This window comes from Apium graveolens, chromosome 7 (genome assembly GCF_009905375.1).
Source record: "Apium graveolens cultivar Ventura chromosome 7, ASM990537v1, whole genome shotgun sequence".
In the NCBI taxonomy this organism is placed as follows: Eukaryota; Viridiplantae; Streptophyta; class Magnoliopsida; order Apiales; family Apiaceae; genus Apium; species Apium graveolens.
The window spans coordinates 144,499,609-144,571,697 of NC_133653.1; positions in this window are offsets into that span (position 1 = coordinate 144,499,609).

The following is a 72,089-nucleotide window of genomic DNA, read 5'->3' on the forward strand; positions in this document are numbered from 1 at the left end:
GAATTCTACAAAGTCCAACAATACAACGACATGAAAAGTAGATAATGGAAAGAACTAAGGCTCCACTCCATCAGAACGGGGTCCGGTAGTATTTTCTTCACGAAGCATCTTCACAATGTACCGGAGCTCGTCCGCAAGCATCTGGATAGTATACTGGCTGGTACGGTCTCGGTGCGATGGCATCTCATCAAGCTTAGTGTTAACGTACTGAACCAACGTCTCAAGTCTCGCAGTCATCTGCTCATTAGGCTTTCCTTCATAGTTTCGGCTGTCCGGATACATGTTCTTCAATCGCTCTAACATTCGATCGTACTTTCCCCGAAGTCTGTCGAACTCACGCCTCAACTCAGCATACACGGAGAAAGCAATTGTGTCAGATGGTTCAGAAGATCATGAGGAATGCGCCCTTTACTGCCAAACAATGCATAGAAATATATATATATATATATATATATATAAGAGAATTAGTAGCGAACGACTCGAATATCCTATACCTACACTCTCGTATAATGTTCTATAAACCTATATACATATATAACCTATTTGGGAACCGTAGCTCTGATACCAAAACCTGTCATGCCCCAAACATTTACAAAAGACAATATACAAGTAATTATTAGTTAACAAAAGGAAGTAAATACATCTGAATCCAAGATCTTACAGTTTAGGGTTTGGAATAGCCCAATACTATTAACTATTACAACCTGATTCCAATATCGAGTCCTCACACACAAAATCACTAACTACCCGAGCTCGAACATACGAATCGGCATCACAAGTCTTACGCGCTATCTGCTTGAATCTAACCATATCTGCTAGCTGTAATATCAGGGTAAGCAAGTAGTGAGCCAAATGCTCAACAAGCGTTATAATACACATAAACAAGAATAATGCATTAACAATGGAATTGAAAGATTCAACAATATTATATCAAGAGATAAACTTTCAGGATGATGGCATCTTTTATTGTAATAAAACCATTCAAAATCATTTCCTTATCAAAAACCATTTTATGACGCTACGGATTACAGCCGGTGATCAGCCGCGAAGTAATCCCGAACCTCGCTGAGTTCTAGAACATTAATGGGATCCCTAGACAACTTTTAAGCCCATAAATTAAGAGCGGAAAGGACTTGCGTCTCAGTCCAGATCCACGATCTAAAAAAAATATTTGTTCCCCTTTGGGACTGGAAATCCAAATTTTAACTTTTTATTTTAAAAACTGATGCCAAGTGACGGTTAATTTCTTAAACAGTGAGCATCTTTATCAAGAATTCTAGATCAACTTTGAAGCACAGGGAATAGGTCCACTAAATTTCAAGGCCATGATCGACTAGTCTATATTTTAACCAGGGAATTGTAAGGCTTCTATTCACAAGGAATTTGACAATGAGATTTAGCAGGGTTGTCGGATAGTATGAAGGAACTAAATCAAACTGGGTTCAAGGTAATGGTTCCGGATAAGACATAGGTATTGAAATATAAAGAAGGTGAGCATCAGTTCAAAGTAGAACAGGGTATCATGTTTTAGGAGTAAGAATATGGTTATCAAGCAATCATGAACGACTTTTAAGGGATAGCTGACTTTTAGGTATCAAGATAAGGTTACTGAGTATAACTTGCACAGGGTGCCACATCAAAAGTACTTGGTATATTAGCATGGTATGACTTTTGAATTACTTGCATAGAAATCTCCAAGCAAAGTTAAACTACTTGCAATAGATGTTTAAGGGTTCATGACATTTGCATATAATACGAAAGATAGATTTGAAACCACTTGGATCATATATATCAAGGTGAATTAGAATACTCGCATCATATATAAGAACTGGGTTATCACACACTTGCAGTGTAAATAAAAAGGTAGGTTGAAACACTTGCCTTGAGAAAGGCTTGACTTGACTGGCAGGTGGGAGCAACTGGAGCTTCACTTGAATTTAATGGCAAGTTTACCCTCGTTTCGAGAGCCTACACAAAATAATAATATCCTCATTATAATATATACCCACTAACTCAACCTAATTATAAACCAAAATTACGCACATTGGCACTTAGGCTTATATACACATACACGCTTATAATTACCTTATAAGCATAATAGTTCACATAGACACACATGTTCACATAACACATTTAAGTACATAATAATATACCCATACACACTATATTACATCACTAGGCTTGGATGATCTCACTCCACTTACTCAAGTCACTTAGTTATGCTAAACTAGCCAAAACTCTAAATATCGTCCTCATAACTCGGAGTGCCTTTTCTAAAACATCAAGTTCTTATGGACCCTGACTTAGGACTTTCACTCTACTGACCTCATACTATCTTACAACTATGGTGGTCAACCTAGGTCTCACTCATAAGTGCCCTAAAACTAATGGTTAAGTGATTTTGCTCATTATAGTGATTTCAGGGTGACACCAATGGGTTTATAAGTACAATTGACACCCTTACACTTCAAGTTTACCTCTTAAACTTTTACAATAGACTCTTCTTACCATAAGGCAACTCCCAAACTTGGTGTGGCTCAAGGGCCTAGCTTGGGCCTACCTGGGCCTAAGCTTAAAGTCCAATGTTCCCTTGTTTTCTGGACAGAAAAGTGTCCTGTTTTGCACTAACTTATGACACATGATTTTAACTCAATTCCTATAAAATATGGCTGTAAAAACTACTATGACACTCCCTATAACTAGGGCTAACCAAGGCCTAGTGAGGGCCTACCCATGACATGGTCAAAACTCCTCATTTCTAAGTTGCAACAAAACTGTCCCCTACTGGACAGATTCTAAATTTTCGTGTGTGCACCTCACTAAATGGTTGGGTTCCCTAATTTGTGACTTCTAGACTCAATTATAACCCAAGAATTAAGTCCCCGTGTCTTGTTCCTAAAAATGCCTAAGAAATGCCCATTCAAAATCAACACAAAACTCACATGCAAATCTTCAAAAAAAATTAGGATTCTATCCTAGCCTTTCCACCTTAACTCCCACTTTAAAACCACGAATTAAATCTCAACCAAGGCAAATTTACTACTATAAGACTATAAACTAAGGTTCAACCAATAATGGAGATCATCCATGCCCTATAGTACCAACATGCAAAATAAAACTTAACATGCAACTCAAGATGATCACTAAATCAAGTTCGACTAAACAAGAGGGTTATTAGCTCATAAATTTGAACATATTTTAGTTCGAACTGAGACTGTTATCAATTTTTATTCACAGATAAGCCAAGTAAAGGATTAGACTGAGAAATCAGAACTTAGACCTATACCAGAACTTAACAGTCATCAGAACATAATTTCTTAACTCGAAAAAGGAATGCCTATCTTAGTAAATACTCATACAAGTTCTGAGTTATGGACGTCAGAACTTAATCATCAGAACGTGTAACTTAGAACTTGTCCTCAGAATTTTTGCAATAATGACACAATGACTGTTTATCTAAAATAACATAGACCACCACAGATATTTTCATCATTCAGATGGAGTGATTAGTGTGTGCATTAAGCTAAAAACAGACAAAGAGTAAAGTCTGATTCACTTCAGTACATCTTAGAAATAAGGCATAACTAAAATTTTGCTAAAGATCTGTCATTGTCCTGAAACCTACTGAAGAATGAGTTTATGCTTGAGTCCACCTCAACTGTTTTGTGCTAATTTTATGCATCTTTTGAAATTCTATTTTACAGTGGCTTCTCAGTGTAAGTGCGTCACGACTGTTTATCAGAATTTATGCTATTTTCAGAGTATTTCTCCAGTAATCATAGAGTGTGAAAAGTCACCAAGAAAATATTTTGCTTTTCTGATGCATATTTACTTAATACCAGCAATGCACTTGGGTCGTCCCTTCCACATTTTTACTCTAGATCTCAAAGGAGTACCTGATTTTAATCTTTGATCTTTTTGCTTTTTCTTTTGATAAGAGAGGTCTATCAGCACTTAGTACATTCAGCAGTTTTACTAGTATCAGAACTTAACAGATGAGTAGTATTATTCTAATTTGTGACTTAGTAATAAGATATACAAAGTGAACTTAACTAAGCTCAGTTATCAGAATTTGCTAGTGTCATAAGATTTCCACTGAAATAATTACTTCTTCCATGGAATCATTTGTTTATTGAAGACTACTAGGTCAGTATCTAGCACAGTTATCCTCATAGGATTGAATAGGTACTAGAACAGACATATCACTTATCAGAGTTTAGAAACATATATCAGACAACAGTCAGTACTTAAAGACATTTATCAATTAAACACAGAATACACAATGAGATTAATTCTGTAAATACTGAACATAAAGTCTGATAACACAGAACAAGTCTAAGCAGATTTAGAGAAAGAACCTGAAACCATTCCAAGTTCATTTACCAATCTTGTAAAAGTAGCTTCACATAATGGTTTTGTGAAGATATCTGCCAAATGTTGATCTGTGGGAACAAAATGCAATTCCACTGTACCTTCATCCACATGTTCCCTGATGAAATGGTACCTGATGCTGATGTGCTTTGTCATTAAGTGTTGAACTGGATTACCTGTCATAGCAATAGCACTTTGATTATCACAGTAAATAGGGATTTTGAAATATGTTAACCCATAATCCAGTAACTGATTCTTCATCCAAAGAATCTGTGCACAACAGCTGCCTGCAGCAATATACTCTGCTTCTGCAGTTGATGTGGAAATTGACTTTTGTTTCTTGTTGTACCAAGAAACCAATCTGCCTCCAAGAAATTGGCAGCTTCCACTTGTGCTTTTCCTGTCAATTTTGCAACCTGCAAAATCTGCATCTGAGTAACCTATTAGTTTAAAATCTGATTCTCTAGGATACCATAATCCCAGAGCAGCTGTTCCTTTAAGATACTTAAAGATTCTTTTTACAGCTGTTAAGTGAGGTTCTCTTGGATCTGCTTGAAATCTTGCACAAAGACAGGTAGTATACATGATATCAGGTCTACTAGCAGTTAGATAGAGTAGAGAGCCAATCATACCTCTGTAGTCAGTAATATCTACTGATTTACCGGTATCCTTATCCAGTTTTGTTGCAGTGGCCATTGGAGTGGATGCACTTGAACAATCTTGCATTCCAAATTTCTTTAGCAAGTTTCTGGTGTACTTGGTTTGAAAAATAAAAGTGCCTTCCTCATTCTGCTTGACTTGAAGGCCCAGAAAATAGCTAAGTTCCCCCATCATACTCATCTGATATCTTGACTGCATAAGTTTGGCAAACTTCTTGCAAAGTTTGTCATTTGTAGATCCAAAAATGATATCATCAACATAAATCTGGACCAGAAGTAAGTCCTTTCCATGGTTGAGGTAGAACAGTGTTTTGTCTATTGTCCCTCTGTGGAATCCACTTTCCAGAAGAAACTGAGCTAAAGTCTCATACCATGCTCTAGGAGCTTGCTTAAGTCCATAAAGTGCTTTGTCAAGTCTGTAGACATAGTCTGGATGTTTGGTATCTACAAAACCTGGAGGTTGTTCAACATATACCTCTTCCTCCAATTCTCCATTGAGAAAAGCACTTTTCACATCCATTTGAAAGACAGTAAACTTTTTGTGAGCAGCATAAGCCAAAAATATCCTTATGGCTTCTAACCTAGCAACTGGTGCAAATGTTTCATCATAATCAATTCCCTCCTGTTGAGAATATTCTTTTGCAACCAGCCTTGCCTTATTCCTTGTAATTATGCCATCACTGTCAGTTTTGTTTCTGAATACCCACTTTGTACCAACAACAGATCTATTCTTTGGTCTTGGTACTAGGGTCCAGACTTTGTTTCTTTCAAATTCATTCAACTCTTCCTGCATTGCTTGCACCCAATCAGCATCTTGAAGAGCTTCTTCCACTTTCTTTGGCTCAGTCTGAGAGAGAAAAGAATTGTAAAGACACTCATTTGAAGTACCTATTCTAGTTCTGACACCTGCATCAGGATTTCCAATTATCAAATTAGGTGTATGTGATTTTGTCCACTTCCTTGCAGATGGAAGGTTTTCTCTAGAACTGGATGCTCCCCCATGATCCATGCTATTTTCATTTTCTGATGCTCCCCCTGAAACTATGCTCTCTGAGTTGGATTCTTCAGTATTTAGATTTTCAGTACTATCAGAACTTGGCTTATCAGAACTTGACGAATCAGAACTTGAAGAGCCAGATGCATGTTCGGATGTTTCTTGAGATGTGGTAGGATTTTGAGTATGCTCCCCCTGCATAGGTGCATCTTCCTTTAACGTAGTCACCACAGTTTCAATAACATCAGAGTTTAATCCATCAGAGTTTGCAGTATCAGGACTTAGACTGTCAGGATTTTCAGTATCAGAATATGAGTCTTCATTTTCAAATCTCAGCTGATCATGGTCAATGAAATCTTTAAGACCAGTGATCTTCTTATCATCAAAAGAGACATTGATAGATTCCATGACCACTTTTGTTCTCAAATTATAGACTCTGAAGGCTTTTATGGAAAGTGGATATCCAACAAAGATTCCTTCATCAGCTTTTAGATCAAACTTTGATAGCTGTTCAGGATGAGTCTTGAGAACAAAACACTTGCATCCAAATACATGAAAATATTTCAGATTTGGCTTCTTTTTCTTCACCATCTCATATGGTGTTTTTCCATGCTTGTTAATGAGTGTTGCATTTTGAGTAAAACAAGCAGTCTGCACAGCTTCAGCCCAGAAATAGGTTGGAAGCTTTGCTTCTTCAAGCATTGTACGTGCAGCTTCAATGAGAGTTCTATTCTTCCTTTCAACAACTCCATTTTGCTGTGGAGTACCAGGAGCAGAAAATTCCTGCTTTATTCCATGGCTTTTGCAGAACTCTTCCATTTTCAAATTCTTGAACTCAGTGCCATTATCACTCCTTAAAATTTTCATAGAATCTTTGACCATTTTATCCAGCTGTTTGACATGATCAATCAAGATAGATGCAGTTTCACTTTTTGTGTGCAAGAAATACACCCATGTGTATCTGGTGAACTCATCCACTATGACCAACCCATACTTCTTCTTTGCAATAGACATGACATTTACTGGACCAAATAGATCAACATGTATAAGATGATAAGGCTCAAGAATTGATGAATCAGTCTTGCTCTTGAATGAAGATTTTCTTTGTTTGGCTTTCTGACATGAATCATAAAGACCATCAGGAGCAAATACTGTGTTTGGCAATCCTCTCACAAGATCTTTCTTGACCAGTTCATTTATATTGTTGAAATTTAAATGAGAGAGTTTCTTATGCCAATTCCAGCTTTCTTCAATTGATGCTCTACTTATCAGACAGATTGTAGAACCATCAGTACTTGTTGAAAGCTTAGCTTCATAAATGTTACCACGTCTGTATCCTTTCAGAACAACTTTGCCTTTAGATTTACTCACAACTTCACAGTGTTCTTCAAAGAAATCAACATGATAACCTCTGTCACAGATTTGACTTATACTCAGTAGGTTGTGTTTAAGTCCTGAGACCAAAGCTACTTGTTTAATTATGACATTTCCAAGATTGATATTGCCATATCCCAATGTTTTTCCAATGTTGCCATCTCCATAAGAAACACTTGGGCCAGCTTTCTCCACAAAGTCTGATAGCAGGGCCTTATTTCCAGTCATATGTCCTGAACATCCACAGTCCAGAACTAGAATATTTTTCCTGTTGCCTTGCAATCACAAAGACCACTAATTATTAGTTTTAAGGACCCAGACTTGCTTGGATCCTTTGGCCTTATTAAGTTTGTTAACATTTGCAGCGGATTTAGCATCAGAGTTTATGTTAACATTTTTCTTAACAGAATTTACACTATCAGACTTTGAATCAGAATTTATACTAGAAGGAACAATGGAAACTTTCTTCAAAGAAGGTTTTATTTGATAATAATCATAGTACAAACTATGATATTCCTTATAAGTATAAATGGAATGCCATAAACTACCACAATGAAAACAAGGATTTTGTGGTTTGTATCTAACAGACTGACTCTTAACTCCTGATTTTGAAGGTAAGGAGTTAATATTCTTATTCTTCCTGCAAAAAGAAGCCAGATGGTTAGAACTTCCAAAGTTATGACATGTTTTCCCAGGAGCATCAGGAACAGGTTTATAATCATTGCTTTTATTCACACCTTCCTTTCCATTCCTATTTTTCCTAGGTGATTTTACCTTGTTTGCATTCTTGATATCTTTCAGCTTATGCTTAAGCTGCTTCTTTATCATTAAGCCTATGTTTACTTCAGCTGTCTTTTCCTGTTTTAGTTTGTCAGAAGTTAATTCCTCTTTAACTTCTGATTTCTCATTATCAGACTTTACAGTTACAAACTTAACAGGTTTTAACTTTGGCTTTTGCTTAACAACAGGCTTAATTTCTTCAGTTCCTTTATCATTCTTATTCTCTCCATAACCTAAGCCCTCTTTCCAATTTTCACTACTTAGCAAATTTTGAGTTGTTCTGCCAGAGTTAGTCCAAGTCCTGATTATCTCTCTTTCCTTTTCTAACTCAGTTTTTAGAGATTCATTCATTTTTAGCACTTCATCCCTAACATAAAAAGCATCATCTCTATCCTTCTGAGTTTGATGGAATATAACTAACTCTTTTTCTAAGAAATCATTTCTTTTCTTAAAAGCAAGATTTTCAGAAGTTAATCTTTCACATGTTAAGGTTTGATCTCTATAACTAACAAACATGGTTTTAAGATATCTTCTCAACTCATTAATATTTTCAGTATGAAAAGCATAAGTAGTCTGAGGTACCTTTGTTTCAGCAGCTTCAGAACTGCTCTCAGCACTTTCTTTATCAGCATTTGCCATCAATGCATAGTTCTCCTCACTTTCAGAGTCTGAAGTATCTGTCCAGCTTTTCTGCTTTGTGACAAGAGCCTTGCCTCTGTCACCCTTTACCTTCTTGCAGTCAGGAGATATGTGGCCTTTCTCACCACAGTTATAGCATTTAACATTGGTGTAATCTCCTCTGTCAGACTTTCCTCCTCTGCCTTCAGATCTTCTGAAATTCTTCTTATCAGAACTTATGCTTTTCCTGGAAAACTTCTTTCCCTTCCTGAACTTCCTGTATGCAATCTTGGTGATTCCTTTCACCATAAGAGCACACAGCTTCATCATCTCCTCATCAGCATCAGTCTCAGGCAAGCTTTCAGAATCTGAGTCATCATCACTCTCAGAACTTGATGACTCAGTATCAGACTTTATGAAAAGAGCTTTACCCTTGTCTTTCTTTGAGGAAGCTACTTTGGGGAATTCTTCTTCAGCCTTAAGAGAAACTGTCCTTGACTTTCCTCCTTTCCTCTTGCTTTTTTGTTCCATCTCGAGCTCATGAGTCTTGAGCATTCCATAGATTTCGTCAAGAGTTGTTTCATCAAGATTGTAGTTGTCTCTTATTGTCGTTGCCTTCAAATCCCAGCATTCAGGAAGAGCTAACAGGAACTTAAGGTTTGAATCTTCAAGATCATACTCTTTATCAACCAATGACAAATCATTCAAAAGTTTGACAAATCTATCATATAAATCATTCAATGACTCATTAGTCTTTGAGTCAAAGTGTTCATACTCTTGAGTGAGTATTGTCTTCCTGTTCTTCTTAATTGTGTCAGTTCCCTGACACCTTGTTTCCAGAGCATCCCATATCTCCTTATCAGTCTTGCAGTTGATTACCCTGTTTGACATTACATTATCAATGGCACTATGCAGTAAGTGTCGTACCTTAGCATCCTTAGCAATTGATGCTATGTCCTCAGCAGTATAATCACTCTTCTCCTTTGGTACGGTCATTGCTGCTTCACCTGCAACTGCAACAGCGAGTTTGGTTGATTTGTGAGGACCTTCCTTGATTCTATCCAGGTATTCTGGATCTGTTGCTTCCAGGAACATGGTCATCCTTACCTTCCATATGGGATATTCAGATGGTCTTAGTATGGGGACTCTGATGGTCTCATACCGACTCTGAATTTGTGTCTTTGGTGGTTCCTCAGTTGTGGTAGGCTTAGTTGGAGTTTCTGTGTCTGACATGATTGTGTTTGGATCTTTAACTGTATGTAAGTTAACAGATAGGCTCTGATACCAATTGTTAGGTCACACACACACTGTAGAGGGGGTGAATACAGTGTATAGTACACTCAAATCGAACTTTAAGATCTTAAGTAACAGAAAACAAACTTTATTGAAACAATAAACTCTGTTACAGTATGGAACTGTTACCTCTCAGTGATGAACAAATATCACGAGAGCTGCTAGGGTTACAATGAATAATCTTTTCTAATAATGATAACACTTATAGTGTAAACCCTATGTCTGTGTTTATATACTACACAGTTACAAGATAATCACTAATTGATATAGAATATAATTCTGCTTCCTAAAATATATCAATCAGATATCTTTTCTTCCAAGTATTTCATTCTTCACGGAATTCCTTCTTCATGCATATCTCTTCTTATGTTTATCTTGATCTTCTTTCCTTTAATCAGCTACTGTCCTTATCTGATTGTCCTTCAACACTTAAGTTCTGATATCTATCTTCTGATGATTATCTCTTGATAATATAAGTACTGATATCCTTAAGTCCTGACTTCCAGTATAAGTACTGATCAACAGTTAAGTACTGATTTATCCTGTTCACGTAAGATCTGAAAGCTAAACATAAAACATATTAGCCATGACATTATCAAATATATCTAACAAATCTTAATTGTCATCCGTTGAAAGAGTAGTTTATGATTAAATAAGTTTTTGTAGCACATTCCTGTATACTATAATATCTTGAAGGATTAGAAGTTGTAGGATATTCTAAGTCATGTTGGCTTCTAGTATGATATGCAAAATAGGTTGGCTAATTATAAATATTAGATGCCTTGTAATTTTACATAAGTGAAATTGAGTCAATTGCTATGGAATACTTTCAACGGATGTTTCTACAAGGCTTTTACGGATGACCAAAGTTCCAATCAACGGATGATCCAATAGAGTCTCGAAGGATGATCTAACAGAGTCTCGACAGATGATCCAACAGAGTCTCGATGGATAACAAATTCAAATAGGAGTTGATAGTGACTTGAAAGTCACATGGGTTGATGGTATACAAAAGGAATGTGGTAGCCTGTAATCAGGATTATGAAGATCAAGAAGCATTTCCATTTCCATGCTAACTTGAAGAAATACAAAGATCCTGGATGGAGAAATGAAGAATCATGTGATTAGACTTAGACATGTTTATTTTATTAGCTTGTCTTTTTCACATGTAATTTGGTAATATATAAACCAAGAGTAACAAGTAGAAATATATTGATTGAAAGAACTGAGAAATAAAAAAGGCATAATATGTTAAGAATTTCTAAGTTCCCTCTCTGTAAATTCACTTGTAAGCAGTTGTGTGCTTTTTCTATCACAAAGATCTTTTATATTTATATATATCTCTCGTGGAAACAACAATCCACCAAAAAGTTTTTAAATATCCTTGTTTATTTACTTTGTGTTTGAATACTTGAATATTTCTTATCCGCACTTAGCATATTCATATACAGTTATATTTATATTTGTAAGAAGTTTTAAATATTGAAAAGAAACCAAGAATTACATTCAACCCCCTTCTGTAATTCTACTTGTTAGATTATTTAGGAATAATTAACCCCTTAGTACTCCTATGTCTCCTTCGGATAAATTAATTACGGTCGAAACTGGTAAATACAGACGAAACTGGTAAACTGATTGAAAGTAAGAAATATCGTGGTATGATTGGTAGTTTACTCTAACTTCTAGTAGAACGGAAATTCAATATAGCGTCTACAAATGTGTATGATTTCAAGTGGCGCCTAAAGAATCTCATTTATCCGCGGTGAAACGGTTTTTTAGCTACTTAAAGAAACCACTGAACTCGGGCTTTGGTATCCAAAAGGATTACCATTTGATCTAGTGTGTTTTTCCGACTCAAATTATGCGGGTCATTTAATTAATATAAAAAGCACTAGTGGTATGTGTCAGTTCCTCAGTGAATGCCCAGTGTCTTGGTTCTCGAAGAAACAAAACTCGGTATTTATATCAACCGCGGAAGCAATATATAGCGGCAGCAAAATATTGTGCCCAAATATTATGGATAAAGCAAACATTAGCCGACTATATGATTAAGTTTGATGCGGTATCTATATTTTGTGATAATATGAGTGTGATAAATTTAAGTAAAAACTTGGTGTACCACTCTCATACTAAGCATATAGATATCCGATATCACTTCTTACCTGATCATGTCAATAAATGAGAAATTATTATGGACCATGTTGACACGAAAAATAATATCGCCGACATTTTCACAAAACTGTTACATTCTAAAAGATTTGCTAAATTACGACTACATTTGGGAATGTTGGAATGTCAACCAGGACTAAATATAGAAATATTCTATATTCAGTTAGACTTTCGTTTTCATTATATTTTACACTTGATCTTGAGTCACGTCAATCAAATGTAATGTGTGAGCGGACTCTTCGCTCCTCGGAAGTTCAGATTTCTCTACAGTACAATTGGTTAAAGTAAATATTATTTTCATAATATTTATGATTTGACTGAAAGACCATCTTGAATATATTTTAAAATGAAGGGATTTAAGTGATTTCTAATTTTGCATGGCCTTGAAATAATAATATTTCAAAACTCGGAGCAAAAATAATAGGAGCTATTTAAATTCAAGCTTGAAATTTCAAAGTTAGTAGTTTTGGAATTTTAAAATGAATTATGTGCAATTTACACTAGGAATATGCTTAAATCACAAATTGATGTGATTAAATGAAATATACGTGTAAAATTTGCATAAATATTCAAGAAACATGTTTTATATCCAAATAAATATTTTTCAAGATTTATACATCATTTTAATCAGTTAAAAGGATATGTTCAAAAATATTTGGAATAAAATCAATTCGGTTTTATATTTAAATAAGATCAAAAAATATTGCAACTATATCCTAAATTAAAGATTTTCTTTAAAAATAAGTTGGATATACTTTACAAAAATATTGATTTGATTTTTAGAATTGTTTTTTATTTTACGGATAAAGCTATTCAATTTTCCGAAAATCGATTAATAAAAGTAAAAATCCAATTATCTGGACCTTGATCTAACTGAGTGGTTGAATCTGAACCGTCCAATTATGTCAGTATATAATTTACAGTTTGTGCGTATTTTTGCTCGTGTGTATGGCCAAAACCCTATCTATGTTTCTCTTCTCTCTCGTCACCTCTCTCTCTCCCAAATTCACTCCGGCGATTGCCTTTTTCCGGCCAACTCAGGCATCCAAAAGGAATTCTAATCTTATTTTCGTGATCCTCTCATCTAAACACATTTATACACATACAAATCCCTAATTTCTATTCTTGATCATCGAGACCCTAGCTTTTCTATTGATTTCAATTCGTTCTAAATTCGACTTGATTTTGTGCCATATGTGTTTCTCTCATTTTTATCTGTTGGTTTTAAATAGTCGATCAGTTTGTTGTGTGTTATAATTTTGGAGTTTCATCCACCTTTTTCTTGTTATTATAGTTCCATCTCTGGTTACTTGTTCTTGAGAATCATTCGATGAATGATTCTCCGGAAAGTCTATGTTACGATTTTCTGTGACAGGTTGCTAATGTTGTTGAAATTCCTTCTATCATTTTATGTTTATTCGGTTAATTCTAAACCCTATCTTATTTTACTTGACTTCATTATCGCATATATGATTTTATTATGATGAATTGCATGATTTGGTAGTATGTATATGCATGTCTATGATCTGATTAATTAGGATTATTGTTTGGGGCCATATGTTTAACATTATTAGTGTTTGAGATGAATAATGCTTGATTAATTGGATTATGTTTCATGCTTTTTATATGTTGGTATAACATGAATTATTGCATCTTTTTTATATGATGATAAAATAGCCTTGTAAGCCCTAATTTGTATCCTGTCAATCTTGTTTGATGATGATTGATTCTGATTTAGTTGATATGAGTATGGTTTGGTTATGCACACTTAAACACTCATACATACATGATAATCACTATTAGTTTATATTGATGTCATGATTATGTGATTACCTGCTTGGCCTCAATGTTCTTACAGTGAGATGATGCAAGTTAGGTAGGAATTGGTTTGATATCCTAGAATTATCTTGTAGTATGTATAATTAGCTCATGCCTAACTTTTAGGCATCCTACTGTCTTGGACATTGAATATGAATGTTTATTATTGTATGATTATATGTTCCAATGTTATCATAGTGTGATTCCTCTGGTAAGACAGAACATTGGTGTAACGTCTCTAAGAAATTAGATGATATAGACAAACAATTCTCTGTCTTACAGGAAGACATCTCATTGTCATAATGTTGATTGTGTTGCTAATATGTGCTTAACCATGACTTGCTTGTTTATGCTGAGGTAATAAGTATCTTGATTATAACATATGTATTACTAACTATTTGTTCTGTATAAGTGTAGTGTTTAACCTGAGAACCCTATTGTACTTTGGACTTGAATAGTAAGTTAAGTTGCTTGTTTTTGGAGTGCCCTAAACGCTTGATTGCTTGATTGATTGTTTATTGTTGTGTGTTGTGTAATATAATTGGAACCCACTATGTGTATTACCACCATAGTCAAGGTACATAGTTCTATATTTAAGCATTACATTCACTTTTACTTGGATTGCCTGTATAGTATAACATACCTTGGTATTTGATGGATATTTTTCCTTGCTTGGTACTTATCTGGACTTATCTTGTTATATGTAAAAATATTGTCGAGTTTTACTTAAATATTGTTTAATTTTTGATAAACACTGTATATTGCCTTGGACGTGTTATTTGGTTAAGACGGATTAACATGGTTCATAGGATGCTTGATCTAGTTTATACACTACTTGAAGAGGTATTCTACAATCTCTAAACTGTGGTTTGTAATTGTTGGAGTTGCCCTGCATCTCTGTCAATTTTATGTGTTCTAGATTAAGTCACGTGTGTCTTGGTCTGTCATAACTTAGGGATCATTTGTTAAATCTAAATAAATATATCTGAATGGTTCAAATTTTTGAATGATTAATATATCTAAGCATAAACAAATAATATTGTTTGGTAAATAATTTTTATGAACCATCTAAAAATAACAAATTTATAATTTATAATCTAGTAAAATACATTTATCACATCAAATTAGTATTTGTATTATTCTCCGAGTGTCTCAATTGATATGAAAAATTCAACAAGATAGAATTAATGTGTAATTTTACTATAACCTATTATTATATTAATGTTATGAGCAATGTTATGAGCAGTGTGTACCAAATTGAGTACCAAAATTTGGTCCCAAATGATGTGTCATTGGTTGGCAATTTTGGATGATTTGTTTTAAAAAAAATAATGTAAATGCAGGGTATAGTTTTATTAATTGATCTGTAGCTAATCACTCCATATCGTGCTATTTGTAATTCATTTTGGGTATAAATTTGGGGCCTCAAGAGTTATTCTAATTTTATTATTTGATAAATATAAGTTTTTGAGAAAAACAGTATATTATTAAATTAATACTTGCAACTATTATTTTCATGGTGTTATATTGATATTTATAAATGATGTATGGCAAAATATTATAGAATTATAGTCTAGTACAGAATAAACGCTCAGCATGAAATGAATCATTTGGCTAAAAAATTTAGCCGGAACCATTCAGGGAAATATGAACCATTCAAGTGAAAAAACATTATCAACAAACAAGCTAGTTACATGAATCGATCAGATAGCATTTCAATCAGCTAGGTTGAGTTGTAAACAAATGGGCTTTTAGAACATGCCATTTTAGATTATAATTCTTGATTTATTCCGATTGTGTTCAACTCTGGATTTACCTTAAGCTTACAGAGTTAGTATTCATCTATGTGTGTCCAAGATAGACTCAAGTAAAGTATTAATTCTTAAATTATCAAATGAAAATTTGACAATGTGTTTTTGAATTCAAAGTTTAAGTCTATTAGTTTTAATGTGTGACTAAATGTTATGGGTTTAATGTCTAATTTAAGTCATGTATGTACACAACTCACGAACTATTGTGCACTTAGAACCTAATTGAGAGTTATGTGCCATTTGATTTATTTTGAAGTAAATATTGCATTTTTTTCTAGTCAGTTGATTACATTTTCTCTTAGAATGCGTAGATTCACTTATTTGCACTTAGAGTATGTATATATTGGCATTATCCTCTTGCACAAATTTTTGAATTTTGTGCACTTAGAACAGTCTAGTTGATTATGTGTGTGATTATGATCTGGTTAGTAGATATATAACTTGTATATCTTGATTTAGTGCATGCTTGTCAGATGTTGGATTTGTTTTGATACTAAGCCATGCCTATTTTACAGTTTGATATGACCTTCTTGCATTAATTTTTATTTGTTTTTAACAAATATCTTATCTTTGCTGCATGCTTTCAACTTTTCATTAAATAATATCACTGTTTGGCTAAATGGTTTAGATTTTCCTACCTTGTTTATATGATGGTATCTGGTTTTTGGCATTATTGTAAATGGTAATGATCAGCTTTTTAATTTTTGGAAGATTGGTATGATAGTTGTACTTCTTGAAATTCCTTTTACTTCTATATTGTTCTTGTCAATCATGTAACGCCCCCAAATCCAGGGTCAGAGGATGTGGTTGTTACTATAAAATTTCAATCCAAATTAACCTGTTAAATTAATAAATAAATGCCAGCGGAAGATATTTATCATTTATGACCCCAAACTATTCCAAGATCTTTTAAGGTTACAGTTCTGTAAATAAGAATCCAAATTCCATAAATAATTTTTCACTTTTTTTTACTCTTTTCAATAATTCCAAACCTTAAAACTTAACCCGCAAGTATAACTTCGAAAAGAAGTATACTAAGCCCAACTATAAAATAACACGACTATAATATAATATAATATAATATAATATAAACAACTTTATATAATAAAACCTACACTAGTTCGCAAACCATGGGCCAACCACCTTCCAAAAGGTTCTTCTTTGCTTCCTCGAATTACGTAGCTAAACAGCGCAAGCTAATCTTCACTGGAGGTTAAATTTAAAAACAGGCAAGTATGTGCGGAAGAAATGCTGAGCAAGATCATTATAGCGAATATAGGGTCGTTTTGATATAAAACTGACATTTGCATCAGCGCAGAACATTTAAAAATCATAATTGCTGAATCATAAAATTTTAGTTAAGGAATCCCATAATTGAGCAATACTTTGAATCATGACGAGAATCAAGATCGTAAAATAGTGTTTAAGGAAATATCGTAAACAATAATAACAAGAAACAATGATTATGGATTGAATCATAAACTTTACTCAAAACCGAACTCTTCAAATTAATACTTATTTTGCTGTCATATCAAATTAGATATTAATACGAACTTTGATGCTCACAACACCCATACTGAAATCACATCAATCATCTATACTAATACCACCTTTGATAGTTAACAACAACGTAAGTATCAGCATAAATCAGAATCTGAATCAAAACTACATTTTACCATTATTCCAAAACAGAAACAGTTGATAAATCATTTATTCTATGATTATCAAAACAATTTAGAAAACAATATTTTAGATTGGAACAAATAATATTTCATGCTGTTGCCGATGATCAGTCGCGAAACAACACCGGTATCCCGCAGCCATACTGTAAATATAGGTACTTCCCGTATCCCGAAGATATACGGTACCTATAGGACGCCAGAAAAGGCATAACAAGCCTGGAAAGATATTACAGCTGGACCGATATCTCGATCACCTACGCTGTAACTAGTAACCAGTAACCATTCTAATCTTAAAAACCTTTTTATTGAAGGAGCCGAATCAATCGACATCCTAAATACTTTTATTCCCCCCCATTCACTTGGGTAGGAATACTGGCAAAAAAAATCATCTTTCTCAAAATCCAAAACATTAATAAATTCAGTAATTTGATAAGTAAAATCACTTAGCTATTCTAAACATAGAATATCAGAAGAATACTTGCATAAACGGAATCATTTAATTCAGCGATATGTAAAACATTTATCTATTATGAACTGAATAAGGAAAGCAATACCTGCATAATAAGCTTCAAAATAAATATCACTTGAACAATAAGTGATGATAGGGATACTTGCATAATATGATTCGAAATAAATGTCACTTGAACGATAAGTGAAGTCAAGGGTACTTGCCTTTGGGTTTTAGCAGTTAGTCACACTCGCAATGACGCATCTATTCTGACATTCTATCTCAAAACATCACCGTCTTTATTCTACTAATTCTTTGGTCTGCTGTTCATGCAGTGCTGCAACCCAATATTCCACACTGTTCAACTCTAGTCTTCATCCATGCCCTCTGGTTCTGATCGTCTTGAAATACTCGCATCTATAATTAAAAGATACAAATTTAATTGTCTCAACGATAATAACTCAATGAACTGCGCGTCAAAAGCCTATCGTCTACCCAGACGCTAGCCCACACATAAATATATCTGACAAATACAGGACTCTTGACTCATGTACACATGTACTTCACATAACATGTAAACACATAATCCATGTATCACATAATTCATATCACATATGTCTCGGTTCGTCAAAAGGTTCGATTGGGTACGTTTAAAATTGAAATCGGGTCAAAAATATGATTTTTCGATCAATAATCGACTCACAATGACTCGTAAAACAAGCAATATTTCGAAATAAAAGGTTTTGGGTCTCGAAAGTATTTTTATTAAAAGCAGAATATTTTTCTGAGTCTAGAGGCGTTCGTTTCGTATTAAACGGACGAACGGTTGATTTATTATGAATTTTTGAACATTTTTCGGAATTAAAATGGGTCTCCGAATCATTTAATAATTAAATAATAGGGCTCGAACACCCGAAAATAATTTTATAATAATTATCGAGCCTGGAAAATAATTTAAAATAACATTCTAAAACTCGAAACTATTTTTCAGAATTTTTAAATCAATAATAAATAATTAAATCTAATTAAATAATCAATTAAAATTAATTAATAACTAATTAAATTAATTAATCAATTAATATTCTAATTAATTGACTAATTAAATAATTAATTATCAATTAAAATCAATTAACTAAATAATTTTGATTTATTTTTGAATTAAAATAAATTTTCAGAATTAAAATAATGATTTTCAAAATAAAAATGAATTTTTAGAAATTAAAAATAGGATTTTTGAATTATTTTAAATCAGAAATTTAGAAACACTTTTTAGCACTTGATTTGGGCAACACAGAATCAAAATCGGGTATTTTATAACCCAAATCGGGTCACCCAACCCGTCCGGGTCGGGATGAACCTCGGTCGGATCCTAGGTTGAACCCAGTTTTCCGGCGGGTTCTTTCCCCGTCCAGAAACACGATACAGGCAACAACCACAACAATCGATCAACCGATCGATTTTTCCGGCGAGCTTTAGTAAGCTCCGATCAAAACTCCGATCTTCCCAGTTTCTAAATCAAATTTAACATATTATACATGGAAACGAAGCTCTGATTACGTCTAATCTATTCATGGAATCATAAACACCTAACGATTGATAACAAATCCAGAAAATCAAAATATAAGAACATCAAAACTCAAGACCTCGGCTAACCATTTCTAGCAGTAGAACGTATCAATTAATAGCATGAATCAATTGCAAATCGCATAACCAAACTATCCCAATCATAAAAATTATTCAAAAATCTCTAAATCGAAAAGCCACAATTTCGAGTAAGAACCCTAAAATCGGATTTTAAATTTTACGAACCTGAGAAATGTTTTGTTGGTAGAATTAGATATAGCTTGTCAAGAGCATCAGATTGATGACAAATATGACACTATTTGGTTCCCGGATCATCTTAAAATCATTGATTAATTCCAAGAGCGCCAAACCGGGCTTTTTATAAAATACTTTATACGAAAATAATATAATAATATCCCGTCTCTCAAGAATACGGGTTTTGTTGTTTTATCAAAATGATTATCGTATCAAAAATTTTGCGTCGGGACTCGTACGGGTCAAACCGTAATCGGGATCGAAAAAGTTAAAATACGGAAAATGTCCGGAATTACCAGATTAGGTTAGGAAGGAGTTTTCGGAAGAGTTTTGGGTTGTAAAAACGCAAAAACAGTTGAAGTTGAACGATTCCCGGCTTTATAAAATAATTTTGGTAATTATTCAAAAAATAATTTTAAATCTATAAATCATTATAAAATCATATAACAGTCCAAAAATTACCAGAAAAATATCACAATTATCTATATTTTATTCTGGACATATAAAAATTAAAATACTCAAAGAATATCACATATAAACACCCAAACATCAATTCAACTTATCATATAATTCACTAAAATTCACATTAAATCACGTAAATAATTCCAATAATTATAATAATAATATTTGAAAATATGGGATATTACAATCTACCCCCGTTATAAGGATTCCGTCCTCGGAATCAGCAGAAGAAAGCACTAGGGATCTTCTAGCCAACTTTCCATTTCCAAATAAACTCGATTTTCAATAAACTCAAATAAATCTTGTATTCCTTGTATAATAAAACTTTTATAGGAGTTCCACTATGCACCACTGTTCCATCCACATCTTTTGACCAATTCCTCAATAGAATCACTTTTACTGATCGCGAGAAAGAAGAATAGAGAAAAAGATAGAGAGAAGAAAAGAAAGAGAGATAAAAATAGAAATATAGAAACAGATTGACTTCTGGTATTTTAATTGCATTGCAATCCACTGTCATCCTTGGTAATTCCATCACACCGCCTTACTTTGACTTGACCAGGGTAACTCAGCTTAACTTGATTGGCATACCTTCGAATATTTGAGATGATGAAACATGGAATTTCAAAAAGAAAAGAATTTGATACCATAACGAGACCAAAATTTGAATTTGAGAAAAAGTATTGTTGAAATAAAAGAATAACTGAGAGATCAATATGATTAAGTGAACTTGGTATTGCGTGTCCAAATTAAGACACTACTAAAGGTTGTTAACATTCATGACTTCACAATACACACAAGTGATGGCGTCCCATCCAACTCCTATCACACAGACAGGTATACCTTGTGTCCCCTATAGTTAGGGTTGTTCATCTCAGTCAGAATAAAAGAATATCAAAGGAATCCAAAATCAAATGAATAAAACTGGAAAGATTTCAAAGCTGATATTTCTGGAGAAAAATGAAATCCAGAAAATGAGATTCTGGAACAAAATGATTAAACGAGTGTTAGGGAATATATCCTCTAACAAATATCTCTTTTGAGAGAGTCTTTTGAGAGAGGTCAAAAGAAATTATAGAAAGAGAAGGTATTGCCAAAGTCTTAATACTTCTCTTCTATTTGAGCTCTTCTGTTGACTCGCGATCTGATTCTAGACACTTCTTCATGTTCCACGGATATCGATAATCTTCATCGTCGTTAAAACGTAGTCTCGGCAGATTCCACAATAAAAGTTTGCAGCTTCCCGGAGTTCCATCCAGCTGAGCACGACCATCTCGAACGAATGCTCCTATCTTAACTTACTCGTTGGTACTATATCCGATAGTCCAAGAGGAACTCGATATGAGCTCAAGCGTCCTCACATAGCTATACACACTCCTACACACTCTCGTTTCTAGTTTACTATAACCTCGGCTCTGATACCAACCTCTAAAGCCCCCAAATCCGAGGTAAGAGGATTTGGTCGTTACTATAAAACTTCAATCCAAATTAACCTGTTATATTAATAAATAAATGCCAGCGGAAGATTTTATCATTTATGACCCCAAACTATTCCAAGATCTTTTAAGGTTACAGTTCTAGAAACAAGAATCCAAATTCCATAAATAATTTTTCACTTTCTTTTAAAACTCTTTTCAATAATTCCAAACCTTAAAACTTAACCCGCTAGTATAACTTTGAAAAGAAGTATACTAATCCCAACTATAAAATAACACCACTATAATATAATATAATATAATATAATATAAATAACTTTATACAATAAAACTTACACTAATTCACAAATCCTGGACCAACCACCTTCCAAAAGCTTTTTTTTGCTTCATCGAATTACGCAGCTAAACATCGCAAGCTAATCCTCACTAGAGGTTAAATTTAAAAACAGGCAAGTATGGGCGGAAGAAATGCTCAGTAAGATCATTATAGCGAATATATGGTCATTATGATATAAAACTGACATCTGCATCAGCGCAGAACATTTAAAACTCATAATTGCTGAATCATAAAATTTTAGTTGAGGAATCCCATAATTGATTCCTTAATTGTATTCAAAACCATTTTGATACTTTTGAGCGAAATGCTTCTGCAATACTTTGAATCTTGACGAGAATCAAACTTGTAAAACAGTGTTTACGGAAATATCGTAAACAATAATAACAAGAAACAATGATTATGGATTGAATCATAAACTTTACTCAAAATCGAACTCTTCAAATTAATACTCTTTTTGTTGTCATATCAAATTAGATATCAATACGAACTTTGATGCTCACAACACCCATACTGAAGTCACATCAATCATCTATATTAATACCACCTTTGATATTTAACAACAACGTAAGTATCAGCATAAATCAGAATCTGAATCAAAACTGCATTTTACCATTATTCCAAAACAAAAACAGTTGATAAATCATTTATTCTATGATTATCAAAACAATTTAGAAAACAATATTTTAGATTGGAACCAATAATATTTCATGCTATTGTCGATGATCAGTCGCGAAACAACACCGGTATCCCGCAGCCATACCGTAAATATAGGTACTACCCGTATCCCCAAGACATACGGTACCTATAGGGCGCCAGAAAAGGAATAACAAGCCTTGTAAGATCTAACAGCTGGACCGATATCTCGATCACATACGCTGTAACCAGTAACCATTCCAATCTTAAAAACCTTTTAATTGAAAAAGGAGCTGAATCAATTGACATCCTAAATACTTTTATTCCCCCCATTCACTTGGGCAGGAATACTCGCAACAAAATCATCTTTCTCAAAATCCAAAACTTTAATAAATCCAGTAATTTGATAAGTAAAATCACTTAGCTATTCTGAACATAGAATAGCAGAAGAATACTTGAATAAACGGAATCATTTAATTCAGCGATATGTAAAACATTTATCTATTACGAACTGAATAAGGAAAGCAATACTTGTATAATAAGCTTCAAATTAAATATCACTTGAACAATAAGTGATGATAGGGATACTTGCATAATATGATTCGAAATAAATGTCACTTGAACAATAAGTGAAGTCAGGGATACTTGCCTTTGGGTTTTAGCAGTTAGTCACACTCGCAATGACGCATCTATTCTGACATTCTGTCTCAAAACATCACCGTCTTTATTCTACTAATTATTTGGTCTGCTGCTCATGCAGTGCTGCAACCCAATATTCCACACTGTTCAACTCTAGTCTTCATCCATGCCGCTGGTTCTGATCATCTTGAAAGACACGCATCTATAATTAAAAGATACAAATTTAATCGTCTCAACAATAATAACTCGATGAACTGCGCGTCAAATGCTAGCCCACACATAAATATATCTGACAAACACAAGACTCTTGACTTATGTACACATGTACTTCACATAGCATGTAAACACATAATCCACGTATCACATAATTCATATCACATATGACTCGGTTCGTCAAAAGGTTCGATTGGGTACGTTTAAAACTGAAATCGGGCCAAAAGTATGATTTTTCGATCAATAATCGACTCAGAATGACTCGTAAAACAAGTGATCTTTCGAAACAAAAGGATTTGGGTCTCGAAAGTATTTTTGTTGAAAGCAGAATATTATTCTAAGTCTAGAGGCGTTCGTGTCGTATTAAACGGACGAACGGTTGATTTATTATGAATTTTTGAACATTTTTCGGAATTAAAACGGGTCTCCGAATCATTTAATAATTAAATAATAGGGCTCGAACACCCGAAAATAATTTTATAATAATTATCGAGCCTGGAAAATAATTTAAAATAATATTCTAAAGGTCGAAACTATTTTTCAGAATTTTTAAATCAATAATAAATAATTAAATCTAATTAAATAATCAATTAAAATTAATTAATAACTAATTAAATTAATTAATCAAATAATATTCAAATTAATTGACTAATTAAATAATTAATTAACAACTAAAATTAATTAACTAAATAATTTGGATTTATTTTTGAATTAAAATAAATTCTCAGAATTAAAATAATGATTTTCAAAATAAAAATGAATTTTTAGAAATTAAAAATAGGATTTTTGATTTATTTTAAATCAGAAATTCAGAAACACATTTTAGCACCTGATTTGGGCAACACAGAATCAAAACCAGGTATTTTATAACCCAAATCGGGTCACCACCGGGTCACCCAACCCGTCCGGGTCGGGATGAACTCCGGCCGGATCCTGGGTTGAACCCAGTTTTCTGGCGGGTTCTTTCCCCGCCCGGTGACCTCGATTCCGGCCTAAAATGGCTTAGTTTGCCCGGGTTTGCATCAATAACATCCTACAATTGTCCAGAAACACGATACAGGCAACAACCACAACAATCGATCAACCGATCGATTTTTCCGGGGAGCTTTAGTAAGCTCCGATCAAAACTCCGATCTTCCCAGTTTCTAAATCAAATTTAACATATTATACATGGAAACGAAGCTCTGATTACGTCTAATCTATTCATGGAATCATAAACACCTAACGATTGATAACAAATCCAGAAAATCAAAATATAAGAACATCAAAACTCAAGACCTCGGCTAACCATTTCTAGCAGTAGAACGTATCAATTAATAGCATGAATCAATTGCAAATCGCATAACCAAACTATCCCAATCATAAAAATTATTCAAAAATCTCTAAATCGAAAAGCTCCAATTTCGAGTAAGAACCCTAAAATCGGATTTTAAATTTTACGAACCTGAGAAATGTTTTGTTGGTAGAATTAGATATAGCTTGTCAAGAGCATCAGATTGATTACAAATATGACACTATTTGGTTCCCGGATCATCTTAAAATCATTGATTAATTCCAAGAGCACCAAACCGGGCTTTTTATAAAATACTTTATATGAAAATAATATAATAATATCCCGTCTCTCAAGAATACGGGTTTTGTTGTTTTATCAAAACGATTATCGTATCAAAAATTTTGCGTCGGGACTCGTACGGGTCAAACCGTAATCGGGATCGAAAAAGTTAAAACACGGAAAATGTCCAGAATTACCAGATTAGGTTAGGAAGGAGTTTTCGGAAGAGTTTTGGGTTGTAAAAACGCAAAAACAGTTGAAGTTGAACGATTCCCGGCTTTATAAAATAATTTTGGTAATTATTCAAAAAATAATTTTAAATCTATAAATCATTATAAAATCATATAACAGTCCAAAAATTACCAGAAAAATATCACAATTATCTATATTTTATTCTGGACATATAAAAATTAAAATACTCAAAGAATATCACATATAAACACCCAAACATCAATTCAACTTATCATACAATTCACTAAAATTCACATTAAATCACGTAAATAATTCCAATAATTATAATAATAATATTTGAAAATATGGGATATTACAATCTACCCCCCTTATAAGGATTCCGTCCTCGGAATCAGCAGAAGAAAGCACTAGGGATCTTCTAGCCAACTTTCCATTTCCAAATAAACTCGATTTTCAATAAACTCAAATAAATCTTGTATTCCTTGTATAATAAAACTTTTATAGGAGTTCCACTACGCACCACTGTTCCATCCACATCTTTTGACCAATTCCTCAATAGAATCACTTTTACTGATCGCGAGAAAGAAGAATAGAGAAAAAGATAGAGAGAAGAAAAGAAAGAGAGATAAAAATAGAAATAAAGAAATAGATTGACTTCATTGTATGCCACTGGTATTTTAATTGCATTGCAATCCACTGTCATCCTTGGTAATTCCATCACACCGCCTTACTTTGACTTGACCAGGGTAACTCAGCTTAACTTGATTGGCATACCTTCAAATATTTGAGATGATGAAACATGGAATTTCAAAAAGAAAAGAATTTGATACCATAACGAGACCAAAATTTGAATTTGAGAAAAAGTATTGTTGAAATAAAAGAATAACTGAGAGATCAATATGATTAAGTGAACTTGGTATTGTGTGTCCAAATTAAGACACTACTAAAGGTTGTTAACATTCATGTCTTCACAATACACACAAGTGATGGCATCCCATCCAACTCCTATCACACAGACATGTATACCTTGTGTCCCCTATAGTTAGGGTTGTTCATCTCAGTCAGAATAAAAGAATATCAAAGGAATCCAAAATCAAATGAATAAAACTGGAAAGATTTCAAAGCTGATATTTCTGGAGAAAAATGAAATCCAGAAAACGAGATTCTGGAACAAAATGATTAAACGAGTGTTAGGGAATATATCCTCTAACAGATATCTCTTTTGAGAGAGTCTTTTGAGAGAGGTCAAAAGAAATTATAGAAAGAGAAGGTATTGCCAAAGCCTTAATACTTCTCTTCTATTTGAGCTCTTCTGTTGACTCGCGATCTGATTCTAGACACTTCTTCATGTTCCACGGATATCGATAATCTTCATCGTCATCAAAACGTAGTCTCAGCAGATTCCACAATAAAAGTTTGCAGCTTCCCGGAGTTCCATCCAGCTGAGCACGACCATCTCGAACGAATGCACCTATCTTAACTTACTCGTTGGTACTATATCCGATAGTCCAAGAGGAACTCGATATGAGCTCAAGCATCCTCACATAGCTATACACACTCCTACACACTCTCGTTTCTAGTTTACTATAACCTCGGCTCTGATACCAACCTCTAAAGCCCCCAAATCCGGGGTCAGAGGATTTTGTCGTTACTATAAAACTTCAATCCAAATTAACCTGTTAAATTAATAAATAAATGCCAGCGGAAGATTTTACAATTTTTGACCCCAAACTATTCCAAGATCTTTTAAGGTTATAGTTCTAGAAACAAGAATCCAAATTCCATAAATAATTTTTCACTTTCTTTTAAAACTCTTTTCAATAATTCCAAACCTTAAAACTTAACCCGCTAGTATAACTTTGAAAAGAAGTATACTAATCCCAACTATAAAATAACACAACTATAATATAATATAATATAATATAATATAAATAACTTTATACAATAAAACTTACACTAATTCACAAATCCTGGACCAACCACCTTCCAAAAGCTTTTTTTTTGCTTCATCGAATTACGCAGCTAAACAGCGCAAGCTAATCCTCACTGGAGGTTAAATTTAAAAACAGGCAAGTATGGGCGGAAGAAATGCTCAGCAAGATCATTATAGCGAATATATGGTCATTTTGATATAAAACTGACATCTGCATCAGCACAGAACATTTAAAACTCATAATTGCTGAATCATAAAATTTTAGTTGAGGAATCCCATAATTGATTCCTTAATTGTATTCAAAACCATTTTGATACTTTTGAGCGAAATGCTTCAGCAATACTTTGAATCTTGACGAGAATCAAACTTGTAAAACAGTGTTTACGGAAATATCGTAAACAATAATAACAAGAAACAATGATTATGGATTGAATCATAAACTTTACACAAAACTGAACTCTTCAAATTAATACTCTTTTTGTTGTCATATCAAATTAGATATCAATACGAACTTTGATGCTCACAACACCCATACTGAAGTCACATCAATCATCTTTACTAATACCACCTTTGATATTTAACAACAACGTAAGTATCAGCATAAATCAGAATCTGAATCAAAACTGCATTTTACCATTATTCCAAAACAAAAACAGTTGATAAATCATTTATTCTATGATTATCAAAACAATTTAGAAAACAATATTTTAGATTGGAACCAATAATATTTCATGCTATTGTCGATGATCAGTCGCGAAACAACACCGGTATCCCGCAGCCATACCGTAAATATAGGTACTACCCGTATCCCCAAGACATACGGTACCTATAGGGCGCCAGAAAAGGCATAACAAGCCTTGTAAGATATTACAGCTGGACCGATATCTCGATCACCTACGCTGTAACCAGTAACCATTCCAATCTTAAAAACCTTTTAATTGATAAAGGAGCTGAATCAATTGACATCCTAAATACTTTTATTCCCCCCATTCACTTGGGCAGGAATACTCGCAACAAAATCATCTTTCTCAAAATCCAAAACATTAATAAATCCAGTAATTTGATAAGTAAAATCACTTAGCTATTCTGAACATAGAATAACAGAAGAATACTTGAATAAATGGAATCATTTAATTCAGCGATATGTAAAACATTTATCTATTACGAATTGAATAGGGAAAGCAATACTTATATAATAAGCTTCAAAATAAATATCACTTGAACAATAAGTGATGATAGGGATACTTGCATAATATGATTCGAAATAAATGTCACTTGAACAATAAGTGAAGTCAGGGATACTTGCCTTTAGGTTTTAGCAGTTAGTCACACTCGCAATGACGCATCTATTCTGACATTCTGTCTCAAAATATCACCGTCTTTATTCTACTAATTATTTGGTCTGCTGCTCATGCAGTGCTGCAACCCAATATTCCACACTGTTCAACTCTAGTCTTCATCCATGCCGCTGGTTCTGATCGTCTTGACAGACACGCATCTATAATTAAAAGATACAAATTTAATCGTCTCAACAATAATAACTCGATGAACTGCGCGTCAAAAGCTAGCCCACCCATAAATATATCTGACAAATACAGGACTCTTGACTAATGTACACATGTACTTCACATAGCATGTAAACACATAATCCACGTATCATATAATTCATATCACATATGACTCGGTTCGTCAAAAGGTTCGATTGGGTACGTTTAAAACTGAAATCGGGCCAAAAGTATGATTTTTCGATCAATAATCGACTCAGAATGACTCGTAAAACAAGCGATCTTTCGAAACAAAAGGATTTGGGTCTCAAAAGTATTTTTGTTGAAAGCAGAATATTATTCTAAGTCTAGAGGCGTTCGTTTCGTATTAAACGGACGAACGGTTGATTTATTATGAATTTTTGAACATTTTTCGGAATTAAAACGGGTCTTCGAATCATTTAATAATTAAATAATAGGGCTCGAACACCCGAAAATAATTTGATAATAATTATCGAGCCTGGAAAATTATTTAAAATAATATTCTAAAGCTCAAAACTATTTTTCAGAATTTTTAAATCAATAATAAATAATTAAATCTAATTAAATAATCAATTAAAATTAATTAATAACTAATTAAATTAATTAATCAAATAATATTCAAATTAATTGACTAATTAAATAATTAATTAACAACTAAAATTAATTAACTAAATAATTTGGATTTATTTTTGAATTAAAATAAATTCTCAGAATTAAAATAATGATTTTCAAAATAAAAATGAATTTTTAGAAATTAAAAATAGGATTTTTGATTTATTTTAAATCAGAAATTCAGAAACACATTTTAGCACCTGATTTGGGCCACACAGAATCAAAACCAGGTATTTTATAACCCAAATCGGGTCACCACCGGGTCACCCAACCCGTCCGGGTCGGGATGAACTCCGGCCGGATCCTGGGTTGAACCCAGTTTTCTGGCGGGTTCTTTCCCCGCCCGGTGACCTCGATTCCGGCCTAAAATGGCTTAGTTTGCCCGGGTTTGCATCAATAACATCCTACAATTGTCCAGAAACACGATACAGGCAACAACCACAACAATCGATCAACCGATCATTTTTTCCAGCGAGCTTTAGAAAGCTCCGATCAAAACTCCGATCTTCCCAGTTTCTAAATCAAATTTAACATATTATACATGGAAATGAAGCTCTAATTACGTCTAATCTATTCATGGAATCATAAACACCTAACGATTGATAACAAATCCAGAAAATCAAAATATAAGAACATCAAAACTCAAGACCTCGGCTAACCATTTCTAGCAGTAGAACGTATCAATTAATAGCATGAATTGTTAGGTCCCAATTTGTTTGTAGAAGGGGGGTTGAATGCAAACAATACCATTTAATCGAATAAAATGCGGAATAAAATTGTGAAACAAAATTCAAGTTAAATAAAACTTTTATTAAACTTGAAAGGTGTTACAACTACGGTATCGGTTACAAGGGATTAATCTCAAATCAATTATTACAAATCTAGAATAAATTCGACATGAACTTTTTCTATTTTTGTAATTAAAAGATCAAATGCTAAATGCGATTTGAGATTATGTTCTAGGGATTTTAATCCGCTAGATTGATACACAAGAACAAGATAAATATTTCTAGTTGATTGGATTTAACTTTACAATCTAGAAATATAATCTTGAAGAAAAGCAGATGAAAAATAAAATGTTATGCTTTTGTTTTCTGCTCCTTTTTCTCTTGTGTGAACTCTTTTCTGTTTGATTGGATTCTGTAAGTGTTGATCAACAAAAGTCTTCTGCTGCTTTTATCAAACACCGAACTGAAAAATGTACTGGCATGACAATCTCTTTGGCCAGCAAGACTTTCGGTATGACAATATTTACAACTAGCAAGACAATCAAAATGAACTAGCAAGACTTTCGGTATGACTATTGATTGTCATACCGATTGTCATATTAGTTCAAATAAATTGTCTTGCTGAATTAATAACAGATTTTAATCTAAACAGAAATTTTAATAAGACAATTAAATGTATTGGCATGACTTTCGGTATGACTATCAATTGTCATACCGATTGTCATACTAGTTCAAATGAATTGTCTTGTTTTGAATTTAAGCAGATTTTAAACCAATTAAAATCCTGTAAATCCTCAATATTAATTCTAAATTAATTAATCAATTTAATTCAATTAATCAATAAATTAATCTTTGCAGATATAATTTATTTTCTTAATTAAATTATATGACTTAATTAAATAATAGAGAATTAATACTAACCCTGAGCAGCATCCATTCTTCTGACAATCTTCTGAAAATCACTGAGACTTATGAATCAATTCCGCCACTTCAATGCTGACACTCGATGTACTGTCTGGTTCATGAGTGACTAACTTCCGTGACGTTTCTTCATGTCTTGACTTTGACGCTTTGATTTTCTCCAGATTAAATCCTTGTAATTAATGATACTCTGACGAGATCTCTGTCACTTGATTAAATCCACAATCTTGATTTATATCACTGAGGCATGATCAACTTCTTGAACTTCTTCCAGTGAATTACCTCCTCAAGTCTGTAGATGAACCTTGTTTCTGAATCCTTTGACAATTATTACTTTGCGAGATCTCTCTGACGGTCGATCCACTATTTACTTATTACATTCTTATTTGAGTTGAGTTGAATCCTCGAATATACAAATAGGCCTATGACATATGACTTACAATCTCCCCCTATTTGTTTGTTAGACAATAACACACAAATACCTAGAGGATAACTCAACTAACAAATAAGAAAAAGATATAAACATACATGCAAAGTAAATAGCAGAAAAGTTCTGGATGAGATTTAACATTTTCCAGATTCCAAGTAGATGTTCCTCTAGACTAAACATATCTTCAAGTAGTTCCATCTTCATTTGTACAACCACATTTCCTGTTGAGAAGCCCATATCTCTTGCTTCTCCCCCTATGAGAATCAACTGATTAAAGAAGATCACCTTCGTTTTACCACCTCTCCCGTACAATAGGATCCGCAGATAAAAACCAATGGTACTCCCCTAACAGCTTCTTCCCTTACTAGGAAATCACCTTGTGTTTACCACCTCTCCCGTACAATAGGATCCGTAGTTAAAAACAACAATGGTGTGGTGTAGTGTACATATAGGATCTTTTTCTTCCTCCCTGCTATTTCTCCCCCTTAGTTGAGGAATCCTCCAAACTATTACTTAAGCTTTTATCTCCCCCTTAAAGAAGGAATGTATGCCGTCGTCTGAAGGAGTTCTCATATTTCACTTGGTTGGAAAAGAAATAACAAGTAGTTTCTCTTTCTTCCTCACTGTGAGTGTGTGATTGTGTTTTAGTGTACCTCACATGTGTTTCACTCTTCTCTCCACTCGTGTTTACACTCATTCTCACAAGTGTATCACTCCTCTCATAGCTCCAAAAATCAGCTATACCTGCAAGGAAAATCACCTTAGCCATCCTTAAGGAGGTCACAGGTGGTGCAATGGGAGTTCACAAATCCCCATCCTTGTTAAACTCGTCAGATAAATCTGAGTCATAATCTACAAGTTGCTAGTTTCCCTTTTAGGGTTCCAGATTTGAATTCTGGGAAGGTAAACAATGATCCAACGAATTTAGCATAAAGATCAAAGTTCCCTTCTAATGTCTGTGAAGACATTTCCTTGTGACTTATCAGGTAATATCTGAATCATTGTCAACAAGTTGCCGATCTGCGCCTATGTCAGATCCACTATCCGCAGATGCATCCAGGGGATTTAAGCCTGGGGAGGTAGACACTGACCACTGACATATGGCTTTTGGATCAGTATCCTCTCCTAACACCTGTAAAGGCAATTGGTCCACTAACGAACCTTGAACAATAGAATCTGACCTTAAAATGGTCGAAACTCTTGTTTCCGTCAACTCATCCTTTGTGTGTGTAACCTCTCCTTGTGCATCAAGAATTGATTATGTTTGAAGTGGTGACACTACATCGGATACCTTGGCCGACAGGCAAAATTCAATAGACTCACCATGTTGAGAGAATGAATCTAGTAACTGTTTTTATGCCTTTTCAGCCATTACATCTTTTTGAGAAGAAGTATGGGGGCTAGCAGTTGTCTCGGTTTAAATACTACTCATCTATGTATGAGACAGAGCTACTGGGTTGACTACAGAACCTTCCTTATGTAGTGCACTAGGCACTATCTCCCTCACGCTCATTCATACTACATTTAGTGGTAAAAGAGTGTTGGTTGGTTCTGTTTTTGTGTTTGTCTTTACAGTCTGGGATAGATGTTGTGGGTTTTCAACCTCATGACTGTCAATGAAAGAAAGTCATTGGAGACTGAACCTGTAACACAAAACATATGGTAATAGAGAGAAAATGATTTACACTAGTGATTTCAAAAGATTTTACATGAAATAAGAAACCACTAATGTAGAAAGAAGTTTAATTTTGTTTTTCAATATGAATGAGTTTTTGGATAAAACATTGATCACTTAGGGTAAAGTCTAAGTAATTCTCATTCATGTCAAAAGCTTACAAATATCTGCAACATAATGTTAACAACATATCATTGACCGATACTTGTCAAGTACTTTAGATACTAATTGTTATGTTGCATTAACAATATATCACTGCACATATAAAACAATATGATTGTGCCTAATGATAAGAGAGTTAAAAATATGACGACTCTACTAGTTCATATTAAATAATAACTTCAGTTAGAGTGCCATACCATGTTCTTGACGATTGCTTGAGTAGTACACTAGTTCATACCAACCTGAAGTGAGATTGTGAAGAAGAGATTGCATAGTCCAATAGATCTGCAGCTGCAAAGTCCATGAACTGTGGTGCATTGACTTCCTCTTTTGACTCACCAACCAGGAGTACACTTATACACATCTTACTAGAGTCCAATTCTAAGTGTAATGTGCAGCAGGTGCCTGATATGTCGTAATATTCTCAAGTCTCGTCACTGGTGCTATATGTTAGATACTGCTTCCTGATAATAACCTAGCACAATATACAAAATTACAATGATAACATTTCCAGCTAGCAAACAGCCATATCCCTCCGTTAAACCTTTGCTGTTATCTCCAAAGGTAACCACTGGGCCAGCTTTCTCAACCACATTTGATAGCAGGGCTCTATCTCCGGTCATATGTCTTGACGATCCGCTGTCAAGAATCCACACTACCGGTTGTACCTGTTTAATGCCCTCTTTTCTTGACGATGAGGTGCTTGCATCACTAGCCATGAGAGAAAGATTCCCAACTTCTTCATCTTCACTGTCAGTATCATCCCAGCTTCTTCCCTTTGCCAGGTAAGCCCTTTCAGATTTACTCTTCTGATTAGAATCGTAAGAGTTCTTCCTAGCTTGTTTTGGCTTCCTGCATTCTGTGGCAAAGTGTCCCAACTCATTACAGTTGAAGCATCGAATGGTGCTTCGATCAACCATCCCTGTTTTATACCCACCACTGCTGGTGTTAGAGGATGAAGATCCACCTTTCTGGAATCTATTGTAGTTGGACTTGTACTTGAACTTGGGATTCCTTTTGAATCTGACATTTGAGAATCTCTTGACAATCAGGGCCATTGACTCATCCTCCAATTGCTCCAGTTCTTCCAAGGAATAATAATCATCTCCTGATTGATTTGTAGTAGGAGAATCAAATTCTGCTACTATCACATTATCTTCAACCTTGGAAGACTGTACCATTCTTTCTGACTGTTTAGATTGTTGTTGATATTGTGGTTGTTGTTGTTGTTCATCAGCTACTAGAGCAGTAGACGTGCTGACCACTCTTCCTTTCCCGTAAACTTCCTTCTGCTGAATCTGCTCCAATTCGTAAGTCTTTAACACACTATAGAGCCTTTCCAAAGAAATCTCACTCAGATCTCTTGCTTCTCTTATGGCAGTGATTCTATGTTCGAGATGAGTTGGAAGTGTTAAAAGGAACTTTTTGTTGACCTCCCTGATGGAATAGTATTTACCATTAATGTTCAGGTTGTTGATCAATGCATTGTACCTCTCAAACACTTCAGTGATTCCTTCCCCTGGATTGGATTTAAAGTATTCATACTCAGAGGTTAGGATTTCTAGTTTGTTCTCCCTAACTTCCTCTGTGCCTTCATTAATAATCTCAATAGTTTCCCAGATATGTTTGGAATCTTTACAATTCATCACATGTCTATTCATCAGGGGATTAAGGGAATCTACTAAGATTAATTGAAGGCTAGCATCCAGGGAGGCTTCTTCTATTTCAGCAGGAGAGAAGTCCTCAGGATCCTTCACATAAGTTCTCGCTTTGGTGATCACCACATCATTTTCTATTATCTCTGGTTCAATAACCATAGGAATTTTTGGACCCTTCTTCAACACTTGCAAATATTTGGGATTAGCAACCTGTAAAAACAGTAGCATCTTCTTCTTCCACATAACATAATTTTCTTTATCGAAAAGTGGAATTTTAACGGTTCCAACTTTTTGTGTAGTCATTATGAATTTTTTTTGAGTGAATAAAAAATTTAAGAAGTGAAAGAAACACAAAAGTCTAGGATCTAGATTTGTACGTTAATCAGAAGGCTCTGATACCAATTGTTAGGTCCCAATTTGTTTGTAGAAGGGGGGTTGAATGCAAACAATACCGTTTAATCGAATAAAATGCGGAATAAAATTGTGAAACAAAATTCAAGTTAAATAAAACTTTTATTAAACTTGAAAGGTGTTACAACTACGGTATCAGTTACAAGGGATTAATCTCAAATCAATTATTACAAATCTAGAATAAATTCGACATGAACTTTTTCTATTTTTGTAATTAAAAGATCAAATGCTAAATGCGATTTGAGATTAAGTTCTAGGGATTTTAATCCGCTAGATTGATACACAAGAACAAGATAAATATTTCTAGTTGATTGGATTTAACTTTACAATCTAGAAATATAATCTTGAAGAAAAGCAGATGAAAAATAAAATGTTATGCTTTTGTTTTCTGCTCCTTTTTCTCTTGTGTGAACTCTTTTCTGTTTGATTGGATTCTGTAAGTGTTGATCAACAAAAGTCTTCTGCTGCTTTTATCAAACACCGAACTGAAAAATGTACTGGCATGACAATCTCTTTGGCCAGCAAGACTTTCGGTATGACAATATTTACAACTAGCAAGACAATCAAAATGAACTAGCAAGACTTTCGGTATGACTATTGATTGTCATACCGATTGTCATATTAGTTCAAATAAATTGTCTTGCTGAATTAATAACAGATTTTAATCTAAACAGAAATTCTAATAAGACAATTAAATGTATTGGCATGACTTTCGGTATGACTATCAATTGTCATACCGATTGTCATACTAGTTCAAATGAATTGTCTTGTTTTGAATTTAAGCAGATTTTAAACCAATTAAAATCTTGTAAATCCTCAATATTAATTCTAAATTAATTAATCAATTTAATTCAATTAATCAATAAATTAATCTTTGCAGATATAATTTATTTTCTTAATTAAATTATATGACTTAATTAATTAATAGAGAATTAATGCTAACCCTGAGCAGCATCCATTCTTCTGACAATCTTCTGAAAATCACTGAGACTTATGAATCAATTCCGCCACTTCAATGCTGACACTCGATGTATTGTCTGGTTCATGAGTGACTAACTTCCGTGACGTTTCTTCATGTCTTGACTTTGACGCTTTGATTTTCTTCAGATTAAATCCTTGTAATTAATGATACTCTGACGAGATCTCTGTCACTTGATTAAATCCAGGATCTTGATTTATATCACTGAGGCATGATCAACTTCTTGAACTTCTTCCAGTGAATTACCTCCTCAAGTCTGTAGATGAACCTTGTTTCTGAATCCTTTGACAGATATTACTTTGCGAGATCTCTCTGACGGTCGATCCACTATTTACTTATTACATTCTTATTTGAGTTGAGTTGAATCCTCGAATATACAAATAGGCCTATGACATATGACTTACATGAATCAATTGCAAATCACATAACCAAACTATCCCAATTATTAAAATCATTCAAAAATCTCTAAATCGAAAAGCCCCAATTTCGAGTAAGAACCCTAAAATCGGATTTTAAATTTTACTAACCTGAGAAATGTTTTGTTGGTAGAATTAGATAGAGCTTGTCAAGAGAATCAGATTGATTACAAATATGACTCTATTTGGTTCCCGGATCTTCTCAAAATCATTGATTGATTCCAAGAGCGCCATGAACCCTAATTCCTAATTTTGGAAAGAAAATCTGATTTTTGATATATTTTTCTGATTTTTATATTATTAAATAATAAATAAATAATACTTAAGTGTTATTTATACTTATCGAATATTAATATCTCATTGGATCATACCGGGTCGGAAAATAGATTACTTAGCCGCTAAGTAACAGCGAAAACGATCCGATTTGATACTTATATGGGATAATTTTCCAAACCGGGCTTTTTATAAAACACTTTATACGAAAATAATGTAATAATATCCCGTCTCTCGAGAATACGGGTTTTGTTGTTTTATCGTATCAAAAATTTTGTGTCGGGACTCGTACGGATCAAACCGTAATCAGGATCGAAAAAGTTTAAACACAGAAAATGTCCGAAATTACCAGATTTTGTTAGGAAGGAGTTTTCGGAAGAGTTTCGGGTTGTAAAAACGTAAAAACAGTTAAAGTTGAACGATTACCGGCTTTATTAAAATAATTTTGGTAATTATTCAGAAAATAATTATTAAATCTATAAATCATTATAAAATCATATAACAGTCTAAAAATTACCAGAAAAATATCACATTTATCTATATTTTATTCTGGACATATAAAAATTAAAATACTCGAAGAATATCACATATAAACACCCAGACATCAATTCCACTTATCATATAATTCACTAAAATTCACATAAAATCACATAAATAAATCCAATAATTATAATAATATTTGAAAATATGGGATATTACAAATCATATACTTTACTGTGCTTAACTGTTCATTATTGTTCACTTACTTGAAATACATGTCGTGTTTGGCTATTTAAGAGCATGTACACTTGTGCTTTTATTTCATATCTCTTGCATTCATTTCTATTATCTACTTGCTTATGTAAACACTTTTTGCACATCATGACTAAGGCACCAGTTGACACGACTGTCAACTTGTTTAGCTCATCTGATTCCTCTACTCCTATCTTGCCTGATTCTTTTTCTTTGCCTGATAACATCTTGTCTACTAAGTCGAAGAAATTCAAGAAACCTATAATTCCGCCTCAACCGCTGTTTCACCTCCCAAAGTCCTCTACATAACCATAGAAAGTTTGTTAAGTCTAGAATCTTGTCTAGTAGAGTTGTCATTTGCTAGGAATCGGCTATGTCAGGAATTAGTATTTATCAAGGCGACAGGATCTGACTGAGAAATCAGGATATGATCAACTGCTAGGATATGATTATCCGTTGAAAGCTTCATTATCATCCTTTGACAATCTATTCAGTCATCCGTTGATATCTACATATGAATATCCATCGAAGCTATAGCATATATCTATTGATTAGGTTATCCGTTGAGAATGACTTGGAAGACAAGTCAGAACTGCGAGATAAATCAGAAGGTGCTAATTTATAGGAACGTAGTTGATTTAGATATGTATAAAAAATGGTAGAATTATACTGTAACATATCTTGTGATTGATAGTGATTGATTGTAGATGTGTAGTATATGAACATATTATAGGTTAACACTTTAAGTGTGGTGCTTAACTCGAGTATTCGCATAACCTAGCAGCTCTTAAGAATATTGTTCTTGAGAAAGTTTTGTAACAATTTATTAAAGATCAATATAAAATGTTATTTAATTCATTTGTTCTTACTTTACTTTCATAATACATCGATTTGTTTAGTAATTGTATCCAACCCTCTTAAATAATTACTTTACCAGGCGACAAGTGGTATTAGAGCGGTCAAATTAACTGTTAATTTTTAAAGGTGAAGATGTCTGGAAGTAAGTATGAAAGCATGAAAATTCCCATCCTAAAGAAAGCTGATTACTCTACATGGAGAGTAAAGATGTTGATGTTCTTGGAAGCTATTGATGATGCATATGCTGATATCATTAAATCAGGACCTCCTTATCCCATGGAAACTGAGGCTCTGACCGCAAATTCTCCTGAACACTATGTCATAATGGAGAAGTCAGAGTGGTCAGATGCTGAGAAAGCTTCAATGCTTAAGGATGCAAAAGTCAGGAATATTCTACACAATAGTTTGGATAATGTGATGTCCAATAGGGTGATTGCCTACAAGACTGCAAAGGAGATATGGGATTCCTTGAAGACATAGTGTTAAGGTACACTGGCAATCAAGAAGAATAGAAGAGTTGTTCTTGTGCAAGGATATGAGCAATTTGATGCCAAGGCTGATGAGTCAATTACTGACATCTATGACAGATTTCTGACACTATTGAATGATCTATCATTGGTTGGAAAAGAGTATGAAAGAGAAGACTCAAACACCAAGTTTCTGAGAGCTCTTCCAGAAGATTGGGATACTTCAAGCCTCAATAATCAGGCACCAATATGATCTTGATTCACTGACTTTGGATGAAGTGTATGGGATGTTGAAAACTCATGACTTGGACATCCAACAAAGGAAGAATAAATAGGGCTAGAAGATGAAGGTCGTGGCTCTCAATACAGAGACTCATAAAGGCAAGAAAAAGATGAGTGAGAGGTCAAGAAGAAGGAACATGGTGGAAGAGTCAGATACTATTGATACATCAGATCCTGACAGAGATACAGATGAGGATTCTGAGATTGATCTGGATGATCCTCAAGTTGTTGAAATGGATGCAATGCTGGTGAAAGGCTTTAGAAGGATGAGGTTTGCAAAACCACAAATAGAAGGTGGTTTTAATAGAAACTTTTCTGGTAATGGCAAAAGCAAGTTCAGAAAGAGTGATGGACAGTACACCAAGGGAAAGAAGTTTGACAAGACCAAAGTGACTTGTTATAACTGCAATGAAAGGGGACAGATGGCTTTTGAGTGCCCCAAGTCAACTGGAAAGGCTTTGGTCATAACAAACTCCAACAAAGACTTGATGGACTCATCAGGAACTGACAATGATGATGAATGTTATGCACTCATGGTACCTCATGGAGAGGATGCTTCAGGAACTGATAAACTACCTTCTGTTATATTCCCTATTGATATTGATAACATTTCTGAACTGAAAACTTTCTTATACTCTTTGCATGTCACTTTTAAAAGTAAGAATAATGAATGTGACAGTTTAATTGCTGATAATAAGAAGGTTAGAGAAAGCAATAATTTCTTAGAAGCTGAGTTAGTATGCATGCATGAGAATGAAAAAGCATGTACGAAGGCCCAACATAATGAAACTCAGATAAACATCAAGTATACCAGGCTTGAAAATGTTCTTGAGGTAGAAAGAGAGGTGTTTAAAACATGGATGACTTCAGGAAAGAAAGGTCATAGTTTCATCAGTGACAAAAATTGGAAAGAATGTCTAGCTTATAATAAATTTACTGATAGAAATATCAATAAGGCTATTAATAACACTACTCCTATTAAGTTTGTTAGAACTGATGAAAATGGAGTGAAGTATGTCTATGAAGTTGGTTCTACCTCTAAGAATTCTGATGAGAAGAAAGCTGAACCTAGAGTCTCTGATAAAAGGAAACAAGAGCCTAAAATACAAGAAAAGAAAGGCAAAAATATAGGGCTTCTTTCTAAAAGTCAATTAGACAAGAAAATTTGTGAGTTAACTGCTAGGACTCCCAAATCTAGGACTAAGAGAGGTAGAAATGGAAAATAAGGGATAAATAAGGCAAACAACTATAACTACATTCTTAATGCTCCTAGGAAAGCTTGTTTTACTGTGGTAATACTAATCATATTTCTATTGATTCAGGAAGCTAAAAGGAAGGTAATTAAGATTCATGAGTCTGATATTAGTGGTAGATCAGTACTTTATAAACCATAGAACCCTTGTTCTCATTGTGGTAGAAGTTGGCATTCTATTTACACTTATAAAGATTATCATAGTTTGTATCATAACAATTATGATCATTTACCAAAATTCAATAAGATTGGTATTTTAAATAGAACTGCTAAACTGAATGTGCATACATCTTATAGAGTTAAAGCTGTCAAGACAAATTCTGATGGAGTAATTCCTGATGGATCAAATCCTGACAAGAAGTATTCTAATGAAAAAATACATAAGATGTCTAAAAGGACCCAACAAGTGTGGGTTCTTAAAAATTCTAACTGATTTCCATAATTCTGGTTACTGGGAAACAAGAAGAATGTGCTTGTCTTGGACAGTGGTTGTTCAGTACATATGATTGGAACTAAATCCCTGTCATCAGAATATGAGGAAAAGGCTGGCCCAATGGTTTCCTATGGTGATGGCAATGTAGGAAAACACTGGGATATGGCAATATAAACATTGAAAATGTCATTATCTCAAACATAGCACTGGTAGATGGACTGAAGCATAATTTGTTGAGTATCAGTCAGATTACTGACATAGGTTTCTATGTTGTGTTCTATGACACTCATTGTGAAGTAATTCATAAGATTACAAGAAGATTGTTTTTAAAAGACTACAGACATGGAAACATTTAAGAAGCCAAACTTTATGCAAATACTGATGGTCCTGAAACTTGTTTAGTAACCAAAACATCAGCAGATGAAATTTGGAATTGGCACAAGAAGCTTTCACACCTTGTTGTGAATATGTTGTGTACCTGATGATCACTTAAACAAAACATCTAAGTAGATTTTACTTAGTGAAGTTTTGTAGCACTCGACGGATAAGAATTATAGTCCCGATGGATAACTCATTATAGTCCCGACGGATGATTAACTTATTATCCATCGAGTGAGTAGCTTATGTAATAATAAGTTTATAGCATAGTGATGTATGCACCTTTGTATAGAATCTGTAGTAGCATATAAGTCATGTTGACTTTAACTAGATATGCAGAATAGGTTAATTAATTGTACATAAGTAATGTCTTGTAATTCTGTATAAGTGAAATGAAGTCAAGTGCCAAAATAGCTACCGACGGATGATTAACAAAGCCTTCGACGGATGATCAAATGACTATCAATGGATGTTTAACATAGCAGTCGACGGATGATCTGAAAGTCGACAGATGATCATATCAAGAATTCAAACATCAGTTGAATAGTGAAAGCTGACACACAGCCGTCGAGTTGGATACAAACACATTGTGGAAGCCCATTAACTGGGTAATAGAGGACGAAAAACAGCAAAGATTAAGGCTGTTAGATTTTATATTTGTTCAGTCTTTTTGACTTTGTAATCTTGGTATTATATAAACCAAGAGAGTAGCAAATAGAAAAATAACTGAGATAGTTGAGAAACACAAAAACAGATAAATCTTTGTAAGCTTAATCTTTAGCATTTCCTGTATTCTCAGCAGTTTAATTTATAAGCAGCTGTGGGCATTTCTGCAAACAGAGTCCTCTCGATATATTATATATATCTCTGGTGATTTTGTTTAAATCCACCAGAAAGTTTTTAAAGACTCTTGTTTTTAATTACTTATGTTTTGATTCATTTAAGTTTACATTCTGCATTGTGCTAATCAAAACAAATATATCTTTAATCGAGTTGAACATTTTTATTTCAAGAAAAAGGTTCAAGAATTCCATTCAACCCCCCTTCTGTAATTCTTGCTATATTGTTAAGGGGACTAACAATTGGTATCAGAGCAAGCCCTTAATCTACAAAGAGTTTAAAGATCAAAAGAATTCAGCAAGATGAACAAGAAAGATGTTGGAGTCAAGATTCATTTTCCTGATAAAGATAATTACCATCATTGGAAGGTAAATATGCATCTTCACATGCTTTCTCAAGATGAGGCCTATGTGGACTGCATAGAAAGAGGTCCTCATGTTCCAATATCTGTTCCAAAGCCAAGGCATGAATGGTCTGATCCTGACATTGAACAAGTCAGGAAAGATAAATAGGCCATGAACATTCTGTTCAATGGTGTTGATGCAGACATGTTTGATAACATCATCAACTGCAAAACTGCCAAGGAAGTTTGGGACACAATACAGATAATTTGTGATGGCACTGAGCAAGTAAGAGAAAATAAAATGCAGCTCCTGATTCAGCAATATGAGCATTTTCACAATGAAGAAAGTGAGTCACTCACTGACATTTTTAGTAGATTCCAAAAACTACTAAATGCTCTTAAGTTACATGGAAGAGTCTATCAGACTAAAGACTCCAATATGAAATTTCTCAGATATCTTCCAAAGGAATGGAAACCAATGACAGTCTTATTGAGAAACTCACAAGATTATAAGGAGTTTACTTTGGAGAGACTGTATGGCATTCTGAAAACCTATGAGCTTGAGATAGAGCAGGATGAAAGAATGGAGAGAGGAAAGAAGAAAGGAGGATCAATTGCACTAGTTGCTGATCTGGAAAAGGAGAAGGAAGTGAAGATGGAAGCTGTGGAATCAACTTCAAAGGTCTGTGAAAGCAAGGGTAAAGGGCTAGCTGCAGAAAATGAAGATTCATTGAGCCAAGATGACATGGAGGACATTGATGAGCACCTAGCATTCCTTTCAAGTAGATTTGCCAAGCTCAAGTTCAAAAAGAACTTTGGAGCAGCCAAGCCAAATAGAAACATGGTGGATAAGTAAAAATTCAAATGTTTCAAATGTGGCTTGACAGGGCATTTTGCAAATGAGTGTAGAAAGTCAGATTCCAGTAAGAAAAGATTTGAGTCTGTAGATTACAAGCAAAAATACTTTGATCTACTCAAACAAAAGGAAAGGGCTTTTATTACACAAGAGAATGACTGGGCAGCTGATGGTTTGGATGAAGATGAAGATGTCAGCTATGTCAATCTAGCCCTTATGGCCAAGTCTGATGAAACAGAGATAAGTTCCTCAAGCAATCAGTTAATCACTACAAACCTTGCACATTTATCTAAAGCTGAGTGTAATGATGCAATAAATGACATGTCTACAGAATTGTATCATTTGCGTGTTATACTTAAGTCTCTCACTAAAGAAAATGCTAAAATCAAAGAAAACAACTTGTTTTTAAGTGAGAGGAATAATGTGCTTGAGTCTCAATTTGTTGAGTTTGAGAAACTAAAAATTGAGTGTAGGATTGCCAAAGAGGAATTAAATGAGTCCTTGAAAGAGGAAGAAATTTTGAAGAAGCAGCTCGATCGTGAACAAGAGGTGATTAAAGCATGGAAAACATCCAGAGATGTTCATGCTCAAATCACCAAGGTTCAAGGAATTGAGTCTTTTTGTGATGAAGCCTGGAAAAATAATAAGGGGAAACTAGAACCTATTTTGGTAGATGGGTTGCTGACAGATGTAGACTCGACGGATGATGAGGACTATCCATCGGATAACAAAAAGTGTTATCCGTCGAATGATAAAAATCCTCATCCGTCGGCTGTAAGCAAACCCATTAGCAAAGCCAAATTAATCAAGCTAAATGATAAGTATGGGTCTGTTTCCAAGAACTTTGTTTCAGGAGAGTCAAGTCAAGCTAAGAAAGGGAAAAAGGCTAATGTTGGTCACATGACTGTCAAACAGTTAAGTGACAGACTTGAGAAAATAGAGGTAAAAACAGAGACTAAAAAGAAAAACAATAGGAATGGTAAAGTAGGGATTAACAAACACAATAAGTACACACCTGATAAATATGCTCCTAGAAAGATCTGTGTCAAGTGTGATAGTGTAAATCATTTGTCTGTTAATTGCAAATCTGCCATGCCTACTCCCATGTATGTTCAACCTCAATTTCCTAACATGAATGCCATGCCTCCCATGCCTGTTAATGCTATGCCTACACAGAATATGAATGCACAGTTTGCTAATATGCCATTTGCACCTAATCCATATTATGCTGCATACAATATGCCTCAAATGCCATTTAGCATGCCTTACTGGAATAACATGTTTGCACCAAGCATGCCATTTCCTGTTAGCCATAACATGCATGATAATTCTGTTGCATCTAGTGGTTTCAAAGGTCCAACCCAAATAACTAAGGAAGAATTTGAAATAGCTAAGTCAAATGAGTTAAGACCTAAGAAACAGAAGAAGAAAGCTAATAAGGTAGGACCCAAGGAAACTTGGGTACCAAAATCAACTTGATTTGATTTTGATGTGTGCAGGGAAACAGAAGGAATCTTTGGTACTTGGATAGTGGTTGTTCAAGACACATGACTGGTGATTCAACCCTGCTCACAGAGTTTAAGGAAAGAGCTGGCCCAAGTATTACTTTTGGAGATGACAACAAAGGATATACTGTGGGATATGGCTTGATTTCAAAGGACAATGTCATCATTGAAGAGATTGCCTTAGTGGATGGTCTCAAACACAATCTGTTGAGTATCAGCCAGCTTTGTGACAAAGGCAACTCAGTAACCTTCAACAAAGAAGCTTGTGTTATGACTAACAATCAAAACAACAAAGTGGTTCTCAATGGTGTGAGAAGAGGAAATGTGTATCTAGCTGACTTCAACTCAACTAAAGCAGAATCTGTAACTTGTCTTCTCAGTAAAGCAAGTCAAGATGAAAGTTGGCTATGGCACAAGAAGCTATCCCATTTAAACTTCAAGACCATGAATGAGCTGGTAAAGAAAGAGCTAGTTAGAGGCATTCCTCTAGTGGAGTTTATAAAGGATGGACTGTGTGATGCCTGCCAAAAAGGGAAGCAAATCAAAGCATCATTCAGGAAGAAACTTGATTCAGCAATTGAAGAGCCTCTGCAACTCCTTCACATGGATTTGTTTGGACCAGTCAATGTATTGTCAATTTCAAAGAAAAGATTTTTCCTAGTGATTGTAGATGATTTCTCAAAGTTCTCTTGGACATATTTCCTAAAGTCTAAAGATGAGGCTAGTGAAATCATCATCAATCACATAAGGCAAGTTAACAATCATCCTGATTTCAAAGTTAGAAGAATCAGGAGTGACAATGGAACTGAGTTCAAGAACTATGTCATGAGAGCATTTTGTGAGGAAAATGGGATCTTGCATGAGTTTTCAGCAGCAAGGACTCCACAACAGAATGGAGTAGTGGAAAGAAAGAATAGATTTTTTATTGAAGCTGCAAGGACAATGCTTGAAGAATCAAAATTACCAACATATTTCTGGGCTGAAGCTGTAAACATTGCATGCTACACTCAGAACATCTCTCTGATTAATCAAGCAAGATGCATGACACCTTATCAATTGTTCAAGAACAAGAAGCCAACTCTAAACTTTCTTCATGTCTTTGGCTGTAAATGCTATATTCTGAGAAATCAAACTGATCAAAATGGGAAGTTTGATGCTAAAGCAGATGAAGGAATTTTTGTTGGATATGTTGTTGGTAAAGCATATAGAGTCTACAATTGAAGAACCAACATTGTTGTTGAATCTATACATGTTGTATTTGATGATAAAAAGATTGAAGGACTAAAAGATGGAGATTACCATGAGAGCCTCAAATTCGACAATGTTGAGATGGTCAGTGATGAAAGTGATGATGAGAGTGATCAAGAAACAGTGTCTAAGGATAATGCAGACAAATCTACCACCAATGAAGCACATAACTCAACATCCGTCGAGTTACATAATGCTTCATCCGTCAGAAGGCAATCTGTGTTATCAGTCGGAAGACAACCTGCCTCATCCGTCGGTACTCAAAATTCACCATCCATCGGGTTATCTAAAGGAGCAGGAAATCAAGGAAGGTCACCCATAGAAAGTACCCCTTTCTCAAATCAAAGATCCACAAACTCAGGGGGAGTTTCTAGCAATCAAAACTCAATCACACATCAAGACAACATTGAGGTCTCTTCATCTAGAGCTAATCTACCTCAACCAAGGAAATGGACAAAAGATCACCCCTTTGAACTGATTATTGGTGATGTTTCTTCTAGAGTTCAAACCAGGAGAGCAACTCAAGAAGAATGTCTATACAACAGATTTCTGTCAAAGGAAGAACCAAAGAAGGTAGAAGAAGCCTTGTTAGATCCTGATTGGATTTTAGCTATGCAGGAGGAGCTAAACCAATTTGAAAGGAATAAAGTTTGGAAGCTGGTACCCAAGCCTAAAGGAAAGAATCCAATAGACACCAAATGGGTATTCAGAAACAAGATGGATGAAAATGGCATAGTAGTAAGGAACAAAGCCAGATTGGTTGCTAAAGGCTATTTCCAGCAAGAAGGAATAGATTTTGATGAAACATTTGCTCCTGTTGCAAGACTTGAAGCCATCAGAATTTTGTTAGCCTATGCAGCCCATGCCAATTTCAAGGTCTATCAAATGGATGTCAAAAGTGCCTTTCTGAATGGAGATTTGGAGGAAGAAGTGTATGTTAGTCAACCTCCTGGCTTTGAAGATCCAAATTTTCCAGAGTATGTCTATTATCTACTGAAAGCACTTTATGGACTAAAGCAAGCACCCAGAGCCTGGTATGACACTTTATCAAAGTTCATTTTGGAAAATCACTTCACAAGAGGTACTGTAGATAAAACTTTATTTTTCAGAAATGTTAATGGCTCTAGCATACTTGTTCAAATTTATGTAGATGATATTATCTTTGGCTGTACAGATGAGAAACTTTGTAAAAAGTTTACCAAACTGATGCAAAGTAAGTATGAAATGAGTATGATGGGAGAACTAACTTACTTTCTTGGTTTACAAGTTAAGCAAGTTAGTGATGGAATATTCATTAGTCAAACTAAATATATTTTTGATTTTTTAAAGAAGTTTGATCTAATGGATTGCACATCTGCAAAAATTCCCATGGCCACTGCAACTAAGCTTGAACTAAACACTACTGAAAGGTCTGTGGATATTTCAAGTTATAGAGGCATGGTTGGCTCACTTCTATACTTAACAGCTAGTAGGCCAGACATAATGTTTGCTACATGTTTATGTGCTAGATTTCAGGCTGATCCTAGAGAGTCTCACTTAATAGCTATTAAGAGAATTTTCAGATATCTCAAGGGAACACCAAAACTTGGCATTTGGTATCCTAGAGATTCTGGTTTTGATCTAACTGGTTATTCAGATGCAGACTATGCAGGTTGCAGAATTCACAGAAAAAGCACAACAGGAACTTGTCAATTTCTAGGAAACAAGCTTGTGTCCTGGTTCAGTAAAAAGCAAAATTCAGTTTCTACTTCTACAGCTGAAGCTGAATATATTGCTGCTGGCAGTTGCTGTGCACAAATTTTATGGATGATAAATCAATTAATAGACTATGGTCTGCAAGTTGAGAGGATTCCTATTTTCTGTGATAACACAAGTGCAATTGCCATCACTGAAAATCCAGTGCAACATTCAAGGACAAAGCACATAGACATCAAGTACCATTTCATAAGGGAACATGTAATGAATGGTACTGTAGAGTTACATTTTGTTCCAAGTGAGAAGCAACTTGCAGACATATTTACCAAGCCACATGATGAATCCACCTTTTCTAGGTTGGTAAGTGAGTTAGGTATGCTTAATTACTCTTGAATCTATCTGAGTTATTTTGCAAGTTGAAAAGTAGCCAGAAATTTAACTGATTTTTAGTCATGAATGGAATTTTGACTCAGTCAAAATTTGCATCTCGACGGATGACCATTATCCATCGAGTTAAGTCATCCGTCGATATACAATGTGCAAATAAAAATTAATTATTTTTTTGGAATCTTTTAAAACTCGACGGATAACAGTTTATCCTCATCCGTCGAAGTGTCTAAATCTTAACCGTTAATTCCCTGAACATTATCCATCGAGTATACTTACAGTTTGTAAGCATTACACGATGGATAATGAGTGTAATTTTTACAGTTTATTCTTAAAACGGCTAATTTAGGCAATTTCTATTGGGTAATTTACTTCTCTTTATTATTTTTATCCGTTGTTTTTGAGCAAATTATAAAAGCTTATTTCATTCTAATCATTTTCTTTTATCATTCTCAAATTCAACTGTGTTTATTTCATTCTCTCTCAAGAAAAAATCCTTTTTCTCTTCAAGCTTTCCTTCTCTAACAATGACACATGTAGTAAAGATTATGTCTCAGACTGGGTTCATTTATGAGAAGAACAACTTCACTGTTTTGGTCAACAAGGGCATTCAGCAATCAGAAGACTATCACAAGATGATGGACTTCGTGAAGAACTGCAAGTTAAGTTTTGCCATGCTTGAATCACCCACAATCTTTTGTGAAGTTGTAGAAGAGATGTGGACCTCTGCAATTTACAACTCTACTGACAAAACCATCACTCTGACCATCAAAGGTAATGAATTCTGTATCAATAGTGATGTGATAAAAGCATGTTTCAAAATTCCTGATGATAATGTAACTTCACCACACACTGACACTGATTTGATCAATATGCTTAATTCCATGCATTATGCACTTCCTACTAATAAGCTAAGTGATATTAGGAGATTAGGTCTTAGGAAGGAATGGGGTTTTATGTGTGATGTTGTAACTAAAGTTTTCTCTGAAAAAATCAGTAATTTTAATTCTGTGAACATTTCCATGATTAACATGCTATACATGCTAGTTACAGACAAATTTTACAATTTCAGTGACCTTGTCATATATGAGTTAGGTTTTAAACTAGGTGAGTTAGCCAAAAGGGGAAAGAACATATATTATGCTAGATTTTTTATGTTATTGGCTAACCATCTTTGTCAAGAAATTGCACTTGAGAACCCAAACAACAAATTAGCTTGTTGGGTTCAAGAGAGAAGAATCAATGCAGATTTGAACAGAGCCAACCACCATAGGGATGTGCCAATGTTCTATTTCCCTGTAATGCTGACACCTCAGGTAAGTGAGGTAAGTTCATCCATACCCTCAACTATTCCAATCTCCTCTATTTCTTTGACTTCAGGCATAGTTATGGCAACTGTGACAATGACCAAACAGTTGCCTACCAAAGCTGCCAAATCAACTGTAATTTCCAAATCCAAATCAAAGAAAACCCCCTCTGGTATCTCTCAAAAGGTACTAGTTGAAAAATCTACCAAAGCCAAAGAGGGGAGTGTGAAGGAGGGTCAGATAGGTGAAGGAAGGGGTGAACATCAAAGAAACCCCAAGGATAAGGTTGGAGAGTTGAGTGAATCCTAGCCTAGCCACACTGCAGTTTCCCAACAAACTGCAGTGCTTAAAAAGGACAAAAGCTCACTTCTAGCTGCATCCTCCCAAAAGGATGTGGCTATTGAACAAAGCTCTCATCCAAGAGCACAGGCCAAAAGGGTTAGGGACACAAGCTCACCCCAAACTTACACTAGAAAGAAGAAATCCAAAACAACTGGGGATGCACAGGGCACACACACAGTGCAAACTGGTTCTAAAGACACAGTCCCTGCACCTTCTCAAATTCAGATTGATGTGGCTCCAATAAATATGGAGTCACAGCCAAAATCTCTTATAATAGATGCCACTAAAACACCATACTCACCAACTAACTCACTGGAAGTGGATATGATAAACACTTCAATTCCTGATTCCCCTTCTTTAACTCTGTTGGGGAAGCCAAAATCTAGTGCAAGTGAACATCATCTTTAGATGATTTGTTGGCTCACTTGCCAATTCTTTCAGATACTATTGTGACATCTGTGCCTCAAATAACTTCAATCAACACAGAGTCAACTATAGTTTCTCTTCCCACCTCATTCATTTCTACTCTCTCGATGGATATTGCTCATCCGTCGAGTAGTGATTGTATCCCGACGGATAAACTTAACAGCAGTTATCCGTCGGATAGCTTTACCACTCACCCTTTGGATATCACTTATCAATCGAGTGTCTCTGCACAACTTCAAACTTCAATTATTTCTAGTACAGAAGATTTAGTGGTAATACAATCACTCTTAGGACTGAGAGAGGAGAGTGCTTTGAGTGAGAGGCTGGGTTGCTCCCAGGGAAAAGGAGAGGAAAATAGTGAATCTCAGCAATCCATTTCTTCAGGATTGGCAAAAGTGAGTGAGAGGAGTCCCACCTTAGTAGGTGAAGGTGAGGGTGGGGAGCCAGGGTGAGACCCTGATGCAACAAAAGAGAGCATATGAGAGAAAGGTAGGTACAGGAGAAATAAGGGTGGATCCAGCCATTGCTAGTGAGTCAATGATTGTGGATGATGCTGAAAAGGGAAGACAATTTCAGCAACATTACAAAGCTGAAATTGATAACATTTCCTTGGATGTTGACTCTTTTACTCATCCTGTGTCAACCTATCAATTATTGGCTGCTCAGGGCAATCAGGAGGCAGAGCAGACTTTGAATTTGGTGCACACCACAGAATCTCTTCAAAGAGATAAAGCTGCTGTTAACAGGATGCCTTCTCAAGCTAGAGAGCCATCTGAAGAATTTGGAGTAAATTCTAATGATGATGACTCTGGTTCTTTGGATGGAAGCATGAACTTAGGGGGAGCTGAAGGCCCAAGTTCTGCTTTAAGTTTACCTGAATGGGCATGGGTAAAGGAATCTACACCAGGACAATTTGAGGTGTCTTTGGTCAAACAAGTAATAGCTATTCAACAGGCCCTTCAGGAAACTTCAGATGCTGGTACCAAGGCTGTTCTTCAAGCTCACCTAGACTCTCTAATCTAATGAAGATCTAGCACTTAAGACAGAATCTCAGTGTGGATGAATGGAAAAGAGATATAGCTGACTTGAAGCCCTATAACTCTGAGAAGCTGGATTCAGTAATGCCATATGGTACCATGCAAGATCTACTACTAAGATTGAGGAGAGAATAAGACTCTGAAAAGAAGCTAGCCAAACTAGAAAATAGAGTTCAAGTTATTGAAGATTCAGTGGCTATTCTTCTTCAAAATCAACAGACTTAGACAAATCTTCTCATACAACTGGCTAAAGCACAAGGCCTAACTCCTCAACTTGATGATAACAAAAAGGGGGAGAGAGAATCAAGTAAGGGGGAGAAAGGACCAACTGAGGGGGAGAAACTTCAAGTACAAATCAGCAAAGTAATTGTACCTTCAATTACTATCTCCAAGCCACCAGTTGCAGATGGTATAGATCTAATTAAAGCAGCAGCAGGAAATTTGAAAGTTGCTGAAAAAGGAAAGTTGAGTTTGATCAACTGGGATAAGATTGATGAGGAGATACAGAAAAAGTTTGAACTAGTCAAGGAGCCAGTTAAGTCAGCCATCCATCACTCTCATTTCAAGCCAATCAGTGTGAATGAGATGAGCATGAACTATCTGGAGAAAGGACAATCTTCCTGCATCAAATCACAAAAGGCTGAAATAATTCTCAAACCAAGGGCAAATTATCCAAAGTCATCTTTGAAGAATCCCTTGGACACTGTGTATGAGACACCCAAGCCTGATGAAAAGAAGCTTCTGTCAAGATCCATTGTCTTCTATAAAGATTCAGCTGATTCAGCCTCAAAAAGGAGAATTGCTAAGATATTCAGAAATGGAAAGGAAATTTGTGTGGTAGCTGGACATCCACAATTTGCTCAAGCAAAGAAAGAAGAGAAAACAAGATTAAAGAAGGAAAAGATGCAAGCTACTCTAGATGCTAAGAAATCTAAACAAAAGAAAGAGCAGATTATCATCTTGGCCAAGCTACAGGCTGTAAACTCTTCTCAACAAATTCCCTCTCAACCATCTGAAGCTGCTGAATCAAAGAAGAAGATTGAAGAACAGAAGAAATCCCCAAGAAAGAAGGAATTGGCTAGAAGAACAAAAAGGAAACTGGATGTTGTTGACAAGGAATTGGAAGATCAATTTCCTAAGGAATCCACACCAGCTAAAACTCAAGCATCAAAGCCCTCTGTGGTATTTGAAGACATAAGGGTGGTGGACCCCTACAGGAATATACATGGAGAGCCTATTGTGCCAAAGGATGAGCCAATAGAGTGGGATGAATTACCAATTCCTGACTTCAACTTGCCAATCCTTACCAAGCCAAAAAGGACAAAATCAAGGGCAGTCAAGAAAGTGAAGTTGTCACCTCTCAAATCCAAGTTAGTAGTTAAAGCTCAACCCAAGGTCAACAGGGAAGACTACTTGTACTTGTGTGACATCAAAGAATTCTCAGATCTAAACCTTTATCTGGAGGAACTGGATGAAGTAAGGGCAATTGATGCATACAGAAACCTACCTGAAAGGTTGGTGTTCAAGTACAAAGGAGGAAGGGAGATTCGGTGGCCTCTTCACAGGATACTTCAAGAAAGCCAAGCTGTGTTGATCAAAGTCTATTCATCCTTCAAGAAAAACTTTGGGTTCAATGTAACTGCAAGAAGACTAGTATTGAAGAAGATTGAAGAGCTGAGGAGTGTTAGAGCTAAAGATGCACTCCCAAAGACTCTAATCATCCCATACACAGGGAGAAGAGTGCATCTAAGGCCCTACTGGCTGATGGAATTCATGGATGACAAGGGTGTGAGAAGATTCTTCAGACTAGAAGACCAATTGAGTATCTCTAGCAATGAGACTCTCTCGGAGATGTAAGAAATGTTAGATCTCTCAGAATCTGACGAACTAGAATTCCACAGGCAGCTCCGGAATCAAATTGAAGAAAACAACAGAAAGCTTGGAAGAAGATCCAGACCTTCAAGAAACTAGAAAAACCTGCTCAGGCTAGAGGAGCATCTTGAACTGACTGTGAGCCAAACCTTGTACATTTTGTTTAATTGAAGCACTTTCAGTTTTATCTACTTATATTTAAAGATATATGTTTAGGATGTTTTGTTATCATCAAGTATCTCTGAATTTATGGCTACAATTCCAGTAGACATAAATTGGGGGAGATTGTTGTGAATATGTTGTGTACCTGATGATCACTTAAACAAAACATCTAAGTAGATTTCACTTAGTGAAATTTTGTAGCACTCGACGGATAAGAATTATAGTCCTGACGGATAACTCATTATAGTCCCGACGGATGATTAACTTATTATCCATCCAGTGAGTAGCTTATGTAATAATAAGTTTGTAGCACAGTGATGTATGCACCTTTGTATAGAATTTGTAGTAGCATATAAGTCATGTTGACTTTAACTAGATATGCAGAATAGGTTGATTAATTGTACATAAGTAATGTCTTGTAATTCTGTATAAGTGAAATGAAGTGTGCCAAAATAGCTACCGACGGATGATTAACAAAGCCTTCGACGGATGATCAAATGACTATCAATGGATGTTTAACATAGCAGTCGACGGATGATCAATTAAGTCATCGACGGATGATCTGAAAATCGACGGATGATCATATCAAGAATTCAAACATCAGTTGAACAGTGAAAGCTGACACACAGCCGTCGAGTTGGATACAAACACATTGTGGAAGCCCATTAACTGGGTAATAGAGGACGAAAAGCAGCAAAGATTAAGACTGTTAGATTTTATATTTGTTCAGTCTTTTTGACTTTGTAATCTTGGTATTATATAAACCAAGAGAGTACCAAATAGAAAAATAACTGAGATAGTTGAGAAACACAAAAACAGAGAAATCTTTGTAAGCTTTATCTTTAGCATTTCCTGTATTCTCAGCAGTTTAATTTGTAAGCAGCTGTGGGCATTTCTACACACAAAGTCCTCTCGATATATTATATATATCTCTGGTGGAATTGTTTAAATCCACCAGAAAGTTTTTAAAGACTCTTGTTATTAATTACTTATGTTTTGATTCATTTAAGTTTACATTCCGCATTGTGCTAATCAAAACAAATATATCTTTAATCGAGTTAAACATTTTTATTTCAAGAAAAAGGTTCAAGAATTCCATTCAACCCCCTTTCTGTAATTCTTGCTATATTGTTAAGGGGACTAACACACCTCAACTTCAATAATTTCAATGAATTGGTGAAGAGAGACTTGGTAAGAGGTGTACCTAACATGTACTACTCCCCTGATGGTTTGTGTGATGCATGTCAACAAGCCAAGCAAAGAAGAACCTCTTTCAAAAGAAAGTAAGAATCATCCATCAAGAAGCCTTATCAAATGTTGTACTTAGATCTCTTTATTCTTGTGAATGTCATGTCAATTAACAAGAAAAGGTATACTCTGGTTATTTTTGATGAATATACTACATTTACTTGGGTGTTCTTCTTGCACAGTAAGGATGGAACAACAGAAGTTCTTTTGGATCGTCTGAGACTGATTGAAAATAGTACAAAGTATAAAGTGCAAGTACTAAGGAGTGACAATGGGAATGAGTTCAAAAATAGCCAGATGGATAAGATATAAATATACAAGGGAATCTTTCAACAATTCTCAGCACCTAGAACACCTCAAAAAAATGGAGTTGTGGAAAGGAAGAAAAAGACACTCATTGAAGCTGATAGGACTATGCTAGTGGAAGCTAATCTACCAACATACTTTTGGGATGAAGCTGTCAAGACTGCCTGTTATACTCAGAACCTGACTCTGATTAATAGACATGGATTAAATCCTTATCAAATGATCAAAGAAAATAAGCCAAGCTTAAAGCATCTTCACATCTTTGGATGCAAGTGTTTTGTCCGTAGAACACATCCTAAAATGCTTGGAAAATTTGACAAAAAACCAGATGAGGGGATTTTTGTTGGATATCCTACATCAAAAGCCTATAAAGTTTTCAATATGAGAATGAGGACAATTGTTGAATCAATTCATGTTTCTTTGGATGACAAGAAGATCACTGGAATTGAAGAAGACATGCATGAAGAACTTATGTTTATGAAAAAATGACTCAAGTCAGGAGATGATTCAAATCCCGACACTGAGTGAGATCCTAATAACGATTCTGATCCTGATCTAGTGTTAATTCATGAAGATCCACATGTTGAGGGGAAACAACATACACATATAGACAGTGATAACTCTAGTGATTCAGATTCTGATGAAGTTGATGAATCAGAAAATATAGGATCCATTGGAAATTCTTTAAATACAACAAATGATAGCTCATCAGGAGGTAATCATCCAACTAAAGATCAAGATCAGTCTGGTAAACAGTGTAGAAATGAAAGTTCTTCTCAATCAGGAACCGATAGCACAGATATAGGGTGAGCTTCACATAGAGATGATAACACAAGTGCAGGGGGAGCATCAGGACACGGGACTGAACTACCAAAGGCTGTAAAATGGACAAAAGATCATACACATGATCTTATCATTGGAGATCCTGAGGATGGAGTCCAAACTAGAAGTGCAACTGAACATGAATGTTTTTATCATAACTTGTTTTCTAAGGAGGAACCAAAGAAAGTAGAGGATGCACTCAAGGATGCTGATTAGATTCAAGCAATGTAGGAAGAGTTGAATGAATTTGAAAGGAATGAAGTTTAGAAACTGGTTCCAAGGCCAAAGAACAAATCAGTTATTGGCATAAAATGGGTTTTTAGGAACAAGACAGATTCAGATGGCACAATAATCAGAATCAAAGCTAGACTTGTTGCAAAGGGCTATTCACAATAAGAAGCCATTGATTATGATGAGACATTTGCTCCGGTGGCAAGACTAAAAGCTATTCAGATTTTCTTAGCATATGTTGTACACAAGAAGTTCAAAGTCTTTCAGATGGATGTCAAGAGTGCCTTTCTGAATGGAGAGTTAGAAGAAGAAGTATATGTTGAGCAACCACCTAGCTTCATTGATCCCAAATTTCCTGATCATGTATACAGACTTGACAATCTTTATATGGACTCAAACAAGCACCAAGGGCCTGGTATGAAACACTTGCTAAATTTCTGACTGAAAGTGATTTCAAAAGAGCTACTATTGATAAAACCGTGTTTTACATAAATAAAGGTAGTGATATGCTTTTGGTGAAAATTTAAGTTGATGATATTATCTTTGGGTCTACTAACAACAAGATGTGCAAGAAATTTTCTGATCTTATAAAGTCAAGGTACCAAATGAGTATTATGGGAGAGTTGAGTTACTTTCTTGGGCTACAAGTTACACAAACTGATGAGGGTATTTTCATTAATCAGTCTAAGTATACAAAGAATCTATTTACTAGGTTCAAAATGCAAGAAAGTACAACTGTTGTAACTCCAATGGCCACTGCTACAAAGTTAGATCCAAACCAAGGTAAAGAAATTGATGTTACTTCCTGCCGAGGTATGATTGGTTCATTGCTTTATCTAACTGCTAGTAGACTAGATATTATGTATGCAACCTGCTTGTGTACAAGATTTCATGCCAAACCTAGAAAATCTAATTTGATTGTTGTGAAGAGAATTCTGAGATATCTAAAGGGGACTGAATCTCTGGGCTTATAGTATACAAGAGAATCATATTTCAGTCTAGTTCACTATTCTGATGCATATTTTGCTGGATACAAAATTGACAGGAAGAGTACCTCAGGTGACTATCAGTATTTGGGTGGTAGATTGGTTACTTGGTAAAGCAAGAAGCATAAATTAATATCAACATCTACAGCTGAAGCTGAATATATTGTTGCTGGCAGTTGTTGTGCTCAGATTCTTTGGATGAAAAATCAGCTATTGGACTATGGATTGTCTTACTCTAAGATTCCTACTTTTTGTGACAATCAAAGCGCCATAGCAATGACAGGTAATCATGTATAACACTCACTCACTAGACATATCAGTATTCGATATTATTTTATCAGGGAGTATGTTATGGAAGGAACAATTGAGCTTCACTTTGTTCCGATTGATTAACAAGTAGCTGATATCTTCACAATCCCTTACCAGAAGCAATGTTTGGAAAGTTACTCCATGAGCTTGGGATGGTTAGCTATGAGAAGAATTAATTTGTCAGATATTGACTTCATAAGTTGGATCCTGACACGTTCAAACTTGATGATGTCATTAAATTCTGATAATGGTTGTGAGTATGCTATGATTTTGTTTAATTATTTTTCCTAATTCATACTTGATTTAAATTAAGTATATTTTTGAATTATTCTTGTGCATGATTATTGAGTTGTTTGTAATGTGGATATTTGTGGTCGCATTATCGCTAGTTTTTAGGCGCAGTATCTCTTATACACCTTGAAAGTCGTGCATGTTTAACTAGAATTAAACATTTGTTTTGTCATGAACTATTCTATCCAACTAAAACATGCCATGTGTATTAGTGTCTTGCTATCTCTTATTGATATAATATGTCCACGATTAACTGCTCTTTTCATATTGGACTCACAGTATACATAAACTACTCATCATTGCTTTTCGAACTCACTTCTTTTCGCACAAAACCCTAATTTTTGAATGGCTACTATTGAATCTGTTTCTTCTTTATTTGCTATTAAGTATATATTTAATCACATGACTTTTCCGGCTACAAAATTTAAAGCCCTTTCGCATAAACTGAAATTCCTGATGTTTTCAGATTAATTCAGGATTTTTTGGCCCAAAGTGATATAAGGTATGCTCTCACTGCTCCTTCTAGAATTTGGTTTAAACAGATTATGCACATTTGGGAGAATTCAACTGTTGATGATGAGAAAGGGGTCATTTCATTCACTTACAATAATAAGGAATATGAGATCAACACAATTGTAGTTGAGGCAGCTTTGAAATTGCCTGCGCTGAATGGTGGGAAACCAATTGTGACTCCTATTACAACACTCTTTGAATGGGTCAGAGAGATTTGTCATAGCGTTGATTTCACAAAGGCTCGAGAGATGTTCAGAACAAAGCTAAGAAAAGAATGGAATTTCTATTTTGACTGTATAAGTAGAGCTTTTCTTAATAAGATATCTAATTTTGATGCCCTTCCATTATCTTCACTTTAGATAGGTTAGTCATTGAAATATGGTCATGCTTTTGATTATGGTAACACTATTATGCAATTCCTGATAGCTAGATTTAGTGATAAAGCTGGTGGTGTCGGCTAGGTTTCTATAATTGAGTTTTACATATCTTTTGCATGGTGAAAGTTTTAAAAAAGATGATTTGGTAATGATCTTTGAAATCAATTTTAAATCTTTGATTGATTTAGAAAAAAAGAAAGGTACTTTCAGGAGAGATACAGTTTTATTAAGAGAATATTGGGTATTTTAGTCCAATAAAATGCCTAACAATTATAGTTTTCCAAATCCTGACACTATGGAATATGGCACATCTAACCCTATTCCTGACCATAGTGTTCATTTTTCTTCACTTAAATCGAAACACTCTATCACCTCTGGTTCTTCCCAAAAAGAATCAGTTGCAAAATCAAAGACAATAGGTAAGACTGATGTGTCTCAGAGATAATCGGGTCTAATGATTGTTTCACATTCACCTTAATCATTGGAGACACAAGGTGGAGTAAGGAAGAAAAATGTTTCCTCATTAACAACCATCAAGGAAAATGTAGGGAGAAAGAGAAGGAATACTACAGCTTCTATTAAGCTGGTAGATGAGCCATAAGACACTGAGAGTAACAGTGTTGGTCCAATTGTGTTCAAGAAGCCTACTACACCAATGGAGGATATTGGTGCTATTGCAGAAGAAGACCAAGTTTTAATTACAGCTGCTGAGCGTAAGAAAAGGAGACTGATCAAGGTAGCAGAAATAGTTTCAAAGCAAACAGATGGTCTTAATGTATTGGCTGATATTTCTCTGAATCAAGAATCAACAAAACTTGATAAGTCATCGTCAAATCCTGACAGGTATCAAACAATTCCTGACACGATAGTGACAATCCTGATCAGACAATTACTGATTTTTGAACAACCGAAATTGATGAAATTGCCAAGGAAGTTGGTCTATAGAAGTCTGTTAAGAGAAAAGCAAAGTCTTCAACAGTATATGTCAGTAAAAATACCAAGCTTCAATCACCACATCAGGGGTACAATACACAAGAACCATCTTCTCAAAGTGAAGATGCACCTGTTAATGCCCCAGGTACACAAGAACCACCTACTCAAAGTGTAGGTGCAAGCACTGAGATTCTTTTGACTATTCCTGACATTGCTCAAGGAAGTCATATTTCTGTGGCTAATGATATTCAGAAGATAGTACAGGACAGGAAAGCTCATCAGCAGCATATTGCTACTTTGGATGATGTTATCAATGATCCTATTTTTTGGGGAAGCACACAAGAACCTTTAGTTCAAAGGATTGAAGAAGCTTCTAAACCTGAAGTCACACAAGAACCAACAGTTTAAAGTTCTGTTGCAGACTTCTTTACAAATCTTAATATAGGATCAACTCCTGAAAAGTAGCACATTCCTGATTCAAGGATAATTCCTGATACAGGTTTTCCTGAAACAATAAATCCAGATTTACTGATTACTTCTACAAACTCCATCTTGGTACAACCACTCAAGGCTATACCAATGGTTTCTACTACTCAAGGTACAAATCCTTTACACTCTATATTATCTGATGACATGAATATGGTTAGACCTTTATAAAGGAATACCTCTAGTCATATGATCACATACAACTCTTCTCAGCCACCTTTTATTTCTGTAGGAAAAACTTATTTGAGCCTATCATGTGAGAATGAGCAAAAAGATTTAGCAAAAAACAGAATTAAAGAGAGGCAGGATCCTTACCTAGCAAAAGGAGAGGTAGTTGAGTGTCTGGATTTAGTTAATCCTTGTGAGGAAGCTCTGACTATTAAACGTCATGAGATGAGGGGTGTGAGAAGTGATGAGATCATTTTAAAAGAACAAAGAGATTTAGGTACTTATGATTCTTTTCGTACAAGATCTTTATAGGTAACTAAGCCTTCTAAGTCAAGTTATGATTTAAAGATCAAAGGCATAGTTCCTGATACTGAATCTGCTGATCCTGAGAAATCTTCTGATGATGATCACGAGTCTGATGATTCTGATGATGATAATCCTGATGCTGCTGCTCTGAAAGCTGGAATTGAAGCATCTAAAATATCTAATTTTGGTTCATCATCTGGTCATGCTCTTACTCTTACTCCTCATAGGGCTCATGAATGGAATCACTCCTGGAGATTACCGAGTGAAAAGATCTCTTTGGAATCTGCTTAGACTTTAGCTGATCATACTGTTCAGTTGGTTTCTACTTCTGATATGAAAGCATCTATGAAGGCCACAACAGTTTTAGTCAAAGGATTGCATTCTTTTGTCTTTGCACTCAAACAAGATAATATTGATCTTAGAGAAGAGATTGATGATATTTATGTGACTATTAAAGGCACAAACAAACATAATGGCTTGATAAAGAGGATGTTCAGCGTGGAGGCAAAGCAAGATCACATGTCTGAGAAGCTGACAGCTCTGGAGGTTGGTCAAAATGCTACAATTTCTAAATTGGATGTTATTTTCTCTCTTCTACAAAGTCTAGATGCCAAAAGGGGGAGATAGTACCCAAGACAAAGTGTCAACCTAAATCAGTTTTGAGGAGAAATATCAATTCTGATGATGATGGTGATAAGCAAGCAAATAAGACCTCTGATGTTGTGATAGTTTAAACTGAAGTTTAAACTGGAACGGGAAGAACTGGAATTCAAAAGCAAACTACACAGTCAACTCAAGTCTATAAGGGTAGATCACTTGGATCTAATATAGAAGTTGCTCTTGTTACTCCAACTTTAATAACTGGCAACAAAGATACAAGTTCTGATTCTTTTCTTAACACTGGAAGAGTGATAGTAATTCCTGATTTACTTAAAACTGAAAGAGAAGAAATTCTATTTCGGATGGATTTACAGATTCTCTATGTTTATGTTGAAGCCATAAATGTTGAAAATTTCAAGATTTGATTATTTATAGTTTATTTTAGTTAATTATTTATGAATTTAATTAATTGATTAAATCATTTAATCAATTAATTTTATTTATAAATAGTTAAATCAAATGTAAATTATTTATAATTAATTCAAATAATTCCTAAAAATTACTTTTAAGCTTTTAAAAATTATATTTTGATATTTAAAAATAAATTAATATTATTATTAATATTATTATTAATTGATTTATTCCTAAATTATTTATATTTTATTCGTAGAAAATAAACCGTTTGTCCGTTTAATACGAAACAAACGCGTCTAGACTCAGAAAAATATTCCGCTTTAAATAAAAATACTTTCGAGACCCAAATTCTTTTGTTTCGAAAGGTCGCTTATTTTACGAGTCATTCTGAGTCGATTTTTGAGCAATAATCATATTTTTGACCCGATTTCAGTTTTAAGCGTACTGAGTCGAACCTTTTCACGAACCAAGGCATGTGTTATATGAATTATGTTGTAATATCCGGGATATGACGTGTAATTATTTTTGTTAATAATTAAATATTATGTGATTAGTATATGAATTTTTGGTGAATTGTCTGTGAAGTGGTATATGTGTTTGGATATTTAAATATGATATAATTTGAGTATTTTAATTTTTATATGTCCAAAATCAAATATAGATAATTGTGATATTTTTCTGTTTATTTTTATGTTGTTATATGGTTTTATAAATGATTTATAGATTTAATAAATTATTGCTCTGAGTATTTATAAACTATTTTGTATAATTGGGAACCAACCGACTTTAACCGTTTTTACGTTTTTACAACCCCAAAGTCTCGAGAAAACTCCTTCCTAACCTAATCGTAATATTTCGAGCATTTTCCATGGTTTGAATTTTTCGATCCGGAGTACGGTTTTCCCTGTGCGAGTCCCAGCGCAATATTTTCGATACGAAATTTGTTTTGGTAAATCGATAAAACCCGTATTTTCGAGAAATGGGGTCTTTTTATTTAACTATTATAATTATCATCTCGTAATACGTGTAACCAAAGCGCTGAGATCAAGACCGCAGTTAAAAAATGTAAAGATTTGGATAATTATCCTAAAACCGGTACCATTTTGGATCTGTTTTCTCAAATTAATGTATTATTCTATATCCGGTATGATCCAACGGGATACCAATATTAGCCAATACAGTATTGTATTTTGTACAGATAAATATTATTATACATTAAAAATAGATAATTATCTAGAGAAACGAACCGTGTTCTTCGTGTTCTTCGCAATCAAACGAGAATTTGAAGACGTTATTGGAATCCGATTGAGGCGTATGAATAGTCAAAACAAAGCTCTCAATGAGACGATCATATCCATATAAAAATCTTCGAATAAGGTTAACTCTTTTTCAATTTCATAATTTTAATTTTTTATTTATTTTAACTTAAATTTTGTTTTTGATTTATAGGGGTTGTTTGAATGTTTTGATGCTTGTTTATCATTCCTGAGATCATAAGGATCATTTTGGTATATAGTTTATATGATTTTGATGTTGTTTTAAGTAAAAATGAATTCTAAGTTTTTATCCAGATTTTAATTCGATTATCTGAGTTATTCTGTGATTTGTAATTGATTTTGAATAATGGATAGATTTTATTGTTAGGGCAAAAACACGCGCTAAAATTCACGCAAGTAGTATAAGATATAGATCAGATTCGTTCCCACAAAGACTGGTTTAGGTTAACTTAAGATTATGCACCTATGCAACAATGGTATGGCTATCGTTCAATGCTAAGACAAATAACAAGTTGAGATTGTTTATAACTAAGAATTAAACTAACAATTATAACTAAGAGAACAAGAATGGTTGAATTAATATATATGACAAACATGAGATCCTAACTTCATTAAATTTCCTAATTCAATAGCCTTTTTGTTCTTAACCTTAACATGTAATGGTGATGACACTAATCAAATAACACAAAACTAGTAAATGCCAACTTTCGTTGTACGAATACCCTACTACCAAAGCATCCACAAAAGAGATAGAATTTGAATAGACACCAATTATGCTTAGTCCTTATATGTCTATAAGAATTGAAAACATAACGGTTTAATGCGCAAGTTATCTAGCGTGATTACATTGGGCAAGTAAGATGGTTAAAATTACCTACGAATCATGCATAACAATAACACATGAACCTATGCTAGCATGGCAAGTTCTAAACCTCTATATTCACTGTCGCTTCAATAGAGATTAACACGCTATCTTATATGTTAGCTACGCACATAAGACGAATAAGCACAACCAATACTAGGATATCATACAATCACCACACACCAAGATATTGAAACAAATTAACTATAGAAATCCATAAGTAAATCCATTAGAACCTCACGATAATGATTAGTTCATAATTGAACTAATCGTCACCATGGGTTCCAATGAAAGCATGATAATAAACAATATAAGAGTACTAGGGTTCAAAGACAAATCGAAAATAAGCATCCAAGTATCGCCTAAATCAAAGAAAAAAAATCTTCTTCTCCGTAGCCATCTCGTGCTCTCTAGGTCTTCTTATTGCTCTCCCAGGTCTCCTTGTTGTTTAAAACATCTTTTTATTGGTATATATAGGCTCCTGGATGACCAGGACTCTCAAAATCTTCAATTTTGACTAAAATCGGGATTCTGGTGCAGAAACCGGGCACGGGTGCGCTGCTACAGGACATGACCGCGCTGGAATAGTGTTTTTAGCGGCGCGGGCGTGCTGGTTCTGGCGCGGCTGCGCTGACATTCTGGAAAAATTTTGACAATTCTTCTTTTGGCCATATCTTGAGTTCTGCTCGTCAGAATTAGGCGATTCAACTACCCACGCGCAGCTAACGAGATTCTCTACAACTTTAGAATGACTTAGGCTTCCAATTCTGATCTCTTTTCAGCTTATTTCTTAGAAAAGCTTCTTTCTTCATTTAACTGATGCCTGAAATGGACAAACATAAAAATACATCAAAAATACCAACAACTTGAGTCCAAAACACCAACTTAAGCCTGATACGAAGTGTTCCAAGTAGATATAAAATCCACTTATCATGTATGTGATTAGAGCTTTAATTTGAGATGTTAAACGCTTGATTTGGTTTTGAAATAAGTAAAAATGATAAGTTGGCCAGAGAACTCGATGGTTCGCCGGTGTTCATGGTGTTTTGATCGGAATTTACGATCCAATGGTTGTTTACAGAAGTTGTTGTATTGAATGAGTTACAAAGGAGAAATAGAATCGATTAGGTTGAAAAATGGTGAAATCTGGAGGCAATTTAGCCTTTGATTGGTGTCGCCGGAATCCGATAGAAGTCACCGGATTCTGGATTCAACCCAGATTCCGGTCGGCTTCAAACCCGACCCGACCACCTTCTTCAAGACCCGTTTCTGATTTAACAATGACCCGATTTTGATCCTCTGAGACCCAATTGCAAAATTTGGAATTGTTTCTGTATTCTTATATTTAAAAATGTATTTTAAAATTCTGTTTTATTTCTAAAAAATTCATTTTTAATTTCTAAAAAAATCTATATTTAATTCTGAAAAATTATTTTTAATTCTAAAATAAATCTTAATTAATTAATTAATTGTAGTTGATAATTAATTATTTAATTGGTCAATTAATTTAAAAATTAATTGATTAATTAATTTAATTAGTTAATAATTAATTTTAATTGACTATTTAATTAGATTTAATTATTTAGTTGGATTTAATTCTGAAAAATAGTATCGAGTTTTAAAATATTATTTTAAATTATTTTTAAGGCTCGATAATTATTATAAAATAATTTTAAAGCCAGATTCGGGCAATCGAACCATGTTTATTGTTTTAAAATTATTCAACGATCCGTTCTAATTCCGGAAAATATTTAAAATTCGTATTAAATATCCGAAAAATCATTTTGACATCAAATCTTCTCTGGAAAAGTATTTTCATCGATACTAGAAACGTGCGTGTGTGGATGCTTACTAGAAATACTCTTGATACTAGATCAATAATCATAACTTATCTATTATCAAAACAATCACAAGTTTATAACTAGAATAGACGTTAAACGTATAATGACTCATAACACCTCATTCTACTAGAGTTATACATGTATTCATGCTATTATTGAACACACAACAAAGATGCTTACTTGACCGTGCAATGAATGAGGTCCCAAAAGACTTATGCAATAATACCCATGTAGCGAGCGTTAGGTTAGCGGATCCTAGACTATCAAAGCCTTAGGTCACTAGGCACAAAGTCCCCTAGAACTTAATAACTCGAGTATTAAAGAGCTCACTCTTGATCAATTATGCATAAACACATACTTTTTTTTTCTTTTCTATTTTCTTTTATTCCTCTTTTTTTTTTCTTTTTTTTCAACAATTTCTGAATAAGTATGTTTCGCTCCATCTCATTCAACCCTAGACTACACATAAAAATATGAGCCGGCTACTAACCATTTGACTCCTAGCCTTATTCACAACTATCAATGAAATCCAAGTTTTTCTCTAGATAAAAAAATCAGTATTTTTACGTCATTACGAGAATATCACAAATTCTAAATATAACCAAGTGATTAAATCTCAACAACAAACAAGTATGATCATGATCTAGATCAAAAGCAACCCTATAAGACTTTGTGAAAATATTTGTTTCTGGCATGCAAATCAATTCATTAGGACTTAAATATCCCTCTATTCATCATCACTACACTCACATCAACATCAACCAATCAATCAGAAATAGCTCAACCAAAGGGATCATGTTATATACATGCAAATGCAACTATATGGACTCACATAAACATAAATAAATATGTCTTATATGAGCAATCATGCAACACTACGAATGAAATATAACTATATGCAACACGAATCTATATGAACTATATGGTCACACACCAACTAATCCTTATATTATCACCCCCAAACTTTAAATTTTCAATGTCCTCACTGAAGGTAATAAGAACGATTTCAGGCATACCTAGTTAGGGGGAGGATCACCCTCTTCGGGTGGAGGATCAGGTGGCCAATCAAGAGCATGTGTCAAATCTTCAGCACAACGTCGGTGAATGTCATGCATGGCCTCATTATGCCGAATCAACCTTCTATACTGTGCATCACCAATACCAAACCTATCAACTGTCAGTGGTGCACGAGAGGGACCCTCTGCATCATCAAAAATATATCCCAACCTCTTATCAGGGGGTGCACCTAAGAATGCATAACTCAAGTGATCTGGAAGTGGGTTGAGCTCAAGTGTGGGAGCTTCTTCAATAGACGGTTGAAAACGCTCCTGAGAAAGTTTCAGCTCTGTTAATCCAAGAGAATCGAATGGCACCTCTAACTTCCTCTTCCACAGAGGTGCATTCAAAACCTGTAGCTGCTTTGGTCCTTCTTCATCTTCAATAACTGATTCCCCTATTAAGGATCTCTCTAGGGTATCTGACTTTGGCAATTTCTCAAGTTCTGAATTCACTACAGATTCGACCCACTCTACTTTAAAGCACTGCTCTTTATCTATGGGTAACTTTATTGCCTTGAACACATTAAAAGTGACCTTCTCGTTCTGGTGCGGCCGTGCTAACATTCTGGAAAAATTCTGACAATTCTTCTTTTGGCCGTATCTCGAGTTCTGCTCATCAGAATTAGGTGATTCAACTGCCCACACGAAGCTAACGAGATTCTCTAAAACTTTAGAATGGCCTAAGCTTAAAATTATGATCTCTTTTCAGCATTATTAAATATTGAATTCTCAATGATCAGAAGGAGCTCAGAATATGGCTGTTTGGTGTCATCAGTATTTGATGTGTCGTCAGGATTTGACATATCATCAATATTTGGATGTCATCAGTATTTGAAGACAGTCAGCTTAGAAGATTTGTTCTGTTCCTTGTATTGTGGAGTAGATATCCTCTACGTAGGACTTTAACTATTCAGTTGAAGATATGTATTAGTTTTAGTTAGCTTTTGATAATGCATATCTTAGATTGATTTGTTGTAGCTGTGTAGTATATAAACACAGTTTAGGTCATCACATAGTGTATCGATCTTGAGTATCATTTGACCTAGCAGCTCTCAAAAACATCAGTATTTCTTGAGAGAGTTTTGTAAAATTTTTATCAGATATAAAAAGCTGTTATATTTTATTACTTGTTTGAAACATTTATACAATTGTATTCAACCCCCTTAAACAATTATATCTTCACTGGGCAACAATTGGTATCAGAGTCCACTGATAAACTTACAATCAGAAATGATCTAAAAATGTCTCTGAACAAGTATAAAAGTATTAAAATTCCCATTCTGAAAAAGACTGAATATCCTACATGAAAGGTGAAGATGCTCATGTACCTCAAAGCTACAGATCCAAATTATCTCGGCGTGATTAATGATGGACCCTTCATGCTAACAAAACTGGTGCCTACAACTCCTACTGTTGCTGAACACTATCAGCTAAAGGAGCAGAGTGAGTTGACACCAGAAGAGAAAGTAGATGTGCTGAAAGATGCAAAGGTAAGAAACATTTTGCATAACAGTCTTGATTCTGTGATGTCAAACAGGGTTATAGCCTACAAGACTGCCAAAGAGATCTGGGATGTTCTTGAAACTCAATGTCAAGGAACCATGGCCATCAAGAAGAACAGAAGGGCTATTCTGATTCAAGAATATGAACACTTTGAGGCCAAGCCTGATGAAAGTCTCACTGACATATATGACAGATTCCTGGATCTGCTCAATAATCTGTCTTTGGTGGGAAAGGTGTATGATCGAGAGGATTCAAACACTAAGTTTCTGAGAGCCTTGAGCGAAGAATAGGAAACTCATACTTCAATCATACGACATCAGTATGATTTGGAAATAATTACTCTGGATGAAGTCTATGGCATGCTGAGAACTCATGATTTGGAAGTCCAGCAAAGGAAGGAGAGGAAAAGCAGCAAAGGGAAATTTGTTGCTTTGAAAGTAAATGATAAAGCTTCAAAAGAAAAGTATGTTGGACTTGTAAGAAAGAAGAACAATTTGCTAGAATCAGATACTGATGATTTATCATCAAATCCTGATGATGATACTGATTCTGAAGCTGATGAGAATATGACAGATTCTGATGTCATGCAAATGGCCGCATTGCTGATTAAGGGCTTTAGAAGAATGCAATTCAGGATGTCTAAGAGCAACAGAAGCTTCAAGCAGAAGTTCACTGGAGGTGAAAGGAAGTCAACTAAAAGAAAAGATGGAAAGGACTCTAAAGCTGGAAAGGTAGACATGACAAAGATCAAGTGCTACAATTATAATGAACCTGGTCATTTTGCCACAGAGTGCAAGAAAACAAAGCATGATAAAGGGAAGAACAAAGCCCTGATCACATCAAGCAAGAATTGGATGGACTCCTCTGATTCTGAAAATGAAGACACATGTTGTGCAATGATGGCTAGTCTTGATGATCCTGCTTCCTCTGAGTCTAAGGTACAGACTTCTTTATTTTCTTTTGATACTGAAGATATATCTGAGGTGAAATCTATTATTAAATCTCTGCATGGTAATTTTAAGAATAAGACTCTAGAAAATGATAGATTTATAACTGAAATTGAGATCTTGAAATCTAGGAATGTACAATTAGAGTATGACTTAATAAATCAGATTGATTTGAAGAAAGAATGTGAGAGAGCTAAACATACAGTAAAGATCATTGAGGCTAAATAGAGTATGTTAGAAAAAGATCTTGAAAATGAGGGAAAAACCCTTAAAGCCTGGACTGTTCAGTCAAAAAGGTTCATGAGATGATCTCAAAGAAAAACTGGAAAGAATGCCTAGGCTATAAAGATGGAGTTAAGGATGTTGACGCTGAAAATAAAATTTCCCTTAAGACTCCTGTTAAGTTCATTTCTTCATAAGCTAATGAACCCAAATCCATCTTTGAAAAGGGTTCAACATTAGTATCACAAGAAAAATTGTTAAGTATAAATCTCAAAGAAAGGAGATCAAGGAAACCATTAAGACTGTTCAGAAACAAAAGAACATAGGACTTTTGTCAGCAAGACAATTGACAAAGAAATTATCTGAGGTTGTTGACAAAACTCAAGTAAAAAGTCCTAAAAGAAATAGAAATGGTAAGCAAGGTATTTCTAAGGATTCAAATTACAAGGTTATTCCAAATGCTCCGAGAAAAAACTTGTTTTAACTGTGGAAATACTGATCATCTTGCTATTGATTACATGAGGAGTAAGAAATTGAAAACTGCTATTCCTGAGTCTGATGTTAGGGGTATATCAGTATTTTATAAACCACAAAATCCTTGTTTTCATTGTGGTGGTAGTTGGCATTCGATTTACACTTTTAGTTCCTACCATAAGCTGTATCATAACTAATACGAACCTTTGCCTAAATTTAATAAAGTTGCTTGCGTGTTTAATTCTTTTGGTTCTACTAAATCTGCTTCTGACAAGATAAATCCTGACAAAGGAAAAATTGTTAGAAGTACTCCTAACACACAAAGGCTTAAGTTGTCCAAAAAGAGGGCCCAACAAGTGCGGGTCCTTAAAAATCCTTCTAATTAATTAGTCTTCTGATTGCAGGGTAACAAGAAAAATATACTTGTCTTGGATAGTGGATGTTTAGGACACATGACTGGAAATAAATCCCTACTGTCAGAGTTTGAGAAGAAGGTTGGCCCAGATGTATCTTATGGAGATGGAAATGTAGGACATACTCTGGGATATGGTAACTTGATAATTGGAAAGGTAGCAATAGAGAATGTAGCTCTAGTGGATGGACTGAAGCATAATCTTCTGAGCATCAGTCAAATCACTGACAGAGGTTATCATGTGGTATTCCAAGGAGGAAAGTCTAGAGTTCATGCTGTGTTGAGATTTAACAACACCTTTAATAGTAGTTTTCACACTCGTGATTTCAGCTGAGGTAGGTGTGTGGAGCATAAATCCATCAATTTTGTCCTTGAAAGCAGCATGAGACTTCTTCATATCATCAAGGTCAGAGTGAATTTCTTTGACAGAAGTAGTGGAGGCCTTAAGATGCAACTTCAGATCAGGAGTTTGAAGTTCATCATAGGCACGATGAATATATTGTAGGCCAACAGCAGATAAGATAGAAGTATTTACATGTCTCCATTTAAAATCCCATTTTCTCTGTCAAAAATGCTCAGCATCAGCACTATAATAAGAAGGATTTTCATTGAAGTGTGAAGAAGAACCAATATTGGACTTCTTAGATGCATCAATTACAGTCTTAAGTTGAGCTGTGTCAGAATTATCCTTATCACTGTCATCATTAGAATTAGACAGACCCTCAGAAGAATTTGCAGAATTAGGCAGAATTGCCTTGTCTTTACAGAAATCCTTTGCAATAGGTGCCTGTGGCTGATGAGATCCTGAAACAGAAACATGGTAACACCTAAATCTCTCTTTTCTTTTCAAGTGATCTCATCACTTCTCACATAATATATTACTTTTAAGAGTAATATGGTTCTCATAAAAGAAAATTTATAAGTAAGAAAAAAACTTATAAGATTCTTGTCTCAAAGCTACCTCTCCTTTTGCCAGTACAGGAGACTGCCACTCAAAAATTTAATTTTCTCACATGATACTTTCACACAGTCTCACAGAAAGGCTCAATCACACATTTAGCAAAAAAATAAGAGATGGTTGAGAAGAGTAGTATGCTTGTCATATAAATAGCGGTAACCTCAAAGAAGAGACTATTTATAATCCTACAAACATGAGAAGATAAGAGAAATTTAACAATACCTGAAGGTGAGTCCTCAAGTGGAAGTGATGATAGTGGAGGAACAAACAGCACATCAGGAAGCTTTTGCAAACTAGCAATCAGTAGGGGATCATCAATAGTAGCTAGTTCAGTTGAAGGATGAAGCTCACTAGGAGCTGATGTGACATCAGTATTTGACCTGTCAAGAGGAGGTGAGAGACCAGCATCAGTACTTTGAACTGATGGTTCTTGTGGAGTCTGAGAAATGTGAGCTGCTTCAGCAATGCTTGGTGAAGGTTCTTGTGTGCTCTTCTCAAAAATAGGATCATTGATGATTGCATCCACCTTTAACAGTACCTCCTGATGAGCTTTCTTTTCCTGTAGTAGTTGAACAGAGTCAGCAAGAAGATAACTCTAAGCAATATCAACAATGATTTATGTAGCCACTTTGTCTACATCTTCCCTTTGAGAAGATGGTTCTTGTGTGACTGGATGTGTTGCAGTTGCGAAATCCCTTTGAGACTTAGGTTCTTGTGTACTGACATCCCTGGTAAGAGGCTGAGTCTTTTTCTTCTTTCTGATGTACCCAACTACCTCTTCACTTTTTCTTTTCAACTTGCTCTTTTCAGTTGTCTTGAGCACATCAGTTGCTTTGATCACTGGAAGCTTGTGGAGCAGAGCATTAGCATCAGTAGTTGGCTCATTGGTTCCAGTAGTGTCAACATAGTCATCAGGATACTTAACAGTGGATTTCTTGGTTTTCGACAAAGACCGTATTGGCATCTGATCATCGGAGTTAGAATCATCTTTCATGATCAGTCTTCTTTTCCTGACCGAAAAACATTCTTCTTTCTTCCCACTCTCACTCAGTGAGGCTTGTTTAGCTTTCTTTCCAGATGTGACAGATTTCTTAACTAGC